Source organism: Bombina bombina, chromosome 2, assembly GCF_027579735.1.
Source record: "Bombina bombina isolate aBomBom1 chromosome 2, aBomBom1.pri, whole genome shotgun sequence".
Taxonomy (NCBI): domain Eukaryota; kingdom Metazoa; phylum Chordata; class Amphibia; order Anura; family Bombinatoridae; genus Bombina; species Bombina bombina.
In genome coordinates, this window is record NC_069500.1 from 797,398,774 (window position 1) to 797,470,862 (window position 72,089).

The following is a 72,089-nucleotide window of genomic DNA, read 5'->3' on the forward strand; positions in this document are numbered from 1 at the left end:
AGTCAACAAGGTTGCAAGAAGCGTGTGGAAAAACCAAGGCGCAAAATAACTGCCCATGAACTGAGAAAAGTCAAGCGTGCAGCTGCCAAGATGCCACTTGCCACCAGTTTGGCCATATTTCAGAGCTGCAACATCACTGGAGTGCCCAAAAGCACAAGGTGTGCAATACTCAGAGACATGGCCAAGGTAAGAAAGGCTGAAAGACGACCACCACTGAACAAGACACACAAGCTGAAACGTCAAGACTGGGCCAAGAAATATCTCAAGACTGATTTTTCTAAGGTTTTATGGACTGATGAAATGAGAGTGAGTCTTGATGGGCCAGATGGATGGGCCCGTGGCTGGATTGGTAAAGGGCAGAGAGCTCCAGTCCGACTCAGACGCCAGCAAGGTGGAGGTGGAGTACTGGTTTGGGCTGGTATCATCAAAGATGAGCTTGTGGGGCCTTTTCGGGTTGAGGATGGAGTCAAGCTCAACTCCCAGTCCTACTGCCAGTTTCTGGAAGACACCTTCTTCAAGCAGTGGTACAGGAAGAAGTCTGCATCCTTCAAGAAAAACATGATTTTCATGCAGGACAATGCTCCATCACACGCGTCCAAGTACTCCACAGCGTGGCTGTCAAGAAAGGGTATAAAAGAAGAAAATCTAATGACATGGCCTCCTTGTTCACCTGATATGAACCCCATTGAGAACCTGTGGTCCATCATCAAATGTGAGATTTACAAGGAGGGAAAACAGTACACCTCTCTGAACAGTGTCTGGGAGGCTGTGGTTGCTGCTGCACGCAATGTTGATGGTGAACAGATCAAAACACTGACAGAATCCATGGATGGCAGGCTTTTGAGTGTCCTTGCAAAGAAAGGTGGCTATATTGGTCACTGATTTGTTTTTGTTTTGTTTTTGAATGTCAGAAATGTATATTTGTGAATGTTGAGATGTTATATTGGTTTCACTGGTAAAAATAAATAATTGAAATGGGTATATATTTGTTTTTTGTTAAGTTGCCTAATAATTATGCACAGTAATAGTCACCTGCACACACAGATATCCCCCTAAAATAGCTAAAACTAAAAACAAACTAAAAACTACTTCCAAAAATATTCAGCTTTGATATTAATGAGTTTTTTGGGTTCATTGAGAACATGGTTGTTGTTGAATAATAAAATTAATCCTCAAAAATACAACTTGCTTAATAATTCTGCACTCCCTGTATGTCTGCTATTTCTGAACAAAGGGGATCCCAGAGAAGCATTTACAACCATTTGTGCCATAATTGCACAAGCTGTAAATAATTTCAGTGAGAAACCTAAAATTGTGAAAATATTTAAGTTTTTTTTTTAATTTGATCGCATTTGGCGTTGAAATGGTGGCATTAAATATACCAAAATGGGCCTAGAGCAATACTTTGGGTTGTCTACTACACTACACTTAAGCTAAAATTAACTCTACAAGCTCCCTACATGCTCCCTAATTAACCCCTTCACTGCTGGGCATAAAACACGTGTGTTGCGCAGTGGCATTTAGCAGCCTTCTAATTACCAAAAAGCAACGCCAAAGCCATATAAGTCTGCTATTTCTGAACAAAGGGGATTCCAGGAGAAGCATTTACAACCATTTATGCCATAATTGCATAAGTTGTTTGTAAATAATTTCTGTGAGAAACCTAAAGTTTGTGAAAAAGTGAACAATTTTTTTTTTATTTGATCGCATTTGGCGGTGAAATGGTGGCATGAAATATACCAAAATGGGCCTAGATCAATACTTTGGGATGTCTTCTAAAAAAAAATATATTCATGTCAAGGGATATTCAGGTATTCCTGATAGATATCAGGGTTCCAATGTAACTAGCGCTCATTTTGAAAAAAAGTGGTTTTGAAATAGCAAAGTGCTTCTTGTATTTATTTCCCTATAACTTGCAAAAAAAGCAAAGAACATGTTAACTTTGGGTATTTCTAAACTCAGGACAAAATTTAGAAACTATTTAGCATGGTTGTTTTTTGGTGGTTGTAGATGTGTAACAGATTTTGGGGGTCAAAGTTAGATAAAGTGTGTTTTTTTCCATTTTTTCCTCATATTTTATAATGTTAGGTGATTTATGCCCTTTATGGATTAAAACCAGACTCTGCATCAACTATGTAATTTTCCATGAGAGTTTTGCCATGGATCCCCCTCCGGCATGCCACAGTCCAGGTGTTAGTCCCTTTGAAACAACTTTTCCATCACTATTGTGGCCAGAAAGAGTCCTTGTGGGTTTTAAAATTTGCCTGCCTATTGAAGTCTATGGCGGTTCGCCCGGTTCGCCCGTTCGCAAACTTTTGCGGAAGTTCGCGTTCGCCGTTCTTGAACCCAAATTTTTATGTTCGCAACATCACTAGTCCTTAGTTGTGAACGTGGGAAATTTGTTTAGTCTGAGTCCCCTTGGTATTAAGTGTAGTTTCAAATAATTTTCCAAAGTATAATTGTCCTATTTGATTTTGTTTTCTTTTAAGATTAAATATTCAATTTCCTCAAACAGAGTCCTATCCATAGTAAAAAAAGTTTTCAACATTAAACCAAAAAGGGTAACAAATTAGCCACCATAGGTCACATCTAATACTATGTGAGTAAACCAATGTTATACTATACTAACCCTTGAAAGGCACTTCATTTTTAAACAAGTAGCTATCTAGGGGCTTGGTCTTGTGATATTAGTATACACGATTTTGTTCCACAGGTGGGTGCTAGTCCCAGCAACATAATCAATAAGCATGAATCATTACTACCATGAATCAACAATTGTAAAACCATGGTTTACTTTTAGGGTTGAAAACATTTCATTACTACCTTACCAGTGTACACCATAATGATTACGTTATACATCATACAAAAGGGAATACACACTAGTTCAATATAACATACAGGTACACTATCTTGCAATAAAGGTCACTTTGCTGTCTAGCAAGACATTAGTGGATAGGGTCTGCTGTCCATCTAATTAGAGCTTTTAATATTTAGGTTTCATTTAGATACCATTATCCGCACTATAGTTGGTCCAAATTATCTACCCACAACTAATTTTAGTAACCATTTAAGGCTAACACTCCCTATTAGAAACAGTATGCAAAGATTTACCTATAGAAGGAATGATTATATAGTTGTAGAAAGGGTAGAAGTGTTCTAGCACGCAAATTAGGCTGCAATAAGGACCATATTAGCAGAATACACAACATATGCAGAGTTGAATTTCATCCCCATATGTTATTCTTGTAACATAAATTAAATCCAAGCAGGATATACAGCAATTCGGATAAAGGAGTTACATAAGGGCAGTTTTATTTAACATGTTATACTGCTTATACTTCTGTTTTAATATCTGTTTTATATCTGTATATAATGGTGAATCTAGTTATTCCTGTTAAGGTTTCCTTTCTTGTAATACAGTAAGGCATATTACTATCTGTTATCATAACCAGACACTAATCTTTAGTTTCAATTTTCACTGTTGAACTAACATAGTATGAAATAGCTACTTTTAGCACGACACTTTCTTCCCCTCCCTCCTAAATAAGAGTTGCAGGTAATGCTGTGATTGGATGGAGCTGTGTCAAAATTAACCAATAAGGATGTTTTTGTTTTTATAAGAAAAGGGGATAGATTCTCCTATTTTTATTTAGCTTTGACAATGGCAGGAGGCCAAAACGCGTCAGCTGTGTTCTGACAACCCTTTTTGTGTTTTTGTTTTGTGCTCCATATGTGTTATGAGCTTTTAAGTAATATAAATTAACTCAAGTTTTATATAAAATTTTTGGTGCTCCACTTCGAATTCTTAAATTGGACTCCTTCTGACCCACAAAGAAGCGTGGAGCACCTTATACAGGGTAAAACCCTGAATGCTCACCCTCTGAGCTGACCAGGAGCTGCAGTAGAGGGGTTGCCCATAGAGATGACAAGGTCTGTTCGTAAAATGAAGGCTTTTTGCATAGGAGTTTACAGTGGAGAGCAATGTTCACACCCCTGATGACGTCCAAAGAGGGAGTTCCCGAGGAGTATGCTTGATCTCTTGTTTCCATAAGCGATAGATGCCAACTAAAGCGGAACAGATCTTCAGTGAAACAGGTTCCTCCTCCCTAGGACCGGACGACACACACAGCTGGGGACAGATCGTGTTCTTTGCCCAAACACCTGGTAACGGAGACGACTGCACACACCCCCAGTGATGTCGGAAGAAGGGAGGTGCATAGAGGAACACACTTGATGCCCAGAACCTGAGTTTGTTAGACAACGACTAAGAGGTGCAGATTGTTAGCGAATTAGTTTCCTTCACCCCAGGACCAGATGACTATGCTAGGAGGCAGTTTGGGTAAGCTGAGATTGCATTTCATTCATACCTCCCCAGTGTTTTTGGCCACTAAGTCAATCTACAATGGCTAAGTGTTTGCTTTTGACTGTACATTATAACGTGATCATCCACAGACACTTTGGGCAACCCAATACAAAGTGGTACGGTTTACATAGCTGTACCACCCATTACAGAGATTGTGTGTCACAAGAAGAACTCCCAGAGGGGTGTCATGGAAATAATTTAGGACCTTGGGAACTAAAGGGGAGGGCACTACCACCTTACTGTCCTGAATCTGGAACTCTGGATGCTGGATAGTTTTTAAGGACCTAAGAGTATCTTTAGGATTTTAAGTATTTAGACAAATAGTGTCCCATAAGGAAGCTTTGTTAGCTAGAAAATGTTCTTGTTGCAGAATAGTAGTTGACTCGGATTCTGTCTTCTCAATCTCTTCAATATGGGATAAGGCATCCATTTTGCCATTCTTGGCTTCAGGTCGCTATGTAATTAAAAAAATGGAAAATGGAGGGAAGAAGAATGCCCACCCCTATTAACCCCTAAACCTCCATCCTCCAACATTGCAATCACTAAACTAAATTATTAACCCCCCACATCGCAAAGTAATAAACGAATATCTAAACCCCCTAAAATAACCCAAATTAAAATACACCTAGAACAGCCAATAGAATGCTTGTTCTATGATTAGAACAGCCAATAGAATGCAAACTCAATCCTATTGGCTGATTGGATCAGTCAATATGATTGAACTTCAATCCTATTGGCTGATTGCATCAGCCAATAGGATTTTTTCTACCTTAATTCCAATTGGCTGATAGAATTCCATCAGCCAATCGGAATCTAAGGGACGCCATCTTGGATGACATCACTTAAAGGAACCTTCATTCGTCGGGTAGTCATTGGATGAAGAGGATGCTCCGCTTCGGATGTCTTGAAGATGGACCCACTTTGCATCGGATGAATGAAGATAGAAGATGCCGTCTGGATGACGACTTCTGCCCGTCTGGAGGACCACTTCGCCCGGCTTGGATGAAGCCTTCTCCCGGCTTCGTTGAGGACTTTGGTGCGGTTGGATGAAGACTTCTGCTGCTTCCTTGAGGATGGATGTCCGGTCTTCAGAACTGTAAGTCGATCTTCAGGTGGTTAGTGTTAGGTTTTTTTAAGGTTATATTGGGTGGGATTTATTTTTAGTTTACGGTTTGGGCCTGCAAAAGAGCTAACTGCACTTTTAAGGGCAATGCCCATCCAAATGCCCTTTTCAGGGTGTTAGGGGTAATATGAACCTGACGGCAGCCATCTTGTTCCCCGCAGCCATCTTGTGATGATTAGCATCCATTTTGTAATGATTAGACTTTTATTATAGTGGTTTATTATGTAGTAAGAAATATGCTGATGTTAGGGAGACTTGCATAGATATAATAGCCCTGAGAATGACCCTGTCGATGTGCATTGCTATCTCTACAAGATGTCAAACGGCTGTGATTTGTGCTGGGCTAGGAGGCCCAGTTACTGTGTATTCCTGTAGAAATGACTCCCTAACACTCCTTTTATTCCAATTATATTTTCTATGAGTTTCTTTGTTCTTATAGAAATACCATGTGAAATGATGTAATTATGAATACGTCACTTGTTAAACCTATATGCTGTAACTCTTATTGTAAGAATATTATAATATCTAGGGAGTATATATATATATTGTATCATTTTATATGTTATGTTTAATTGTAATGTATCTTTTCTGTATCCCTTTAATATTCAATTGTAGCTAGATGCATGATGACCTTTATACACACATTTTACATGTACTTTTGAACCTTTGAGCTACGTGTGAGAAAACACTGCTGATGTAAGGAATTTTAGTTAGGTCAAAGGTAGCTATACATCAGATTGAAATATTTTGAGATCCTACATTACTCCTTTTTCCTGTCAGTCATAAATTTACTTAATATCTTCAAGGATATCTGACAAATGTGATGTACAACTTACAGGATGCCAGATGTTTTTCCTCATCCATTAGCCTCATTAGAAATGAGCTAATGACTACAGATTTCAATGTATTCTGAAATGTATATAAGCTCGCTATCCTGACCAATAAAATTAGAGCTGTTCTGCAAACATATCCTTGTGTGTTTTCTGAGCGGCCCTCCAAGTACTTGTAACACTTTGCAGTGTAGATACCAGAGTCCTGAAGCAGAGGAGAACAAGAGGGTCGTGGTCCTAGAGGAGTCTCCTAATAAATGGTGTCCAGAAGTGATAGCTTGTCAAGGGGTACGTAAAACACTTGTTTTGCACTGTTTTTTTGCTTACCCATTGTCAAACTAGAACCCTATAGGACCAGACACTCAGGTTATCTAAAAAAAAAAAAAAAAAAAATATAGTGGGGAATGTGTATGTATGTTATGCATGTGTATGTTGTGTATATATGTATATTTAAGGTGTTTTTAAGGTGTTTTTTTTTATGGAAAATTTTTGGTAAAAGTTGTTTTTTGGTTATAAAGTAGTATCTGAGGTTAGAGGCCTCCAAATGATACATGGTTTATTGATTAAATAGTGTCGGAGGTTAGAGGCCTCCAGTGACATATGATGAGGTTAGAGGCCTCCAGTGACATATGATGAGGTTAGAGTCCTCTAGAGACATATGTTTTTATTGGTTAAAATATAGTATTTTTAAGGTTAAAACGGAGTTCGAGTCTCTGTTGGAATATAAGGATTTAATGTGGTATATAGTGTTGTATGCGGTATATATGTTGTAAAATAAAGGGGTATAATTCGTAAAATTTATTGCATATTATCCATAAACTCTGGTATCGGCCTGGAAATTGTTTTACTATCTTTGTCTATGCGCAATCTGTTTCTTTCATGCTTGCTATAAATTGAACTTGCTGTATTGCATTTGTTTTTCTGCTTGCACACTTCAAATTGCTGTATTGCCTTTGCATTTTCTAATTGCTTTTAAAGTTTGCTTTTTTTATTGCTATATACTTACTGTGCTGTTTTGTGCTTAAAATATATATTAAGTAACTGTGCATTTTATTACTGCTGCTCTTTTTGTGTTGTTAAAGAAAAAGTTTATTTCAGGCAGAAAAGCACCCACTCTAGAGAGGGAGGGGGGATCATAAAAATATCTGTCAGTGAGCAGCTGTGTAGAGTCAGTGAAGAGAAATTTAAAAAAACTGTTCCGTTGTATGTGTGTGCAGTAATGAAAGGGAGATTTAAGTGTAACAGATTTAATTATTTGAAATGTATTTATCTCAATTTGTGAGGAAATGGCCAATCTTTTCAGATTCAGATATATACAAATACATTTTAAATTTGGAGGAAAATTAATAAATATATGTTTTCCTGAAAAAAACAAAACAAAAAAAAAAACAAAGAGGGGGAGTGAATCTCTGGTATGCGAGATGAAATGAGCTTGTCTGTATAGCTGTACAAATGAAACTGTTTCTTTCTGTTTCCCTGCTGGGAAATAAGACGTTTTAAGAAAATATGTTGTAATGTTATTTTATATACCTGTATTTTAAAGTCACCAACATGTTTTAAGTATGTGGTATTCATGTGCAGTTTTAGTTTTAAGTGATAAATGTGTGGCAAGTAACGGCTTTGAGAGTGGCTTTGAAAGTGCGATGGTGTGTGTGATTTTTTTGTCACGCTCTGGTAAATATGAAACTGTTTCTGGTATGATTAATGGGTTGACGTATGTTGTATTTGTAAGGTCTGTGCACAGAGTTGGTGCACCCAATGACATATAGTTATAAGCTGTAATTGAAAGTTTATTGAAAAGTGCGTCCGTTTTTGTTGCAAGTAAATTAATCTGCAGGGCATGCTACAATACAGAGGTGAAATTTGTGTGGTAAATCATACAAGCAGCCTAAATTATGGTTAGAATATACATATGTAATTTACGTAATGAATGGTTAGTCCTTAAAGGGACAGTGTACTGTAAAATTTTTTATATTAATGTATTTGTAATGACTTGTGATACAAGCTGAATAGTTTCAAATGTAGGAGAAGTTGCATTTGTAAGTTTGTGTATATATAAAGTAAATTGTAATGGGTTGAATTGTTTGTCTGTAAAATCAGAACTCCGTGTGTAGACAGAGCACTAGAAAATTGTCATTTTATTAGCAGCAATAACACTGTATTAGTAGTTTGCAAAATATATATTTTTTGGGACCTTTCTTTGTATTCTTTTTAAATCTGCCATTTAATTAGCAGATATTTCTTTTGCAGTGTAACTGAATTCTCTCTGTAATGCAAACTAATTGATAAGTTGTCTACAATCTTAGTGTTACGATCTGTGAGACTAAAAAAAAAAAAAAAAAAAAAAAAGACAAACAGAGGAGTGAAAATATTTAAAGGGATATAAAATCTGAGATTTTAAGGAAATATTTACAGAGAAGACAATGAGGTTTACTGTAAGCCTAACACTAGTATATTTAACTGTGTCAGCAGTTTCAATTAAAAATAATTTTTAATTTGAGTAAAATGTCCCTTTAACTAGCCTGCATCCCACTGTGTGTTTTTATGCTGGTTATGCTTGCTTAGGCTATTTAATGAATGTAAGTATACATTTTTATTATAAGTAAGGCCAATGACTCATTGGGAATAATTTAAAGGGGAAATTTTTATTATTATTTTTTGTAGAAAGCTTATTTTATTTTTTTGTTATATACATTTGTTACATTTGGCTAGAGAGCTGCAGAATGGTGAATATCAAATTATAAACAAAGTTAAATCAAATAATTGTGTTGTTATTAAAATTTTTGTTATGTAAAAGTATAGACTGGATTCTAGCAGCTTTTCACAAATTATTTGTGCCACATCTGATTTACTTAAAGGGACAGTCTACCATATAATTGTTATTGTTTTGAGGATGGATAGTCCCTTTATTACCCATTCCCCAGTGTTGCATGGCCCACACAGTTGTATTGGTATGCTTTTTGCCTCTGTAGTTGCCTTGTGTCTAGGGGCATTCTTCCAGCTCCCTGGTCACATGACTGTGACTGTTTATGGTCTGTTGTCTTAAATTTAGCATTGTTTTGTGCTGAATCTTAGATGACCCCCTGTGTCTGAACATAGTGTTATCTATATGGCCCACATGTATTTTGTCTCTCTGTGTTGGAAAGAGATTTTAAAAAGCCTGTGATAAGAGGCAGCCCTCAAAGGCTTAGAAATTAGCATATGAGCCTACCTATGTTTAGTTTAAACTAAGAATACCAAGAAAAAATGTGATGATAAAAGTAAATTGGAAAGTTGATTAAAATTAAAAGTCCTATCTGAATAATGAAAGTTTAATTTATACTAAAATGTCCCTTTAACAGTGGATTTGCATGGTGCATGCGAGCAGGAGCTATATAGAACAGTGGCTGTATCATTATTATCTAATTATTCCCAAAATTGGATACTTAGGTGTTTGTGTGTTCTTTTGTAAATTTATGGTTAGGGATTTTATTTGTAAATATGCAACTGGAGTTTATTGATCTTCTGAAGTGATTGCATCATTAGTATGATATCATAGAATTGTACATGGTAGAATTTGCAGAACCACGGTATAGATGGTTGTTTTAGGATTTTAATTATTTTGTAGTGTTTTGCGAGTACTGCGTTTCAGGGAATGGCAGAATTGGTTTTGAATTTCAGGTTAATTTTGGTTGTTAAAAGCTTGTGTCGGCTGTTCATGTTTTGTTTTGTAAAATGGACAATTGGTTTAAATGTTTTCTAAGAGAATGTTGTGTTTTTATTTTTCGTGAATGCGTGTGGTAAGGTGCTGTATGAATGGAATATTGCATGTGGAGGTGTATTTGATTTTGCTTGCTATTGAGAATTGTATTCTGCATGCATGAGCGGAGTGGATAATTTGTCTTTTTGTTTTTTGTTATGTTGTGTTTGCATGCCACATGGGATGTTTCACGCAAACAAAGGGGAAGTATTGATGAGTATTGATGAGTATCTTTATGTGATAGGGGTGATTGTTTTTAGGTAAGAAGGTGAACCTAAAACGTTTTGAATCTTCTCTTACAATGTTATTGCCTAACCACCAGCTGTGCCCTATATTTTTCTATATTTGGTTCTTAACACTATATTTGTATTTGCAGGATGAGATCATGCAGCTGTATCCAGAAATTAAAAACACTAACGGAATTATTTTTGAGTTTTTTCCATATTTAGGTAAAATCTGTACAGATAAAATTCCATAAGTGCACTCTTCAAAAGATTAAAGATTGAAAGCAAGTAAACCTTTAAAGAAAGAAAAGAAGAAAATGAAAGACCTTTTGTCAAGCTTGTTTTAACCACCATACTGCAGTAAAAAAAGTTACTGAACTATCTTTGGATCCATTCTTTGCTTTGCATGCTGGTACCAGCCCCAGAACTGGACTCTGGGTAATCCATGACTGTCTCCTCTGATGTGTGTCTTCAGGACATAAAGACTATCCTTCTCTGGACTGTGCCTTATCGCTCGATATGGAGGTCCTGTTATGCTGTTACAGGGTCAACCAATTCAATCAGGGGAGTATTGTTTTAACTTGATTCCTTATACTGTTTGTTTTTGTAGTTGTTTTATTTTTATTGAACATATTAGGTATAAGAGGTCATATGCTTCATTGGTATTAGTGCACATTGTAGTTTATGTGCTTAACATAGTAATTTTTAGATAAATGTAACTGTGAACTGTGCAGTATTGTACCCTATTGAATGGCCCACTGAGTATAAAAATATGTTTCAGAAAAATGCTGCAATATATCATAATATCTTAGACCCTTCACCCTTTAGAACATAAGGAGGACACGTCTAAGCTAGAAGTTTATAGTAAATATACAGAGAAATGTTTGTTTCAGGGAATAGCCTAATTATAGTTTATGAAAGCAAATGTATTTTTCCCTTTTATTAATTAGTATGGTATCTTTTCACTTGCGTATTATTCATGAAGTATCATTTAAAAGTGTATAGAGAAGTTGTAAATTATTCTCTGAGAAATGTCAATGTATTTAGTTTGTATTGTATATCAACAATGTTTTGTTTGATTTTAAATGACATAGGATGAAAGTGACGTTTTATTTGGACATAATTGTGATTGTATTGCGGTGTGTACTCATCCTGTACTGTTTCTGTTTGCTTCCTAGACTCCCTGTGACTCGAGTGTTTGCTTGCCATGGGTATCCACTGTTTGCCTTGTCTACCCCATGAACAAACCATCAGATTTCCAGTATCTCCCTGCGGAAGAACCGTGGATAAGCGCCCCTACTGCAAATGAACTGTTGGAGAACTGTGTTATAGCAAAGTGTCAAGGTGCAGCGCTCTCAAATGGACAAAGACTGTTCTTAAAGTGATCAGAGGCCACCTAGAGACAGTTGTGCTGTTGCTATGTCATGCTTTAAAAGGAACTGTTGGACATATTGGGGGTGCTAGCAATGCAGGTGGAGAGATAGAAGATGCAGAGTTGTTTGGGGGTAGATGGGGGGCTGGTTGGGTCTCTGTGCCGGTGGACCGGTAGTTTTGGGAAGGCTGGAAGATAGATGGAAGGTATTGGAGGGACTGTACCGATATGCAGTGACAATTAGCCTATAAAAGTATATCATAATATAAGGCTTTACTACTTTTCTATGTCAGTCTATTTTTATGTTATTCTGTTAGAATAAAAGGAGGGTATGTTAGGGGTAATATGAACCTGACGGCAGCCATCTTGTTCCCCGCAGCCATCTTGTGATGATTAGCATCCATTTTGTAATGATTAGACTTTTATTATAGTGGTTTATTATGTAGTAAGAAATATGCTGATGTTAGGGAGACTTGCATAGATATAATAGCCCTGAGAATGACCCTGTCGATGTGCATTGCTATCTCTACAAGATGTCAAACGGCTGTGATTTGTGCTGGGCTAGGAGGCCCAGTTACTGTGTATTCCTGTAGAAATGACTCCCTAACACTCCTTTTATTCCAATTATATTTTCTATGAGTTTCTTTGTTCTTATAGAAATACCATGTGAAATGATGTAATTATGAATACGTCACTTGTTAAACCTATATGCTGTAACTCTTATTGTAAGAATATTATAATATCTAGGGAGTATATATATATATTGTATCATTTTATATGTTATGTTTAATTGTAATGTATCTTTTCTGTATCCCTTTAATATTCAATTGTAGCTAGATGCATGATGACCTTTATACACACATTTTACATGTACTTTTGAACCTTTGAGCTATGTGTGAGAAAACACTGCTGATGTAAGGAATTTTAGTTAGGTCAAAGGTAGCTATACATCAGATTGAAATATTTTGAGATCCTACATTACTCCTTTTTCCTGTCAGTCATAAATTTACTTAATATCTTCAAGGATATCTGACAAATGTGATGTACAACTTACAGGATGCCAGATGTTTTTCCTCATCTTAGAAATGAGCTAATGACTACAGATTTCAATGTATTCTGAAATGTATATAAGCTCGCTATCCTGACCAATAAAATTAGAGCTGTTCTGCAAACATATCCTTGTGTGTTTTCTGAGCGGCCCTCCAAGTACTTGTAACACTTTGCAGTGTAGATACCAGAGTCCTGAAGCAGAGGAGAACAAGAGGGTCGTGGTCCTAGAGGAGTCTTCTAATACAGGGCAATGGGGAGCTTAGGTTTTTTAGATAGTATTTTATTTGGGGGTTGTTTGTGTGGGTGGTGGGTTTTACTGATGGGGGGATTGTTTGTATTTTTTTTTACAGGTAAAAGAGCTGATTACTTTGGGGCAATGCCCAGCAAAAGGCCATTTTTAGGGCTATGGATAGTTTAGTTTAGGCTAGGTTTTTTTTTTTTATTTTGGGGAGGGTTTTTTATTTTGATAGGGCTATTAGATTAGGTGTAATTAGTTTAAATATCTTGTAATTTGTTTATTATTTTCTGTAATTTAGTGGGTTTTTTTGTACTTTAGCTAATTTAATTTAATTTATTTAATTGTTGTTAATTTAGTTAATTTATTTAATTATAGTGTAGTGTTAGGTGTTATTGTAACTTAGGTTAGGTTTTATTTTACAGGTACTTTTGTATTTATTTTAGCTAGGTAGTTATTAAATAGTTAATAACTATTTAATTACTATTTTACCTAGTTAAAATAAATACAAATTTGCCTGTAAAATAAAAATAAACCCTTAGATAGCTACAATGTAATTATTAGCTATATTGTAGCTAGCTTAGGGTTTATTTTATAGGTAAGTATTTAGTTTTAAATAGGAATAATTTAGTTAATGATAGGATTTTTTTAGTTAGATTTATTTTAATTATATTTAAGTTAAGGGGTGTTAGGGTTAGGGTTAGACTTAGGTTTAGGGGTTAATACATTTAGTATAGTGGCGGCGACGTTGGGGGCAGCAGATTAGGGGTTAATAAGTGTAGGTAGGTGGTGGCGATATTAGGGACAGCAGATTAGGGGTTAACAATAAATTTATTGGTCCTATGTATAGGAATATTTGCACCCATGTTGTCATAGAAATATCAATATGTATGTACATATAAAAATATATGCAAGCACCACAATTATGGAGCGACCTCCCGCACACTTTCAAACCTTCCCCATGCCTAATATTCTTTAAGAGATCCCTCTCTACATATCTCAAAACAGAATGCACCTGTCATTGTTGATTATATATTTCCTACCTGTTCTATGTTAAATTTTTGGGCATATGTATTATTATTGTTTTTTATTTTATTGTACCCATTGTATCAATGCAATGTTTTGTGTACCCAGGACATACTTGAAAACTATAGAAATCTCAATGTATCTTTCCTAGTAAAATATTATAAAAATAAATAAAATATCTACCTATTCAAAATTAAACCTTTGCCCAGGGATGCTATATATAATATCAATACATATAGAAAAATAATTCAAAGGAAATAAGTTGTTTATCATGAAGATGAGTTTTATTATTACAGATTTACCCTCATTCAAATGTAATTTTCAATGTGAAAATCATATTTATTCAATACAAAACGATAACACATTAAAGTTATAATGTGTCATAGTACTAATATTTATAAAATATATGTAATGTCATGTCTGCTAAAGCAGATAATACATTTGCAATATTTAGACTATTAACCAAAATACATACATGCTTAATATTCCATACTTCAAGAGATATGAAGTATTGTCTTTAACATGGAATTATTGAAACAATTTAAAAGTGCATTGTGCATTGGTCCCAGGGAGAGTCTGTGTCTGTTCATATGATATCAATTAAAAATGTATTAATCACCTCTATATCATGGCAATCACATATATGTTGTGTATACATCAGTGCTTAAATATCATAAAGATACATTTATCTAATTATTCTAAATATTGAATAATAATCTTGACAAAAAGGAGTGCATTAGTCATGATAGGTATTAGTCATGATAGGTATATATTTCAGATATTACATTCCACATAGTACTAGAATGAATGCAAGGTGTTTGGCCATATCAACAGGAAGGAATATTTACTTTTCAACTCTTCTATAACTGTATAAGCCTTATTAGCTTCATCTGAAGGAGCAAACAACATATGCTTGTGGAATATAAATCATAACATTTACACATGTCACGTTGACTAATGTTAGATAGCATATACTGTATAAATTTCAGACACGTATCCCCAAGTATTCTTAAACGGCATAATATCCTCAATAAAAGGACACATACATTTATCAACAATGTACACCTGCATATTAATTGACATCATGTGAAATAAAAATGAATAAAGCTGTTAATGTTTTGAAAATAAACAGCTATTAAAACAATTTTGAAATATATTTTCTAATTTTGATTAGAAAAATATATGCATATTTATGAGATGGAAATCACACTTAAGAAAGTGCTTCATACAAAAAAATTAGATATTATATATCTGGAAATAATTTAAAAAGAAAAATACTTATTAATGCTTGCGGCGGGATTTGGCCTTTGGAGGAGAGGTACTTGGGATGGAAGTGTGGCGTCTTGGGCGACGCACACCAGCTGACTGGGAGGCTAAAACATGCGATTCAGGGTCCTGCAGGGAGATAACAGAGGATGCGAGTGAGGAGGGAGTTTGCGGCCTATCTGCAAGCCTCTCCACTGCCTCTGCCAGGCGGACGAGTGAGGCATTATGTATGTCCATCTGGCTCTGTAGCCTCCGGAAATCATGCTGCTGCTGGAGCCTAGTAAGTCTAAGCTCCCTGTGAATGAGCCTCAGTAGAGCATCCTGCTGGGACTGTGCGGGGATATTGGATTCGATGGGGGGCACTTGTGGCTGTATAGGTGTCTCCCGCACATATTCCTGGCTCTGTGTGAGGTTGTCGTCACTCAGTCTTGGGAACTGTGTGGGTGGCTCAATATCCAATTGAGGACAGACATTGGTGGGGGGTGGTGGTGATTGTTGTTGTGGTGTTAGTGGTGGCGGCATTTGTTGTGCCATGGGAGGGTGCTGAATCTGTTGTTGAGGTGGCATATAGTACATATGCTGCGGTGGAGGATGCATCTGCTGATGCTGTGGTGATGAAGGAGGCATCTGCTGATGCTGTGGTGATGAAGGAGGCATCTGCTGATGCTGTGGTGGTGGAGGATGCATCTGCTGATGCTGTGGTGGTGGAGGATGCATCTGCTGATGCTGTGGTGGTGGAGGATGCATCTGATAATGCTGTGGTGGTGGAGGATGCATCTGATAATGCTGTGGTGGTGGAGGATGCATCTGATAATGCTGTGGTGGTGGAGGCTGCATCTGATGATATGTCCTCCCAGATGAATATGGGGATGGGCAAGGAACATTTTCAACCTCATAGGCCAGTGGCTGTTGCTCATCTCCTTCAAGTATGCTGAGGTAGGAGTATCCAGCTTCAATAACATCCCCCTCCTCCTCCTCACTGAATTCCGGAACATCACTGGCCTCCGGTCTTGTTGAGGACTCATACTCATGTTCCGATTCTGAAAAATAAATTGTAATTATAAATTAATCTGATGAAACATCTAACATTTGAAAATCAAATATATAGATATAGTTTTATATATATAATTTCTGTATAAACTTAAACATATTTAACCAGAGGTGTATATTTAAAGATTCCAAGCGACTCTTTGTATTACACATAGTCCATATATATGATATAGATCGAAAGAATTTAAATCTATACCCTTGCTTGTTTGAGCAGATAGCCACTCCAGAAATCAGGATGAATATATCCACTACAACTATGTTAAGATGCAATTAAAGGGGCAATGAAGTACAAATTAAACTTTCATGATTCAGACAGAGCATGCAAATTTAGTCAACTTTTTATATTTTACTCCTATTATCATATTTTCTTCCTTCTCTTGGTATCTTTATTTGAGAAGCAAGAATGTAAAGCTTAAGAGCCAGACAATTTTTGTTTCAGAACCTGGGTTGCTGTTGCTTATTGGGTGGCTAAATGTAGCCACCAATCACGAGCGCTAGCCAGGGTTCTGAACCAAAAATGCAAAGTCTCCATAGCTTACATTCCTACTTTTTCAAATAAAGATACCAAGAGAACAAAGAAATATTGATAATAGTAGTACATTAGAAAGTTGCTTAAAATTGCTGCTCTATCTGAATCATGAAATAAAAACATTGGGTTTACTATCACTTTAAGTTAATGTGCAAATTAGACTTTGAACCATGTACATTACTTGTACTAATCCTACCTAGGTATGTTTTCCACTGATGCTTGAACACAATTGATTACTAAACATATATAATATATGAACATTCTATATTCTGTATTACACATGTGTATGATTACATTTATATTTTAAAAAACAAAGCCAATATATATTTCTGATGTTAACATATATTTGTTAGAAATAAAACATTTATTACATATGATATTTAATATTCACCTTCATGGACCTCTTCAGCTGGCACTGATGTGTCCATTGTCCCCTTACATCCTAGGACAGATTCATCTGAGATGACATTGGCCAGCATCTCCTCCCATGACTTTAGGTTAATTCTCTTGCTAGGACCACCACCTGTCCCACGTGCATATTTGGACTGCTGTGCCAGCTTCGCTTTGGTTTCCCTCCTGCAGTCATGATAGCGGTGTTTAATGCTGGCAGTCAAACGATTACGTCCTAAGCAGCTGACTGCCACTCGAATCTCATCCCACAGCTTATTCCGGACACCTGCCCTCAGGTTAGGGTTCTCCAGCTGAGGTGCCCTCTCCAAGTAGGCCTCAACAAGTGCCTCCTTCTCCTCCTCAGAGTACCTCTCCTCTCTAAGCCTGCCCTTCACACCTGAAGGGCCAGCAGACACAGACTCTCCCTCCTGTGACTGGGGACCAGCCCTCTCTACCTCCTCTGTCCCTGCAGGCTGTGACAGTCTACCACCAGCCCCACCCCCACTTGCCACAGTCTGCCCCACTCTCCCTCTTCTTTGTGTTCCTAATTGAGGCTGACTCCTCCTCACTCCTCCCACCTCCACTCCTCTTCCACCCTCTCTCCTTCCCTCCTCTGCCAGGGTTTGAGGAAGGACAAATCCTTCACCCAAACCTCGGCCCTAGTCCTGCCCATACTACTCCCTACTTCCCCCCTCCCCCTCCCTCTATCCACCCTCTCCACCCTCTCCACTGCCCTCCCCCTAGCCACCCTCTTCCCTACTCCACTAGGCCTATCCATCCCTTTCTTCTTCCTCCCTAACTCTAACCTAGCACTAAAGTCCCTAACTTACCTAACTACACTAATTCACCTAACTAAACCCTAAATTAAATATCCCCAAAACTAACTACCTAACCTATCTAGACCCTAACTATCTCTATTCTATATCCCTCAAAATAAAAATAAAATGTGGGGGTGGAAATAAACAAAGGGATGTAAATGAAAAAAGGGATGGGCTAAATATAAAAAAAAAAGGATTATAACAAAATTAAAGAAAAATAATAAGGGATACAAAAGAAGAAAGGGATGGGCTATATAGTGAAATGAAAAAAAAAATATGGGATGTAAAAAAAAAAAAGGATGGCCAAAATGTATAAATGAAAAAAAAGTAAAATAAAGTTATATAGTGGGTAAGGGAAGGGTAGTTAAAGGGGAGATGGGAAGTGGGATAAGGGGCTTAATGAAAGGAGTAAAAAAGGAAGATGGGGATATGGGGGGGTTAATAAAATAAAAAAAGATGTGAATGTGTTTGTATCAAATAAAAGTGTGTGTGTGTTTGTGTGTATAAACTAATGTGTGTTAATTAACTAATGTATGGATGTGTGTGTGTGTGTGTGTGTTTGTGTATATAAACTAATGTGTGTTAACTAATGTATGGATGTGTGTGTGTGTTCCTAATATTATATGAGGCCTACAATAAGAATATATGAAAATAAAATATCAAACTCTCCACTAACTCTCAAACAACTCTCAAAACCACCAAACTCCTACCAGCGCAACTAGCTCCCGTGTCTTTCTCTCTAGAGGCGATCACAGGTAAGGAGCGCAGGCGCAAACCGTTATTCTTATAGACAGAGGTCGGGTTACCATGGCAATGCACTTGTTATGGCGCGCTTTTCATCGAATCCGACATTGGTTGGAAGCGCAAACTTACGTACGGCCGAAAAGAGCGACTGCGTGCAACACGCTAATCTTTTCAATGGAAACCTTGTACTAAAATGGAGCCGTAAATTACTTTTAGCTGTCGGCCGCTTCGGTAGCTTACGGCTCCATTTTTAACGACTCAATGGAAGCGAGGCCAAGGTTGTGTTAAGTAGTACTGTTCTTCGCACTTTGAGCCCTGTAACTCCCCCTATTGGTGGAGGTCTATATGGTGGTTATGATTACCCTGACAAAGTATAACAACAAGACACGCGGTCTGGGACCCATGGTAATTTTGTTGTGTTAAGTAAAACTTTTCTTATCACTTGAATCCCTCTTACCCCTCCTTTTCTTGGAGCTCTATATGGCCTGCATGATTAGCCTGACAAAGTATAATAATAAAACATCTGGTCTTGGACCCATGGTAATTAGGTTGTGTTTAAGTAGTACTATTCTTATAACTGTAATCCCTGTTACTCCCCCTATCAAGGGAGGTCTATATGGCCTGCATGATTACCCTGACAAAGTATAACATCAAGACACACGGTGTTGGACCCATGATAACTAGCTTGTGTTAATTAGTACTTTTCTTAGCACTTTAATCCCTGTTCCCCCCCCTATCGGGGGTGTTCTATGGCCTGCCTGATTACCCTGAAAAAATATAATAATAAGACATGCGGTCTGGTACCCATTTTAACTAGGTTGTGTTTTAAGTACTACCATTCTTAGCACTTTAATCTCTGTAACTCCCCCTATTTGGTGAGGTCTATATGGCCTGGATGATTACCCATACAAAATATAATAATAAGACATCTGCTCTTGGTCTGCGACCCATGGTAACTATGTTGTGTTAATTAGTAATGTCCTTCACATTTTAATAGCTGTTACTCATACTCACCCTATCGGTGGAGGTCTATATGGCCTGCATGATTACCCTTACAAAATATAATAACATACATATGCTCTGGGACTCATGGTAAGTAGGTTGTGTAAAGTAGTACTGTTCTTTGCAGTTTAATACCAGTTACAACAAAAATGGTGGCAGGTCTATCTGGCCTTCATGATTAGCTGCACCCAAACCCAAATAGGGTTTGGTCTTAGACTAACACCCATGGCTAACTCGGTTGTTTCAATTTGTACTATTCTTAGCACTTTCATCCCTGTTATGGGTGGTCTACATGGCCATCATGATTAGCCGAACAAAATACTACAATCCAACCTTTGCTCAGTCTTCATAGGCCCTTCATTGGCTGTATTTTGATAGTACAGTTCTTATTATTTTTATAGCTGATACAACACCAAATGGTGGCAGCTCTATATGGCCTGCATGATTAGCCGCACCCAATACAAAAATAAATCCAAGCGGTCTTGGATTACCACCCATGGCTAACTCTGTTGTTTCAAGTAGTACTATTCTTAGCACTTTCATCTCATCATCCCTGTTACTTCCAGGACTCTCGGTGGTGGTCTACATGGCCATCATGATTAGCCTTACCAAATACTACAATCCAACCTAGGCTCAGTCTTCATAAGGCCCATCATTGGCTGTATTTTGGTAGTACTGTTCTTATTAGTTTAATACCTTATACAACACCGAATGGTGGCAGCTCTATATGGCCTGCATGAATAGCCGCACCCAAAGCCAAAAAAAAGCCAAGCGGTCTTGCACTAACACCCATGGCTAAATCTGATGTTTCAAGTTCTACTATTCTTAGCTCTTTCATCTCATCCCTGTTACTTCCAGGACTCTCAGTGGTGGTGGTCTACATGGCCATCATGATTACCCTCACCAAAATTTAACAACAATACATGCGTGCAGGGAACCATGGTAAGGTTACTTCCTTTCGCAAAATCGAGTATAACAGTTGCAGGCAGAGGTTCTGACCCTGCATTATGGCTGCACCTCTCCCTAAAAGAGGCATGCGTTACAGAGTCTGTGGGCATGTAGGCAAAGAGCTGGCCTGCCTAAAAAGAGGAGCAAGTCTGTACAGGTTGTTCTCCTTCAGCCGTTTTATACGCTGTCCCACGGCCACGACCCTCAACAACCACAACAGAATGAAAAACCACATATGCCATCCTTTTGAACAACAGAGTACAGGTATGGCATTGATTTTAGTTACACGGCGATATTTATTATGAACCGTGATTTTACAAAGCCATAGATAATTTTTTTGCAACTGTGAAATAAAAAAAAACATTGATTGGACACCCAGCACACTTCTTTATCCTTTACCTTTTTATAAGAGGCTCCTGGAGCCTCAACAGAAACAACAGCATGAAAGAGGACATATGGCATCCTTGTGAACAATTGATTACAGTTAAGGCATTGATTTTAGAATCCCAGAGATCATTTATATGACCCGGGAAATAGAAAAAAACATTGATTGGACACCCAGTACACTTCTTTATCCTTAGGCCTTTTTAATAAGAGGGTCCCGGAGCCTCAACTGAAACAACAGCATGAAAGAGGACATATGTCATCCTTTTGAATAATAGATTACAGGAAAGGCATTGATTTTAGAAACCCACAGATCATTAGTTGCAACCGGGAAATAGAAAAAAACATTGATTAGACACCCAGTACACTTATTTATCCTTAGGCCTTTTTAATAAGAGGGTCCCGGAGCCTCAACCGAAACAACAGCATGAAAGAGGACATATGTCATCCTTTTGAATAAAAGATTACAGGAAAGGCATTGATTTTAGAAACCCACAGATTATTATTTGCAACCGTGAAATCTAAAAAAACATTGATTAGACACCCAGTACACTTATTTATCCTTAGGCCTTTCTTTAGCAGAGGATCCAGGACCCTCAACAAAACCAGCAGCAGGAAAGAGGACATATGGCATCCTTTTGAAAATTAGATTACAGGAAAGGCATTGATTTTAGAAACCCGGAGATAATTTGTTGCAACCGGTACACTTCTTTCTCCTTCGGCCTTTTTATAAGAGGGTCAAGGACCCTCAAAAAAAAACACCAGCAGGAAAGAGGACGTATGGCATCCTTTTGAACAATAGAGTACAGGTACAGCATTGATTTTACAAACCCAGAGATAATTTTGGTCAAATGTGAAATAGAAAAAAAAATTGAGTGGACACCCAGTACACCTCTTTCTCCTTAGGCCTTTTTATAAGAGGGTCCAGGACCCTCAAACAAAATACCAGCAGGAAAGAGAACATATGGCATCCTTTTGAACAATAGAGTACTGGTACGGCATTGATTTTAGAAACCCACAGATAATTGTTTGGAAAAGTGAAATAGCCCCAAAAACCATGCTTGGAGTCCCACTCCAGGTCGTTCTCCTTCAGCTTTTTTATAAGAGGGTCCAGCACCCTCAACAGAAACAACTGCAGGAAACACCACCACATATGCCATCCTTTTGCACAACTGAGTACAGGTATGGCATCCATTTTAGAAACCCAGAGATAATTGAGAGGAACCAGGAACATTTTTCTAAAAATTTGATGGGGCACCCATTACAGGTCGTCTCCTTCAGCCTTTTTATATCATGGGCCACGACCCGCAACAGGCACAACAGCATGAAACACCACATATGCCACCCTTTTGCACAATAGAGTACAGGTATGGCATAGATGGAACACAGAGATAATTTAGAGCAACCAAGAGATGGATAAAGATGCTTGGTCGGTCCTCCTCCTTCAAATTTGTGGCATTTTGCGTTCAATTTAATGGTCCACCAGATATGAGTGGTGTGCTAAGTTGTACAATTCATAACAGTTTAATCACTAGTGTTATGTGCCTTATTTTTTTTATCTGGGTTTTGTACCCACAGAGCTGCAGCAGAGGCCAGAAAAATTAGGAATGTACAAATGACTGAAAAAATTGGGTATTGTTGTAGCAACTGCTGTAGCAGCGGCCAGAAAAATTGATGTTTGTAAAACATTTATAAAGTGCCCTAAAAGCTTGTGGCTTGAACACTAGTTGTTGGCGGATAAGTCAAGCAAGACCTCTGGCTTTATAACAAAAAAAAAAGGCCAGCCTGTGTACCAGTTGTAGCCCAAGCCAGCTCATCTCATCATCAGGCCTTTTTTATTCAAATATATCGCCCAATGTCAGTCCCTTCAGGATCCAGCCCTCATTCATTTTTATAAAAGTGAGATAGTCAAGGCTTTTTTGACCTAGGCGACTTCTCTTCTCAGTGACAAAACCTCCTGCTGCACTGAAAGTCCTTTCGGACAGGACACTTGAAGCGGGGCAGGCCAGAAGTTCCATTGCAAATTGGGATAGCTCAGGCCACAAGTCCAGCCTGCACACCCAGTAGTCAAGGGGTCCATCGCTCCTGAGAGTGTCGAGATCCGCAGTTAAAGCTAGGTAGTCTGCTACCTGTCAGTTGAGTCTTTCTCTAAGGCTGGATCCCGAAAGGCTCTGATGGTGCATGGGAGTTAAAAAGGTACGCATGTCCTCCATCAACAAGACGTCAGGAAAGCGTCCAGTCCTTGCCGCCGTGGTCGTGGGAGGAGGAGGAGGATTAATTTCATCTCTTCCTCTGTTACATTCCCGTGGTGCTGTGACATCACCCTTATACGCTGTGTAAAGCATAGTTTTTAATTTATTATGAAAATGCTCCATCCTTTCCGACTTGCGGGAATTTGGTAACATTTCAGGCACTTTATGCTTATACCGGGGGTCGAGGAGTGTGGACACCCAGTACAGGTCATTCTCCTTCAGCTTTTTTATACGAGGGTCCCTCAACAGGCACGACAGCATGAAAGAACCCATTTGAACAAGGTTGGATGCCGAGCTAATCATGTCCCGTTCCTCCTCCTCACTGATCTCACTGATGGTATCTTCTTCCCCCCAGCCACGTACAACACCATGGGTACCAGAGAGGTGACAACAACGAGCACCCTGGGATGCCTGTTGTGCTCGGTCTTCCTCCTCCTCCTCAAAGCCACATTCCTCCTCTGACTCCTCTTCCTCACAATCTTCTTCCTGCGTTGCCGCAGGTCCAGCAAGCGATGTTGATTCGGCTGTTTGTGGGGGTGATGGACACCACAACTCTTCCGCTTCCTCTTCACGCTCATCTACTGCCTGATCCAGCACTCTTCGCAGGGCACGCTCCAGGAAGAAAACAAATGGTATGATGTCGCTGATGGTGCCTTCGGTGCGACTGACAAGGTTTGTCACCTCCTCAAAAGGACGCATGAGCCTACAGGCATTGTGCATGACCGTCCAGTAATTTGGAAAAAAATATTCCCAGCTCCCCAGAGGCTGGCCTAGCACCCCGGTCATACAAATACTCATTAACAGCTTTTTCTTGTTGTAGCAGGCGGTCAAACATTAGGAGTGTTGAATTCCACCGTGTCAGGCTGTCGCAAATCAAGCACCTCACTGGCAGGTTGTTTCGACGCTGGATATCGGACAAGTGCGCCATGGCCATGTAGGAACGCCTGAAATGGCCACACACCTTCCTGGCCTGCTTCAGGACGTCCTGTAAGCCTGGGTACTTATGGACAAATCGTTGTAAAATTAGATTACACACATGTGCCATGCACGGCACATGTGTCAACTTGCCCAATTTCAATGCCGCCACCAAATTACTTCCATTGTCAGAAACAACCTTGCCAATCTCCAGTTGGTGCGGAGTCAGCCACTGATCCACCTGTGCGTTCAGGGCGGTCAGGAGTGCTGGTGCGGTGTGACTCTCTGCTTTCAGGCAAGTCAACCCCAAGACGGCGTGACACTGCTGTACCCGGGATGTAGCATAGTACCTGAGGAGCTGGGGGGGTGCCATAGATGTGGAGCAAGACGCAGAAGTTGAAGAGGACTCAGCCGAGGAAGAGGTTATGGAAGAGGATGGAGTAGGAGGAGTAGAGGAGATAGCAGCAGGCCTGCCTGCAAGTCGTGGCGGTGTCACCAACTCTTTTGCAGAGCCACGCATTCCATGCTTGTCAGAAGTCAGCAGGTTTACCCAATGCACAATGTAGGTGATATACCTGCCCTGACCATGCTTTTCAGACCAGCTATGCATGGCCATATGGACCCTTGCCCCAACGCTGTGTGCCAGACATGCCATAACTTCCTTTCTCACAACAGAGTACAGGTTTGGGATTGCCTTTTGTGAAAAGAAATTTCTGCCAGGTACCTTCCACTGCGGTGTCCCAATAGATACAAATTTTTTGAAAGCATCAGACTCCACCAGCTTGTATGGTAAAAGCTGGCGGGCTAAGAGTTCAGACAAGCCAGCTGTCAGACGCCGGGCAAGGGGGTGACTTTGAGAAATTGGCTTCTTACGCTCAAACATGTCCTTGACAGACACCTGACTGTGGGCAGATGACCAGGAACTGCTACGTAAGAGAGACTGAGTGGAGGATGGTTGAGAGGGGGCAAGGAGGACAGCACTGGTTGACGTGGCTGAAGATGCTGGAACAGGAGGAAGAGGGCGGCTTTCACTTTGTGTGCTGCTTCTACTCATGTGTTCTTCCCATCAGCCTTTGTGATGGGAGAACATGTGCCTTCTCAAAGCAGTTGTACCTAGGTGGCTGTTGGACTTCCCACGACTCGGCAGAAACACAAAAAAAATGCCACACTGCTGAGCTTTGCGATGACGGCATTCTGGTGGTGGCAACAGCATGCGTTGATGGGCGTCGGCGTGCTGTCTGGCTGACCCCTGGTGACGATGCATGCTGTCTGTTGTGCCACTAGCTCCTTGAGACGACCTCCCCATGCTTCCAAATCATCTGCTCCTCCTCCTCCTCCTCTCTGTCTCCCCATCTGAACTTTCCCCTTCTTCTTCTTCTCTTCTAGCAGGCACCCACGTGACATCCACCGACACATCATCATCAACCGTTTCACTTGTATCTGAAACATCAAGAAAGGAAGCAGCAGCGGGTACAACATCATCATCATCACACCGTACCTCCATGTTGGTAATGCTGCCTGACTGAGACTGATCACTATTATCTACATCCTCTGTCAATGATGGTTGCGCATCACTCATTTCTTCCAAATGATGTGTCAATAACTCCTGTGACAGATCAAGTGAAGCGGCTGTGGTGCTAGTTTTGGTGGTGGCGACAGGCGGGGGAGTGGCACTGGTCACTTGAGACCTGCCCAAAGCACAGCTGGACTTAGATGGTGCGTCAAGGTTAGGAGGACTAGCAGCGGAAGCTGAAGAAGATAGGGTGTCCTGTGTTAGCCATTCAACTAGGTCCTCCTCAGAAGTTTTTGCGTCCCCCCTGGCACCCAGCGTCTGAACAATGTGCATATTTGTAGGGTCTAAAGGAATCACAGCACCACGACCACGGAACCTGCGGGGTGGCCTGCCTCTGCCTGTCATTTTTTTTAAAATGGACACTAACAATACTATTACACCAATTGAGTGGTGGCACTGTGAAAGTGGGCACAGTATACGCTGTGAGACTGACAACAACAACAAAGACAGATGTTTTAAAAATCACAAATTGTTAATTTTTTAAAATATTACAAGTACTGTGACAACAAATATGATTGTTTGGCACTAGTTGGCAAATGGGCCTGTCTGGCACACATGCTGGGAGAAAGGAAACTGCAATTCAATGGCACTAGGAGACTGAAGAATCACAGTCAAAACAGTTATGATTAACAAAAATTCCAATAAATATGAGTGGTGGCACTAATTGGCTAGTTGGGACTGGCACACAAGCAGGCAGGCAGGAGGAAAATGCAATTCAAGGGCACTAGTAGACTGCAGATTGACAGTCAAAACAGTGATGATTGACAAATTTTCCAATACTGTTAAAAGAAATATGATTGCTGACACTAATTGGATAGTTGGGCCTGGCACACAGGCTGGCAGGCAGTAGAAAAGTGCAATTCAATGGCACGAGCAAACTGAGGATTAAGATCAACAATCAAAAATGTTTTAATTTTAATTAGTAACTATACTGTGACAACAATTATGATTGGTGTAAATAGTTGGCAAGACGGCCTGGCACAAAAGGCTGGCAGGCAGGAGGTAGATGCAATTCAAGGACACTAGGAGACTGATTACTGACAGTCAAAACAGTGATGATTGACAATTTTTGCAATACTGTTAAAAGAAATATGATTGTTGGCAATAATTGGCTAGGTGGGCCTGGCACACAGCAGGCTGTAAGTCAGGAGGAAAGTGCAATTCAATGGCACCAGCAAACTGAGGATTCACAACAACTATTACCAAAAATTTAAATTTTTAATTATTAAGAATACTGTGACAACAAATATGATTGGTGTAAATATTTTTCAAGTAGGCCTGGCACACAGGCTTGGAAGGCAGTAGAAAAGTGCAATTCTAGGGCACAAGCAAACTGAGGATTAAGATCATCAACAATCAAGAATTTTTATAATTTTAATTAGTAACTATACTGTGACAAAAAATTATGATTGGTGTAAATAGTTGGCAAGACGGTCTGGCAAAAAAGGCTGGCAGGCAGGAGGTAGATGCAATTCAAGGACATTAGGAGACTGATTACTGACAGTCAAAACAGTGATGATTGACAATTTTTGCAATACTGTTAAAAGAAATATGATTGCTGGCAATAATTGGCTAGGTGGGCCTAGCACACAGCAGGCTGCAAGGCAGGAGAAAAGTGAAATGCAATGGCACCAGCAAACTGAGGATTCACAACAACTATTACCAAAAATTAAAATTTTTAATTATTAAGAATACTGTGACAACAAATATGATTGGTGTAAATATTTTTCAAGTAGGCCTGGCACACAGGCTTGGAAGGCAGTAGAAAAGTGCAATTCTAGGGCACGAGCAAACTAAGGATTAAGATCAACAATCAAGATTTTTTTAATTTTAATTAGTAACTACACTGTGACAACAATTATGATTGGTGTAAATAGTTGGCAAGATGGCCTGGCACAAAAGGCTGGCAGGCAGGAGGTAAATGCAATTCAAGGACACTAGGAGACTGAATACTGACAGTCAAAACAGTGATAATTGACAATTTTTGCAATACTGTTAAAAGAAATATGATTGCTGGCAATAATTGGCTAGGTGGGCCTGGCACACAGTAGACTGCAAGGCAGGAGGAAAGTGCAATTCAATGGCACCAGCAAACTGAGGATTCACAACAACTATTACCAAAAATTTTAATTTTTAATTATTAATAATACTGTGACAACAAATATGATTGGTGTAAATATTTTTCAAGTAGGCCTGGCACACAGGCTTGGAAGGCAGTAGAAAAGTGCAATTCTATGGCACGAGCAAACTGAGGATTAAGATCAACAATCAAATTTTTTTTATTTTTAAATAGTAACTATACTGTCTGTGACAACAATTATGATTGGTGTAAATAGTTGGCTAGACGGCCTGGCACAAAAGGCTGGCAGTGGCAGGCAGGAGGCAAATGCAATTCAATGGCACTAGGAGACTGAATATTTGCAGTCCAAAAAATAATGATTTTTATTTTTTAATATACTGTTAGAAGAATTATTATTGGTGCCACTAATTGGCTATTTGGGCCTGGCACACAGGCTGGCAGATATGAGTCGTGGATGGTAGGTAGGGCAGCAATTTAACACAGTATGATGTGTAAGTGACAAAAGAACAGGCCTGATAGAAAATTAAGTTAGATTACACTAGCAAAATATTTTAAAATTTTAGATTTTAATATTAAAATTATGTTAAGAAGTGCAATGCACATATGACTCTATGAGTGGTCGCACTGGCTGGCTGCTACGTAGGGCAGCAATTAACAACAGTATGCTGTGTAAGTCAGATAGACAGACCCAGGCCTGATAGAAAATAAAATTAGATTACACTAGCATAATGATTTAAAGACTTTTTTTGGGGAATTTAAAGAAAAAGGTTAAGCACATACATATGAGTCGTGGCGGATAGCCTTGGAAGGGCAGCTATTAAAAACAGTAGGCTCTGTAAGTCAGATACACACACGCCTGATAGAAAATACTATTAGATTACACTAGAAAAATGATTTAAATTATTTTTTGGGGGGGGGAAATTAAAAAAAGGTTAAACACATATGAGTCGTGGCTCATAGACTAGGGAGGGCAGCAAGTAAACACAGTAGGCTCTGTATGTCAGCAAAACACACAGGCCGGATAGAAAATTATATTAGATTACACTATCAAACAAATTTAAACTTTTTTTTTTTATATATTTAAATTAAGGTGAAGAAGATATGAGTGCTGGGTGGCTGCCTGGCACAGACCAATTAACCAATAGACTGAAAAAAAGAGGTATATTAATGCTGAGTGAGCCTGACAGACACAGGCCTGATAGTAAATGTAATTAGATTACACTAGCAAAATATATATATATTTTTTTTAAATTTAAAATAATGTTATAAACGGATATTAACACTGGTGGCTGCTGGCTGGCACAGAGCAATGAACCAGAGTATATGCTGTGTGACACAGGCCTGATAGAAAATGAAAAAAAAATACACTAGCAAAATAATTAATTTTTTTGGTTAGTTAAATTTAAACTAATGTTGTTAGGGAGATATCAGTGGTGGCAGTAATCACAGCATATGCTGTGAGCCTTAAACACACAGCCTGAAAGCCAGGCAAATGCTAATAAAAAAAAAACGAAAAAAAAAAAAAAAAACGGCACGAAATATAGCCCTAAAAAGGGCTTTTTGGGGTGATGTGCTTGCAGCAGAGATGAGTGGAGTCCTTCTGGACTGTAAATACACTAGCCTAGCTATGTTTTTCCTATTAATGTCAGGAGCAAAAACACAACACGTCCTCTCATTAAGAAAGCAAGGTCGTTATGAGTCTAAAATGGCGGATTCCGAGTAGCTGGGAGGGTCTGTGAGGGAGTGTCTGATGTTGATTGGCTCTAATGTGTCAGGCAACTGTGACATAAAGGGTCAAAGTTTCCTCAATGATGACACATAGGGGCGGATCGAACATCGCCATGTTTTTGCCCACAAACGCGAACGCGAACAAGCTATGTTCGCTGTGAACCGTTCGCGGGCGAACAGTTCGGGACATCACTAGCAAAGAGCACCACAGTTGAACTGCTAAGTATCACTCCCTTACCCACAACCCCCAGTCATTCAACTGAAGGGAAATGGAGAAAAAGGAATAACACAAGGTGTAGAGGTGCCTGAGGTTATTGGCAAAAGAACAACTGTCTTAAAATAAAGGGTGGGGCCGTGGACTCACAAAATCTGGAAATAAATAAATTTATCAAGTAAGCATAAATTTTGTTTTACTTACCTAAGATATGCTTGAGTAATTACTGTTGGGAACCAATACCAAAGCTAGAGGACATGGATAAATAGGGAGGGACAAGACAGGAAGTCCTAAACAGAAGGCACCACCACTTGAAGAACCTTTCTCCGAAAAGAAGTCTCAGCCGAGGCAAAAGTATCAAATTTGTAAAATTTGGAAAAAGTATGTAGAGAAGACCAAATTGCAGCCTTGCAAATTTGTTCCACAGAAGCTTAATTTTTGAAAGCCCAAGAAGAGGAAACAGCACTTGTGGAATGAGCCGTAATTCTCTCAGGAGGCTGCTGTTCAGCAGTCTGATAAACCAAACATATTATACTTTGTAACCAAAAAGAAAGAGTAGTAGCAATAGCTTTCTGACCTGTACGTTTCCCAGAGAAACAGACAAAGAGGACAGAGGACTGGCAAAAATCCTTAGTCGCCTGTAAGTAGAATTTAAGAGCACGTACAACATCCAAATTTGGTAACAATCATTCTTTGGAAGAAGAAGGATTAGGACACAGAGAGGGAACAACAATTTAATGATATTTCTATTAGAAACAACCTTAGGAAGGAAACCTAACTTAGTACAAAGAATCGCCTTATCGGCATGAAAAATAAGATAAGGGGAATCACACTGCAGAGCTGAGAGTTCCGAGACTCTTTGAGCTGAAGAGATAGCAACAAGAAAAAACATCTTCCAATACTTAATGTCTATGGACTGCAACAGCTCAAATGGAGCCAGCTGTAAAATGTTAAGACGAATGTTAAGGCTCCAAGGAGGAGCAACAGACTTAAAGACAGGCCTGATTTTGACCAAGGCCTGACAAAAAGATTGCACATCTGGCACACCCACCAAACATTTATGTAGTAAAACAGATAAAGCAGAAATCCGACCCTTCAGGGTACTGACTGACAATCCCTTCTCCAGGCCGTCCTGAAGAAAAGATAAAATTCTAGGAATTCTAATTCTACTCCAAGAGTAGCCTTTGGATTCACACCAATAAAGATATTTATGCCATATCTTATGGTAAATTTTTCTAGTAACAGGCTTGCGAGGGTCTAAATGAACGACTCAGAAAAACCACGCTTAGACAGAATTAAGTGTTCAATCTCCAAGCAGTCAGCTTCAGAGAAATTATATTTGGATGAAGGAAGGGACCTTGATTCAGGAGGTCCTTCCTCAGAGGTAGTCTCCAAGGTGGGAGGGATGACATCTCCACTAGGTCTGCAAACCAGATCCTGTGAGGCCATGCAGGGGCTATTAGAATCCCTGACACCCTCTCCTGTTTGATATGACAAGGACCCGCCAAAGCATCTAACAGAAAGGCCTGTGGATCTCTTGACCTTGAACCGTACCTTGGAAGCTTGGCGTTCTGATGGGACGCCATCAGATCTAACTCCAGCACCTCCATTTGAGGACTAAGCTGGAAAACATCTCCGGATGGAGTTCCCACTCCCCGGAATGAAAAGTCTGTCTGCTCAGAAAATCTGCTTCCCAGTTGTCTACTCCTGGAATGTGGATGGCAGATAGACAGCAATTGTGGGTCTCTGCCCACTGAAGAATCCGATTAACCTCCTTCATGGCTAAGGAACTCCAAGTTCCTCCCTGGTGATTGATGTAAGCCACAGGGGTTATGTTGTCTGACTGGAACCTCATAAACTGGGCTGAGGACAACTGAGGCCAAGCCAATAGAACATTGTAAATCTCCCTCAACTCCAAGATGTTGATAGGAAGAGCAGACTCCTCCCAAGTCCAAAGGCCCTGAGCTTTTAACGAGTTCCAGACTGCTCCCCAGCCCAGCAGACTGGTGTCCGTGGTCACGATAACCCAGGAAGGTCTCCACCACGGGAAAGAGTCCCTTGATGACTGATCTCATTCTATTCTCTGAGATAGCTCTGCATGGTCACCATTCCATTGTCTGAACATGTACAACTGGAGAGCTCTCAAATGGAATCGAGCAAAAGGAATGATGTCCATGGAAGCCACCATCAGACCGATTACCTCCATACATTGAGCCACTGAAGGATCAGCAGAAGCCTGAAGAGAGAGGCAAGAGGAAATGATTTTGTATTTCCTGACCTCTGTCAGAAAAATCTTCATCAATAGAGAATCAATTATGGTCCCTAAGAACACTACTCTTGTAGCAGAGGAATCTGTTGGCACTCTACAAATACCTGATAATAATAATAATAATAATAATAATGATAATAATAATAATAGCAGAGGAAAGGGAGCTTTTTTTCCAGATTCCCATTCCATCCATGGGAATGAAGAAAAGACATCAAATAAACTTCTATAATACCACTCAGGCAACCCCACACCTCAATTACTGAAGTGCCTTTTACCGCTACCAATTAAGACCGGATCACCTAGAAATAGAGAAAAACAACTTTTTCCTCAGAAACATTATGAAGTAAAGCCGGTCATGTGACCGCAACTGCCAAGCTCAAATTACTGCTGCTACACAGAGAGGTATCACTTCCTGGTACACTGAGTCCCAGAAATAACTGTTTTTTTTAACCTAACAGTTTCAAATGTTGCATTGTTTTATTTTAAAGCAAAGGGGAAATTAATACACTGCTGAAATAGAAAACTCAGCCTTACTTTCAGTTTAAACTTGTATTGTTTTATCAAGTAAATATGTGTCAGAAAATAAAGCCTAATAAAAACATTTTACCCTTTCTTTTTAAAAGAGTTTGTTTTTTCACTAAATAAAAAAGCATTCACTACAAAATCTTTCGCCATGCTTAATTTCATAAAATTTAGAGCTTAATTTTTTCCTTGTTGCTTAGGACAATAATTTCAATATCCCTTAACATTGACAAGTACCGTACTTAGGGCTAGATTCCAAGTGGGGCTTTATTACAATTTGCGTTTTTTGCGTTAGCATGATCGAAGGCCTCGTGTAAAGTATAAAGGTTTAAAAAAATACATCAAATACATTACAATAAAGTATTGCATTCATGTATATGTTTTTTGATAAAAAATTATTCATTTAAATATTAATATTTTTTTATAATGGTTAAAATTGATATGGAATATGACAAGGCATTTGATTGAAAAGGGCTGTAATATGTATATATATATATATATATATATATATATATATATATATATATATATATATATATATATATATATATATATATATATATATATATATATATATATATATATATAATACCGTCCAAAGTACAGTGTTACCCTCCTGTGGGCATCTGCCTGGGTGCAAGTCATGACGGGGAGGAAGTCCCTGAAAACGTTCCATTAAAGATTGTTAACTTTTCTTCACTAAAAGACCTGAGAGTGCATCCATTTTTCCAGGAGTATATATATATATAAATATATATATATATATATATATATATATATATATATATATGTATATATATATATATATATATATATATATATATATATATATATATATATATATATATATATGTAAGCAAAACAAGGAAAAGTGGACAGCACTCTCAGACCGGACTATAATACCCCTCAGGCAACCCCACACCTCAATTACTGAGGTGCCTTACCGCTACCAATTAAGACCGGATCACCCAGAAAAGAGAAAAACAACTTTTTCCTCAGAAACATTATGAAGTAAAGCCGGTCATGTGACCGCAACTGCCAAGCTCAAATTACTGATGCTACACAGAGAGGTACCACTTCCTGGTACACTGAGTCCCAGAAATAACCGTTTTTTTTAAACCTTACAATTTCAAATGTTGCATTGTTTTATTTTAAAGCAAAGGGGAAATGAATACACTGCTGAAATAGAAAACTCAGCCTTACTTTCAGTTTAAACTTATATTGTTTTATCAAGTAAATATGTGTCAGAAAATAAAGCCTAATAAAAAAATTTTAACCTTTCTTTTTAAAAGAGTTTAAATGTAAGTCTCACACATGCTACAGTGCCTGCTTCATGCTCCAGTGTAACCCATACAACAGGATTGTCTATGTCCCAATAAAAAAGCAGTGTCTTTTAATTTGTTAAGTGCATGGTCTCCCCAACTGGAACAAAAAGCACTTACCTGCTCCGCTGTCAGGTATGTAGACAGTTACAACATATAAGAAGACAGAGTTCTTCACAGAGACCTTTGAAAAAGAAAGAACAGAGTAGCCAACTCTGGCTTTCTAATCTAGGGAAGCAATTGTTAGGTAAATGCAGTAAGTACCTCTTTACAAGTTCCTAACTGCTTTAAAGCCACCACTACCGACTGCAAGGAATGACGTGGAATACGGCTATACCCCAAAACTTGCATGTAAATGAAATCAAAAATTTTCTTCAGACACCTAACTTCACCTCCTCCATGCACCAAAGGAAAAGAGAATGATTGGGGTTTGTGGGTAAGGGAGTGATACTTAGCAGTTTAACTGTGGTGCTTTTTGCCTCTTCCTGCTTGCCAGGAGAGATATTCCCAACAGTAATTACTCAAGCCGTGGACTCGCCATATCTTAGGAAAGAAATACTACTGAGCATGCGAAAATTAGGAAAACTTTAAAGCTATATAGTTCTACAACAACTGGTCATTTTTTCACTAAATAAAAAAGCATTCACTACAAAATCTTTTCCCTGTTGCTTAGGACAATAATTTCAATATCCCTTAACATTGACAAGTACCGTACTTAGGGCTAGATTCCAAGTGGGGCTCTATTACAATTTGCGTTTTTTTTTTTTCCGTTAGCGTGATCGAAGGTCTCGTGCAAAGTATAAAGGTTTAAAAAAATACATCAAACACATTACAATAAAGTATTACATTCATGTATATGTTTTCTGCTAAAAAATTATTCATTTAAATATTAATATTTTTTTATAATGGTTAAAAGGGATATGGAATATGACAAGGTATTTGATTGAAAAGGTCTGTAATATGTGTGTGTATATATATATATATATATATATATATATATACAGTATATATATATATATATATATATATATATATATATATATATATATATATATATATATATATATATATATAAGCAAAACAAGGAAAAGTGGACAGCACTCTCAGACAGGACCGGGTACACACATACAGCTTTGGTACCTGGGCTTGTCCCATTTGGTCAAATGCGGCAACTGACTCTTCCAGTTTTACTTTTAATCTTAGCTGAGAGCTTGTGAGTGAGTGCTGGACTTTTTCTGTGTGCTGTGTGGTCTGTTTTGTAATTTTCCCTATGGACCTGCACCTTGGCAGGCCCGGGGTTAACTGCCTGTGACTCTGGAAATAGTGTAGCTTTAAGTGAGTGTGATAGCAACCAAAGCTGAGCCTGTTTAGGAGTCATGGGATGTGTATCCGGTCCGGTCTGAATGTGCTGTCCACTTTTCCTTATTTTGCTAATGCCTAGGGTGATTACATAAGTCCCTGAACCCTTACCTGTTCCCAGTTTGTTTGATTATGAGCTTGCATTTGTGTGTGTGGCTTAGTGATGTCCCGAACTGTTCGCCCGCGAACGGTTCACAGCGAACATAGCTTGTTCGCGTTCGCATTTGTGGGCGAACACATGGCGATGTTCGATCCGCCCCTATGTGTCATCATTGTGGAAACTTTGACCCTTTATGTCACAGCCGCCTGACACATTAGAGCCAATCAACATCAGACACTCCCTCACAGACACTCCCAGCTACTCGGAATCCGCCATTTTAGACTCATAACGACCTTGCTTTTTTAATGAGAGGACGTGTTGTGTTTTTGCTCCTGACATTAATAGGAAAAACTTACGGCTAGATTTAGAGTTTGGCGGTAGATGGGCTGCTAATGCTACGCGTGGTTTATGTCTAACGCACGGCATTGTTTGACTCCGGTATTTAGAGTTTAAAAAAGACCATCTAACGATGCTCCTAACGCGTGTATTTCACACGCGGAATCCTGCCCGCGTTAGACAGTCTCCCATAGAGATCAATGGAAAAGCAAAATAAATAGCTTTTTTCACCTAACACTCGATCTCGCGAGAAATACGCACAGCTCGGTCATATGACGCATACCACATCATGCACAACAATAACACGCCGCAAATGTCACAACAACAATCACTCAACAAAGCACACAAGCATTACACATTCACAAGCGGGGGGATTTTTAATAAAACTTAATACAGGGAATACGCATATGCGGGGGGATTTCTAATAAAACTTAATACAGGGAATACGCATATACTTTAAGATGCGGAAATACGCTAAATAACAACAAGGAAAAAAAAAATACATACACTAGAAAAATAATCGCATTCAATATCACTATATATTAGGACAAACATACATATACAACACTTCACTAATAACACACCATCGCAAATTAACATTTAAACAGAATACTATTGGTCAATGTTATAGAAAACGAGCACTATGACATCATCGCATTCTACACATTCCACAAATACTAACTCCAAATGAGCATGCGCAAATTCACACACCTAATACACATTGCACAAATAATAATTGCTAATAAAGCACACATGAACACAATTTACAACGCAAATAGGTACATCATTAAACATTTACACAGGGTATATAAGCACCACACAAGCATGGCTTCTTTGACTGTGTTGCTGGTGGGTCTTTGGAGATTGGAGGTTTAAGATTAGAGAGTTTGTGCATTATTGTGAGTGAGTTAGTGTTAGTGTGAGAGAGTCAGTTGTTAGTGTTATCGTGAGTGAGTTAGTGGGAGTGGGAGTTAGTGGGAGTGGGAGAGAGTCAGTTAGTGGGAGCGTGAGTGAGTTAGTGGTAGTGGGAGTTGTTAGTGAGAGTTAGTGGTAGTGTGAGAGAGTCAGTTAGTGGGAGCGTGAGTTAGTACTAGTGTGAGTTATTGAGAGTTAGTGGGAGTGTGAGTTAGTGAGAATTAGTAGTAGTGTGAGTTAGTGAGAATTAGTAGTAGTGTGAGTTAGCGAGCAAGTGATTTTTCTGTACACTTAACACATTTACACGCAAACACATTCAATACATACATACACTTATCAATAACACTACATACACTCCATAACCCATACCCCCTCATACTACACTCCATACCCCATTCCCTGTAGTCCCATTCCCTTTCATCCCATTTACTCTTATCCCATACCCCATTGCCATCCCATACCCATCCCCTAGTTACATTTAGTTTACATATCCTCCTTTTAGTCTTCTTCTTTTTGTTTATTTAAATACTCCTTACCCTCTTTGTTTTTTTAGATCCCTCTCACACTTTCAGCACTTATTTTGTCTTTTTAGTTCTTTATTTTGAACCCCTTTCATTTCATCACGCTCACTTTTTGTTTGATTATTTGGGGTTTAGTTTAGGGAACAGATGGAGGGCAGGCAGGGGAGAGGTAGAGGGGGGAGGAGAGGGAGGGAGAGAGTAACAGGGCAGGAAGGGGGGCAGGAAGCGGGGGTGGAAGTGGTGGGTGGACCCAGCCACTTGGTTCAAGATGAACAAGTGGCTGGGCCCAGTGGCGGACAGAGTAGGGCTTCACAGTCTGGGAAACAGAGGGCATCGTCACAGGGGAAGGCCAAGGCGACTAGGGAGGCGAGGTTTTCGATGGAGGAGAAGGAGGCCCTCGTCGAGGCCTATATGGCCAGGTATAGGAGGCTGCAGCACCAGAAGACCACCCCGACTGAGAAGAGGAAGCTCTGGCATGAGATAAGGAATGCAGTCAATGCAGTGGGTGGCCGGAATAGAGATATGGACTCTATAAAACATCGATACCGGGACTGTAAGATGGATCTCAAGAAAAAGTTAAGCCTGGAGGCCCGACATGCCGCAGGAACCGGTGGCGGACCTGCCCTGGAAATCGAGTACTGCCGATGGGAGGAAATGTTGCGGCCCAGCATCTCCGAGGTGGATGTAGTCGGTATCGGAGGAATTGATACCGGGAACCTGCCATTCTCATCTGACGGTAAGCTCATTTAAGAATAAATTCATATATGAATGTATTTCAAGGGACACTATATGCAAACCTTTACTTTCATGATTAAGGTAGCAAATTCAATTTTACAAAACATTATAATGTACTTATATTACCTAATTTGAATCATTCTTGAGATATATTTTAATGAAGAAATAGCCATGCACACGGTGAACCAATCACAGGAGGCAGCTATATTCAGCTAACAATCAGCATCTTCTAAGCATATTTAGATATGCTTTTCAGCAAAGAATATCCAGAGAATGAAGCTAATTAGATAAGAAAAGTACATTAGAAAGATGATTATAAATGTATGCTTCTAAATCATGAAAGATAAAACATTGGGTTTCATGTCCCTTTAAGGATCAGATTAATGCTATTACGCTGTTTACACGCATTCACAATTACTTTGCGGTTACATCAGTATCTAGGCTATAGGTTAGGTGTGCATTTAAACAGACTGAAAAAAAAACGCTAAAACATTCAGATTGACCACAGATATCACAAACACGTTTTACAAAATGCGGAAATCGTATTGATTGTTAGATTTAAAAGTGGATTAATGATTCTGCATTTGTAATTGTATTGTAAGCTAAGTCATTTAAAGCTTCATTTGGAAATATGCTAATATATACATTTATTTCTTTTTTAAATATACAGAGTCTGGGGAGGAGGCAGCACAACAAATACAGCCTCCTCCATCTCCCCGGGATGAGAGTGGTGGGGAGGAATTTCCACTTCGGAGGGAAGAGGCCCCCCGTGACGAAGAGGGCACGGAAGCAGATGAAGAGGCCCCGGAAGCAGAGGAGGAGGCCACGGAACCAGAGGCCCCTCAAGGACCCGCACACCGCCGTGCACGGGCACCCCGCCGTGCACGGGTACCCCGCTAAGCACAACAAGAGGAAATAGCAGAGGTGCGGGTTCTACTGGACTACATAGACCAGATGCGTAACTCCCGGATACAAAATATTGAAGGCCAAACTCGAATTATTGATGGACAAAACCAAATAATTGAAGGACAAAACCAAATAATAAACATACTTAATAGAATAGAAGAAGGGCAAAACAGAATCATTAATCTACACCAAGAGATGTTTAATTTTTTCCGGGAGGCGCATGCTGGTCTGCCTCCTGGTCCGCCTCCTGCTGCTGGGCCTCTTGCTGCTGGGCCTCCTGCTGCTGGGCCTCCTGCTGCTGGGCCATCTTCTCCTGCCGGCCCATCTTCTCCTGCCGGGCCATCTCCTCCTGCCGGGCCATCTCCTCCTGCCGAGCCATCTTCTCCTCCTCAGCCATCTTCTCCTCCTCAGCCATCTTCTCCTCCTCAGCCATCTTCTCCTTCTCACCTTGGTCGTCCCAGTACTCTTCCTTCCACTCTTCCCACAACATCTCCAAGGAGAACTCGTCAGAGTCGGCAGTTGCCCCTCCCAGAGCCTCAGCCCCGTGGGAAGAGGGGAAGGAAGAGGAAGTAAGTATTTGTTTTCATGTTTAATGTTTTTTTTATTTAATGTGTAATGAATAGGTATGTGATGATGTGGTTTTCATACACTTGTGGACCACACTCTGTATATAATCTACTTCTATGGGACCGGGTCCATGGAGGCAGATTGTTTGCAGAGTGTGGGTTATAAGTGTGTGAAAACCACATCATCACATACCTATCCTTGTTCATGATATTGATTGGATTCTGTGATGTGATGTCCAAACTGTTTCCCGAATCGCAAACAAAATTACCATTACAATTATCCATGATGGCATATTACTGTTTGAATGCCAATAAAACAGCTTAAAGGGACAGTCATAAAATTATTGATTACAAAGAAAACACTGTATTACGCATTATCAAGTTGGAAACAACAAAACATGGAGAAATACGTGTGACTTATGTGCTTACCCTTGTATCTCTGACTATGAAAAATGAACACTTATTTGTTGTTCTGACATAACAACATTTTAGATATCAATGATCAATACATGGTAAATAATATGCTGTATGAGCACAAGGTTTAACATATACAAATGCTATCCAAATGCCCTCTAGTGGTCAAATTGTATAATGATTACATGCACTCTTCAAGCTCTAAGAAATGAGCACACGAACCTCATAGGTTTATCTAGCAAATTAAAATAAACACAGACAAATGATTAATTGGTGAGAAACCTTTGATATCATTGATATTACAAAATTGACTTTTAGAATAATGCAAAACATTATTTGTTTTCTAAACTGTCCCTTTAACAAAATTACATATGCTAACATATATTTGAAGATTGTTGGTATATCTACATGTACATTGTTCAAACAATAAATATTGAAATCAGATTTATATTGACGTGTTAAATAAAGTCTATTTTCTTAAAGAGACATTATTGTGTTCATTTATTTTCAGAAAGACATTTGTTTTAACAATGAATATGGTTTAAAGTCCTTTTAGGAGTGGGGGGTGAAAATATGATAACAATAATATATTTGGAGATTAACCAATGTGGAACTCATACATGATACAAAAATAAACATTTGCATTAAAGGGACAGTATACTATATTTTTAACTGAACTGTATGTAATAGACACTACTAGAAACAACAAGATTAACATATACTGATCTCAATATTACAAAGCTTTAAACACTTTCAAAGAAAATAGGGTTATCTCTATTTAAAATATAGATGAACCCCCATTACAACCGTAAAACAAGACAATACCCCATCATTAACATATGAAAAGACACTTTACACAAACAGGAGCAAGCTGGAGATGGTAGTCACATGAAACTCAGAGGCTTGACGAGGAGTCAGAAAATTACTTACATTTTCTTTGAACACAAGCAAAATGAAACGTGTATTTTTTAAACAATGGACTATCTAACTAGAGACAAACTAAAAAGTTTTGATTTATAATGTGAGTGTCTAATGAACCTTTAATAGAATATACGACGAAATTACATTTAGAAGAAGGCGCCATCATATATTTAGCATATGATAAAGATAAATGCATATTGATTATTTGATTCTAACACAATAGCGCATATTTATGAATTAGATATCTTTAACATTAAACACAACAGTCATTTTACATAAAAAGGAACATATTGTTGACAAACATATTAAACAACATGGACTATAGAGATTTGCACTTGCCTCGAAATATCTTATGCATGAAAACATTTTGCTTTCGTTCGTTTATTCAACCAGACATCCAGCAAAAGAGAATGTGGTGGTCTTTATCAGCTATGGTTCAACAATGTAACATCATGCAAACAATCCATATTCGCAATGTTTTTAAACTTGGCTTCATTCACAAACGTGTTTAACGTGCACAAACAAATATTGCGGGACTACGTAATACAATCAGACGTTTTTTTACCTTTGCATGTGACGTCTTAATTAACATGGCGCTTCCTTGATCACGTAAGAACGCAATCCAATAAAAGGCACATTCCTGATCACGTAAGAACGCAAAAAAAAAAAGGCGCATCCTTGATCGCGTAAAAACGCCATCCAATAAAAGGCGCATCCTTGATCGCGTAAAAACGCCATCCAATAAAAGGTGCATCCTTGATCACGTAAAAACTTCAGTCAATACAAGGAATCATTGGACAGCCTGGCACGTGACGTCTTAAGCAACATGGCGCATCCGCGATCGCTGAAAAACCGCAGCCAATACAAGGACTCAGTTGACAGCTTGGCATATCACTAAGAAACGTATTTATATTTTAGTAACTAGTATGTGTCTAGATTGCTATCTAGGAATGTCACGAAATCATGATTCATCTTTTCGGACTTGACTGTCCCTTGAACTATAGCTATGGTGTATATCTTTAACCTTTAAAAGATACACATGAGAAATACATATGCCATTGATGTTTTAAGATATGTTTAGATTGTTTGGGAATAACAATAATGACACATGTATTGATCAAATGGGTCATTTATTCAAGTTGAAATATGGTCAGACTACCTATAGCCATATATGGGAGGAGAAGTATTTTTTACAAATATTTTGAAAAACATATTCCTCATATAAAATATGTGCATTACACACAGAGATTGATTTGGTTACACTTTTACAATAAGATAGAATAGAAAATGAAATACATGTGCTGTCAACATTACAATAAGATTGTTTATTTTTAAGATTATATGTCCTTGTTCATGTAAAAAGGACAAAAATGCTTTAGAAATGGAAATACATTCATTAACAATTGTGCTCACCATCACTTAAAGGGACATGATTATTATTTATAAAAAGAGGATACACAGAGACAATACTATTTCAATAAAATTAACACTTTACAGGGATTAAATCATTGTATCAATCCTCAGATCATTTGTTAAAGGTGCATCAATTCATGCAGAGTTTATAAATACACACATGGATGTGAAATTTGAAATATACATATATAACAATCTTTATATACATATATAAAACAATTACTATGCTAATCATAATCATGCAATGATAAAGATTTTAGATAACAATATAAAGACCAAAATTATAATTACATTGGAGATGTTAATCTTAAAGTCATTTAGAATTGTATTACATATATGATTCAGGAAATAACATTATTTTGGGTATGTCCCTTTAAGGATCAACCATATAAAATAGAGATTTCAATCAATGACATGAATAAGGAGGACAAAGAATCGTAAAATGACATGTCTTTTATTAGTATGTCAGAAAACAACAACGTTTATAAATAATATGGTAAAGATCAGGAAAATGGAGACATATGACAAGGTAACAGAGTGCATCACAGTCCATGAAGAGAGTTGCCAAGGGCCAGCATAGCCCCATTTGAGCCATATGACAAGGTAACAGAGTGCATCACAGTCCATGAAGAGAGTTGCCAAGGGCCACCATAGCCCCATTGTAGATATATGACAAGGTAACAGAGTGCATCACACTCCATGAAGAGAGTTGCCAAGGGCCACCATAGCCCCATTGTAGATATATGACAAGGTAACAGAGTGCATCACAGTCCATGAAGAGAGTTGCCAAGGGCCACCATAGCCCCATTGTAGATATATGACAAGGTAACAGAGTGCATCACAGTCCATGAAGAGAGTTGCCAAGGGCCAGCATAGCCCCATTTGAGCCATATGACAAGGTAACAGAGTGCATCACAGTCCATGAAGAGAGTTGCCAAGGGCCACCATAGCCCCATTTGAGCCATATGACAAGGTAACAGAGTGCATCACAGTCCATGAAGAGAGTTGCCAAGGGCCAGCATAGCCCCATTTGAGCCATATGACAAGGTAACAGAGTGCATCACAGTCCATGAAGAGAGTTACCAAGGGCCAGCATAGCCCCATTTGAGCCATATGACAAGGTAACAGAGTGCATCACAGTCCATGAAGAGAGTTGCCAAGGGCCAGCATAGCCCCATTTGAGCCATATGACAAGGTAACAGAGTGCATCACAGTCCATGAAGAGAGTTACCAAGGGCCAGCATAGCCCCATTTGAGCCATATGACAAGGTAACAGAGTGCATCACAGTCCATGATTAGAGTTACCAAGGGCCAGCATAGCCCCATTTGAGCCATATGACAAGGTAACAGAGTGCATCACAGTCCATGAAGAGAGTTGCCAAGGGCCAGCATAGCCCCATTTGAGCCATATGACAAGGTAAAAGAGTGCAACAGGCACAACAATAAACTTAAAAAAAGGCCAAATGGCAACAAGAACAAAAACATCAACATGTGGACGGAGGATTCTTATCTGCGACCTTGGAGCATCTCCAGATCCTCCACTTACTGGTCATCCTCTTCATCGTCCTGTGCATGTCCAGCTCCAGATTCAGGACTTGAATTTAATCTCATGATTTGACGCAGAGTCAAATCCTGAACCCGGAGCTGGGCCTGCATGGTGTCGTTCATCCCTCTCAGGACAGCTGCGTTCCTCAACACGGCCTGCTCTACTCGTGCTATACCTTCTAGCATGAGCCATGCTGAGTCACAGCCTAAAATAAAGAATAAATCAAATATTAAGGATAATTACACAACAGAAGAAAAAATAAGCAAAGATACATTGTCATCATAAAGACAAATCGTTCTTTACATCAATTTGTTAAAATTGATTCTTTACACATTAAATATGTTATTCAGACAGACCGAAATCCTTAAAGGGACAGTTTAGTCAAACATGTTGTCCCCTTTAATTTGTTTTCGATGATCCACTTCTACAGCTTGAGTGTATGTAATCTTGTTAAAGGATTTACATTGTACTTACATTAGCAATTTAAATATTTAAATTATACTGTGGTAGGCACACCTATCCTTAAACATTTTGGCGTTGAGGACAAGCTGTGTAAACATATCAACCTGAAGAAATTACATTCCCACTGGGTTAGACAAGAGATAATGTATCAACATTTGTACATAAATTGTTGGATCCAAGTAGTGGTGATTGGTATATGTAGTGATATCAAATTAAAGGGACACTGAACCTAAATATTTAATTGTTGACTGATTCAGATAGAGCATGACATTACAAATATTAAACAATTACACATATTCTTTAAATGTTTGAATTGTCTAGCTAGATTTGGAATGCAAGAATGTAGGTTTATAGGGCAGGCCATATTTGTTTATCAACTTTGGTTGTCCCTGCTGGTTGATGGATACATTCATCCAACAATAAAGAAATGATGTCCACAATTATTTTCTATTGAAAATTAATTATAGCCATTTCTTTGTTTCAATAAAGATAGCAAGAGAATGAAGAATTATTGATAAGAGTAGTAAATTATAAATCTGATTAACATTGCATGCTCTATTTGAATCACAATAGAAACAATTTGCCTTCAGTGTACCTTTAAGTATCTTATAATGTGGATTTAGAATGATACTTACAGCTGTGCCTGGGAAGGACTATCTGACACCCAGGACAATGAAGGTTGAGACAGGGGGGAGGGATGGGATTGTATTGGGGAGGGATGGGATTGGGTTGGGGAGGGATGGTATTGGGTTGGGGAGGGATGAGCTGCTGCTCCGGGGTAGGCCGTACAGCTGGGGAGTGTTGAGTTGGGGTCTGGGCAGCTGTACGGCCCATAATATGGGGAGAGCGTCGAAGGGGGACGAAGGGACGTTTTTTAGGAGGGACAGGAAAGGACAAATGGGAAGGGCCGGCAGGGGTCTGGGCCTGGGCAGGGGTCTGGGCCTGGGCAGGAGTCTGGGCCTGGGCAGGAGTCTGGGCAGGGGTCTGGGCCTGGGCAGGAGTCTGGGCCTGGGCAGGAGTCTGGGCAGGGGTCTGGGCCTGGGCAGGGGTCTGGGCCTGGGCAGGGGTCTGGGACTGGGCAGGGGCGGAAACCAGATGACCAGTTGTGGAGGATCCATCTGAAATAAATAATACAAATATATTAACATCTCATACATCATGAAATCAAATCAACGCATTTAAAATTGAATTGTGTTTGAATTTCTAATCAATTATGAAATGAGGATATGGTATGCATATAGGCACTCAGATGAATATCAATGACTGTCTGTACAATTATAACATTATTATTGTGTTTTGGCCTGGAATATGCATGTGACATAATGATGGCATGAATTCTAAATGTTTTTTTTTTTTAAAAAAACATCAAAGCATATTTTCATGCTGCCTGATATAGAAAGGGGGCAGTAGTGTATTTGAACAGACAAATAATATTCCTTTTTAAAGTGCAGAAGCTGTAGACTTTGAATGTCTTCAATAAAATGATTTCCAATAAAGCAACATGTTGGAAACATGATAGATATATTTCACATACCATCAGACTCCAAGGCAGCCTCTTCCTCCTCCGTCACACATGTTATATCAATCTCTGTAAAACATAACATGTTGTGTACACGTTAAGATCACATATTATAACATATGTTACTGTTGATCAAAGACACACATCAATGTTGCATTAAAGATATACACACCCAAAGTTATGATTTACATCATTTTGATGGAGCATACAAATGACATTAGATTTGTTATTCTCAATGATTCAGATTTTCGATGTATTGTTTGTATTAATTTTAAAATCATAAAAGCATAGTACATAGAACATTTAAGATTTCTCATGTGTGTATCACTTGATGACTGTTGTCAAAAATGAACATGGAAACAAACATATGCTATACATCTTCTGAATAACAAAGGTGTAGACTAAGAAAGTTTTAATTATTAATCTTTCAATATTCAAAGAAAATTAATATATAATCAGAGGAGTAAATTATGTGTTTGTTTCAAATGTTATGCTTCATCAGAATCATGCTCATAATATTGATTACCAATACTCCTTCAATGACATATAAATGAGTCAATGGACTTACCAGGAGACCGCAAAGGTGTCTCTGTGTCAGTGCTGGATTCCTCTGGGCTCCCCACACCAACTCTCTCTATGAATGATATAGATATATATTAGTGAACACATTTGGGATAGCAATAAATCACATCTGTAGCGAATTTTAAGAATAATCAACTTGAAAATGAGAAGAATAGAGCAGTAATTAAACAAAAAAATGCTTGATTGAATCAAGGGGATTCTGTTAAAAATGATGTATTGAACATATGTTTCATTTCTGACTATATTAGACATCAAACTCATCTCATACGATGCTATTGCATATCTAAATATACCCATTGATCAATGTTCTTAAAAGAATACACACAAACCACATTTTGAATAACAGCTGTTGACAAATATAAACAAAGACATGTGGCACATCGAGCCATTTGTGCAATGTACAGTAATCTTGTTTAGGACACAACACATATTGATCACAATACAAAACCAAATGGATTAGTACAAATATGTAATCATGGTGCTGTTAGAGTATGTTGATATCTATAAAGTAACTCCAACAGTGAATATGTGAATCATATATCAATATTGTCTAATCCAAAGAATGTAAAGATGAATGAATCTATTGTTTATTAAAGGGACACTGACATGATTTATTTCAATCATTTATTTCACTGTTCAAACTGTTCAAAATGATTTAACATTTACTCCTATTATAATTTGAATGTTGCTACATTTTAATCTTAAAGGCAGATAAGCAATATTGGATTCAATAAATATTGTTTGTTGAAGGCATCCACCAATCATCAATCAAAACCCAGGTTGGTCAACCAAAATTGAGCTGAAGATAAACGTACATTCTTGATTTTAAAATACATTTAGCAATAGAATATTTCACATATGATTATAGTTTTATATTTAAATGTTGATTAATATTGCATGCTCTATCTGAATGACAACATTAATAATTTTAGCTCAGTATCCCTTTAATATAAAATTATATTGATTTGACAATGTTGGTGTTAATGAATTCTCTACTCCATATGTTGATGTAATGAATGTGATTGAATCGAATATATAGAGGCGCTGATCTTGAATCTCGTGTATATGGACGTACACACTGAAGAAAGAAAAACTTGGCTTGTGATTTGCAGAAGTTAACAACAAATTAATGTGCAGTATACTCACTCCGAAAAATTCAGAGTTCAGCTTCTTCGAAAGGTTTTTCTGTCTCAACTTTCCCAATTTCCACACTGTGTTTGTGTCTGTGGATAATGAAAATTGCACTGCAGGTAATTGAATCTTTTGCTTGATAAAAAGTGCAATATACTCACTCCGATAAATTTCGGAATCCGGCTCCTCAGAACGTATTGTGTAGTTTGAAATTACTTCCAAAAAGGCAGCAAAAATACTTGTTGTGGTAAAAAACAAATATTTATTAAAACATAATAAAATGCTCTTATTTATCTTGGCTCTACGCGTTTCAACGACAGTGTCGTCTTTTTCAAGAGCAGTAAAAACAATTGTCGTTGAAACGCGTAGAGCCAAGATAAATAAGAGCATTTTATTATGTTTTAATAAATATTTGTTTTTTACCACAACAAGTATTTTTGCTGCCTTTTTGGAAGTAATTTCAAACTACACAATACGTTCTGAGGAGCCGGATTCCGAAATTTATCGGAGTGAGTATATTGCACTTTTTATCAAGCAAAAGATTCAATTACCTGCAGTGCAATTTTCATTATCCACAGACACAAACACAGTGTGGAAATTGGGAAAGTTGAGACAGAAAAACCTTTCGAAGAAGCTGAACTCTGAATTTTTCGGAGTGAGTATACTGCACATTAATTTGTTGTTAACTTCTGCAAATCACAAGCCAAGTTTTTCTTTCTTCAGTGTGTACGTCCATATACACGAGATTCAAGATCAGCGCCTCTATATATTCGATTCACTTTCTACTCACAGTCCGGTTGGGAGAGACTGTTAGAGAGCAGCGGTCATTTGAGAGGGGAGTATTGTACTCTATTCTAGTCACCCTGTACATTGTGTTGTTTAACATCTGACATATTTGTATAGTTTTAGATTATGAATGTGATTGAGCATGCAATTCCAATCTAATATGTTATTTAAGGATATCCTAAGAATTATTTAATTTTTATCTATTAAAGGGACATGAAGCTCTAAATGTGTAATTGTATAAATTTTTAAACTATGTACTACTGTTATCTGAACACATGATTTTAACTTTTGTAAATATGCCAATTTATGCATAGAAAAACTGCCGGATAATACCAGTAATGAATTGTTTAACATAAACCAAAATCCAATAATTTTTCAAAAAACTAAAACAATAGACTGAACCAATGTAGCTCATAAAATGTTTAAACAAAACAATAAAATCACATTTTTAAAAAATTCAATGTAAAATTTAGTTGTCATGTCCCTTAAATGACGTGATCAATTTCAAAAATGGAATCTATATTTTTAAAATCAAAACATATGCAAAATTGTGTGTATTTTTAGAAAATGTATACAAATAAGATTAAGCAATACACAAGGGAAGAATATAAATTGGACATTCAAAGAATCTTACTTTAAAATTAAGACATCCAGAATAGATGGGATATCTTAAATTCCAAACCAAATCAGAGTAGTCTTACAATGTAATCCTATTTTTTTGTTTTATTTATTCTTATTTGCAAAAAGTTTTAAAATCCATTTTGAAGATACATATAAATATTGAACAATGTGGATTTAGTATGTAATGTTCTGTCCATGTTTCTAAGACAAATGTCAATTAAAATGAGACATACCATACTGTGACAAGCCCTGCCTTGAGGATCCAGCACCAACATCCAGATATGTAATATATTAAATGAGGATTGGATATCATTAATACAAATCATGCCATGTTTAAAATCTTTACATTATTAGCAAATCAATTCAAAAATATTAATCCTTTGGTAGTCCCATGAGTTAATTTTTTCTTCAATTCTATTCATGATAAATATATCCTGTACTCTTATTTTCAATCAGTTGTGTTGTTTACTGTAGCTTAAATTATTTTTTTGTGTTATTTCATTCTCATCAATTGATGGGAATATGTTATAATTTATTTGGATTCTTCTTTTTTTATTATGTATAATATTGAAAATAAGAATACTCTATTCTTCACATATATAATAATTCACATTTCATTTTGACCAACATGTATAAAGCAATGCCACTTACAGCTAACCCATGTTAACGTGTATGCGCAATTCCATTTTCGCGATCATTGCGCAATGATTCCAAGCGGAATTATGCATCCGTCATTTGACCAACATGTATAAAGCAATGCCACTTACAGCAAACCCATGTTAACGTGTATGCGCAATTCCATTTTCGCGATCATTGCGCAATGATTCCAAGCGGGATTACGCATCCGTCATTTGACCAACATGTATAAAGCAATGCCACTTACAGCAAACCCATGTTAACGTGTATGCGCAATTCCATTTTCGCGATCATTGCGCAATGATTCCAAGCGGAATTACGCATCCGTCATTTGACCAACATGTATAAAGCAATGCCACTTACAGCAAACCCATGTTAACGTGTATGCGCAATTCCATTTTCGCGATCATTGCGCAATGATTCCAAGCGGAATTACGCATCCGTCATTTGACCAACATGTATAAAGCAATGCCACTTACAGCAAACCCATGTTAACATGTATGCACAATTTCATTTTCGCGATCATTGCGCAATGATTCAAAGCGGAATTACGCATCCGTCATTTGACCAACATGTATAAAGCAATGCCACTTACAGCTAACCCATGTTAACGTGTATGCGCAATTCCATTTTCTCTCTGTGACGCATATTCTGTAGAGCGCAAGAAACATCATTCCTATTTCATGTGTCACTAATCTAAAATCAGATATCTAAACATCATATGTAGTGTATGTTGTGAGATCTGTATAGGTTTAGTATCTGACTATATACACATTTTTTACAAATAAATCAAATATTAAGATATTATATGAAGTTGGATAGTTACCTGGTTCAGATTCTCTTTCTTCTCCTCCCAGGCCACCGGACAGAGAAGCAGCTGCCCTGGCCCCCGCTTCAGGAATTTCAGATCTCGCAGCTGGGAGGGAAGAAGAGGAGGCCGAGGATGGCGAGGATCTAAATCTTTTGGGGACCCGGAGATTGAGGAGCTCGCATAAAGTCACCTCATAAGGGAGTAGGTAGAGTTTCTGCGGGGCCTTTCTTTGGCCCCCTCTTTTACGGGCTTGTACCCAGTCCCTTATGAGGTTGACTTTTTTTGTTAAGCGCAACCTCATATCTCCGAATCTCCTCATGATCTGATCCTGGGTCCTCTGGACGCCACACACCAATCTAACCGCATTGGTGATAGACTCCCAGAGGGCCTTCTTAACAGGCGCATCTGTCGAACTCCTCTTGTTCCCAAACAGCTGGGGATAAAAGTCCTTGACGGCGTGGACCAGTGCAGCGCTCTCCTGCTTGGTGAACCTGGGAGGTTTCATGCCTGCTGGGTTGTATAATAATAATTATAATAATAATAATATAAACTGCCTGCAGGCATTAGAGAACTGACAAAGATGGCAACATGTAATGGACTTTTATATGGTGAAGTAAACATGAGATGCACCATGGGACAAGTTATCTGTACATCTGATTGGATAAAAGTTTGAAATATTGTTAGAATGTCTGTGAGACCATCCTGACTCAAGTTGTGTTTGTGTGATGAACTCTGATTGGCCGTTCCTTAATGTTTCATATCTTAGCAACTTCCATACACATACCTCCTGGTGGTGCTGTAACTTCATTTTTCATGTAGACTTATTTGTAACTCATGGGCCTGTCATGCGGATATGTGTGACACAGATTTAATATCCGTGATCCGTTAAATATTAATGATTAAATCCTCTTTAAAATCTAATACTGTCACATTATTAAATGTTGTAGACATTTATCGGTTTAATAACGGTCTGTTTCTTTAATACAAATACATATTTAATATTGTATGTCTTTATTGTTCATAAAATCCATTTCTTGACTTATTGTGAAGTATTGATATTGCTCTATTAAATGTATTTATAATGCACATTGATTGTGTGCTATTGCGTGACATTAGACTCTAATGTTTAAAGATGCTAATCTGGTGTTTCAAGATGCGTTTCCCACGCAATATTTCTGAATGTTCAAAATCAGGTTATAATGTCAGTAACTTGGATAATCTGTTTATAAATGTTAAACTACAGGTTTGTTTGTTATTAGTAAATAAACCTCGAGCTTGTATTTGTCTGAAGTGCTCATATATGTTATTGTGCAATGGCGTCTTTATTTTTAAATAGACATTACAAACAAACAATTGTATCAAATGATCTGTAGAGATAGAAAATTGTTTAGACTTTAAAATGTAAATAAATTTATCTTATTATTTAGATATCCTCAACAGAAGAAATTTAAATGCACATGGTTGAGCCAATCACATAAGGCATCTCTGTGAATCCACCAATCTTCATCTACTGAGCCTATCTCGATATGCTTTTCAAGCAAAGTATGTCAAGATAAGAAGAGAAGTAAATACACTCTTTAAATCTCTTAAAGGGACACTGTCCAAACAAATTTAGCGTTCGTGATTCAGATTGAGCATGAAATGTTAAGCAACTTTATAATTTAATCCGATTCTCAAATGTTAAGAATTATATTTTTATCTTTCTTAGCAAATCAATAATGATATTTTAGATTACGGACAATTGTTTCCAAAAACCTGGGTTGTCCTTGATGATTGTTGGATAAATTAATCCAACCAAAAAAAACAAGTTCTGTCCAGAGTACTGAAGCAAAGAAATTATCTATTTACTGCCTTATTTTTAAAGTAATGATAGCAACATCACAAGGAGCATTCATAATATGAGACAATTTTTAAAGTTGCTTAAAATAGAATACTCATTCAGAATGTATAAATCATTAATTTTTTAACTGTCTCCCTTTAAGTATATTTTGAGTTCATGTCCCTTTAAAGAAACATTTCACAATAATGCTTGAAAAATCAGAAACCTAAGCACCTTCCTTTTGCTAAATTAGTATAACATATGAGTAAAGCTAATTTAGATTAACTTCTGGCTTGTTTTACACACTGAGTGAAAGATATATTGTAAAGGAGGTATTTCGGAGTCTTCAGCTTAGAGGGACATTAAGCTATATGTTATGTATGCATTTTGGATAAGTTTATAATATTTGAACAACTTAATATGTTTTTGTATTCAATCATTAGATTGTAATTATATATTCTTGGATTAAATACATATCTACATCGTCTATTTTAATGCTGATTGTTGGTTGCACATAGATGCCTTATGTAATTGACTAAGATATGTGCATTGATGTATCTTTTTAAAATTATATTTAAAGACTGAATGTAATTCTATAGTACTTTATAAATATGTTTAAATTCTTTTATTAATTATTGAAAAATCAATACACAATATACTTTGTGAATGTCCCTTTAAGGACCAAAACATTTTGAATGTTGATTTTACATTGTCAAAAGAAACTAAAGGGGAATGAAAATGATATATATATATGTGATGTCTAACCCAAGAGGTAAGATTGTAAAAAATACATAATATTAATAACTATAGTTAAATGACTCCACTAGAAAATTAAATCGATTAACCTGGCATCCAATAACTAGCTTGTGAAAAATATCAAGATAAATGATCTAATATTTATAAATGTAAAAATTAAAAGAATGTAGAAAATAATGTTTTGAGATACCTAAGGAAGATACAAGATCTTATAAAATTAATTTTACATTCAACAACACTGTCACTTTAATGTAATTGAACCACTTCCCCTTCTTAAAAGTGAAAAAAACTAATTTATGTCAAATTTTGACTACATATCCGAAATTATTTTAACATCTAAGAATTTCAAAAGAAAAGCATCGATGGATATCACTCCGCAATTAATTTTAAAAAATAATATTCTCTGAATCATTGGATTTTCTAAAATTAATGCATTATTTGATCTTATGCATGTGCTTGTCAAATAGCCAACTACCAGTCATGGGAGTCAAATTGTTTTTTATTGACAGATTATCTGGATATTTATTATAATCTGTTCAAAAGAGTGTATTTAATACTAAAATGTTTATTATTAACATTTAAAAATTAAAAGTTTCTGAAAGAAAAACAAAAAAATATTCCTGGAAGTCATCAGATGACAATCTGAAATAAAAAATTTTTTTTTTACAAAGTTAATACACACGTTGTCAAATATTCCTAAAATACATTTACAATCATCTTGTGTCTATGCTCTAACTTTGTTCAACATTTTATCTAGATATTTATTAATTCAATTTTTAAAAAAAAAACCAAACATACACCATTCTATTGTGTAATAAAATAAAAATTTAAATATCTGAATTTCAAATTCTACATAATAATGTATATCACATTTCAATAATATATATGTATGCTGAACATAAATGTAATATTTCATGTCCATTCAAATACCTCTATATCAACTATAATATGTATTCCTTTTTCTGATTGTGATCCCTAAATATCTAATTATGAAATAAGTATGACTAATGTATGTAAGCTACCAATATTCAACTTTCTTCCTGTGATTCTTAACTAGCATGCATTGGTACACCAACCTGGATAATGCATGGTCTTTGAAAGTCAATTCAGGGGTAAACAGTTGATCTTCAATAGGTGTCTTATTCATCAGTTCATAAAATAGAGGACTGTGAAATACCATCTAAAAAAGTAACATCACTAAGTGTCTGATTGTGATCCCTAAAGATCTAATTATGAACTAAATATGACTAATGTATGTAAGCTACTAATATTCAACATTCTTCCTGTGATTCTTAACTAGCATGCATTGGTACACCAACCTGGATAATGCATGGTCCTGGAAAGTCAATTCAGGGGTAAACAGTTGATCTTCAATAGGTGTGTTATTCATAATTTCAAAAATAGAGGACTGTGAAATACCATCTAAAAATTAGAAAATCATCTAAGTGTCTCCAATAGGATGCCTCCACAGCCTTATTCTATCAAATAGTTGGCACTTACCATGTGAACATGTCTTTGTATGGTTTTCAAGGTCAGCAGATTTGAAAGATAATGCCAAACTTCAATTTCAATCTTGGCTTTTTCCACTGTCAGTCTGGACAATCTTCACTGTCAGGCTTCTAATTCTTCCCTTTCAGTCTTTAGATTAAGTCAGCTCCCTAATGGCAGAAAAAGTTTATTAAAAATTACTACAATTGTGTGAATCATTTCTGTACCCCTCTCCCACCCCCCATTTCAGAATAAATTTCTGTCACTAGCTTACTAAGCGTGTGTAGCATCTTGTGTTATGTTCTATCAAGTGTGAAGATGAGTCATATTGAGCAGGACGAACCTCTAATGTGTGACATTGAACCATAGTCATGCTAGAGGATAGTTATGCTAGAGGATCCCTTTCTGAGTATTTACATTTTAAGTAATGTGTAAACTAAATACTAGTTTTGAAAATGTATGCCATATGATGTATTTGTGTACAATTCATGCCAGCAACAGTCCATACATTTATACTTACCATCTGATGTCCTCTTTAAAAACCAGGTGGCAAAGACTCGCTACAGGACCCAATGCCCAGAGCATCACCTATATTAATAAATGAAACACTTTTTTAGCATTTGATGAACAATCCTAACATGTTTGCACAATTCTCTACTTGTCATTTCCCTAGAGTTCACATCTATTGACAATGCTCCAGTCTAACTTCTATTATTTACCGTCTAAAGTGGCGGTTGATGATGTCTGCTCTGACATTGAGCCCCTCGTCCCGGAATGGCCCCTCTAGAACAGGATCATCCTCCTCATCTCTGAGGAGGTTTCGGTGCGCCGGGACGCCCTGCAGCATCCCAGCCCGCTGTGCAATATTATGCAGGACGCTACAGGCTACAACGATCTTAGCCACCTTCTTTGGGTTGTACTGGAGGGCTCCTCCTGACCTGTCCAGGCACCTGAACCTCATCTTCAGGAGCCCGAACATCCGTTCAACCACTGCCCTGGTTCTCTTATGAGCCCTATTGTAGCGCTCCTCAGACACATCAGTCGGGCTACGCAAGGGGGTAATGAGCCAAGGCTGGCTCATGTACCCAGAATCACCTATAAATTATGAACAGAACATAATTCAAACAGAATCCTCAAAATAGTATTTTGAGTCCAATAAAAAGTATTGTACACGATAATCCACTAACAAATGTTTATTTTAAAATAAAATAATCTAGTTCAATATTATTCTCTATCTTCCCATTTCATCTAAGACATGCTACATATGCGTATTTCTCCTAAATCAAACCTTGTGGAAAATGCAAACTACATGGTTACATTGCATTCTCTATCTGAGCATTTAAGGTAAGACATGCTACATATCTGCATTGAACTAAAACTAGACATTAGCGGAAAGAGACAATGACATGGTTAAATTGCATTAGCTAATATCTTGCCATTTCATCTAAGACATGCTACATATGCGTATTTCTCCTAAACCAAACCTTGTGTAAAATGGAAGCGAAATGGTTACATTGCATTCTCTATCTGAGCATTTAAGGTAAGACATGCTACATATCTGCATTGAACTAAAAGTAGACATTAGCGGAAAGACAATGACATTGTTAAATTGCATTAGCTAATATCTTGCCATTTCAGCTATGACATGCTACATATGCGTATTTCTCCTAAACCAAACCTTGTGTAAAATGGAAACGAAATGGTTACATTGCATTCTCTATCTGAGCATTTAAGGTAAGACATGCTACATATCTGCATTGAACTAAAAGTAGACATTAGCGGAAAGAGACAATGACATGGTTAAATTGCATTAGCTAATATCTTGCCATTTCATCTAAGACATGCTACATATGCGTATTTCTCCTAAACCAAACCTTGTGTAAAATGGAAGCGAAATGGTTACATTGCATTCTCTATCTGAGCATTTAAGGTAAGACATGCTACATATCTGCATTGAACTAAAAGTAGACATTAGCGGAAAGACAATGACATTGTTAAATTGCATTAGCTAATATCTTGCCATTTCAGCTATGACATGCTACATATGCGTATTTCTCCTAAACCAAACCTTGTGTAAAATGGAAACGAAATGGTTACATTGCATTCTCTATCTGAGCATTTAAGGTAAGACATGCTACATATCTGCATTGAACTAAAAGTAGACATTAGCGGAAAGAGACAATGACATTGGTAAATTGCATTAGCTAATATCTTGCCATTTCAGCTAAGACATGCTACATATGCGTATTTCTCCTAAACTGTAATGAGATTTATTATGTTGGATCTCAACTGCCGTAATAGTATGAATGTTTCACTCTAAAATACAGACTATTAATTCAGCATAGGCTGTGATGATTCAGAGTGAGTTTTATTTTATGATGAATTGGAGAATAGGAATATATATTTTAATAAGGCTACTATTAATATGTAGCAATATTCTGCTCAGTAAATGCAAAGGAAGTTCAATAACATTGAATTGGTATTCAGGAATGGCAATCAGTGATTTTCAGTATGGCTACTTAAGATTAGATAGACAGCATGTGCAAATTGGACTAGACACTGTAAAGGCTGATAGCAATAGTATCCGTCTAGTAAGTAGTGAGAGAGAACGCAGAACCAAGCAGCGGCTGACAGGGGCGTGTCAGAAACACAGGAGTTCCACAGCTGGTGACGTCAGAGCTGTTCCGTAGCGTTATACTGAAACCGGCTTGTTACAAATGTTATATGAAACAAAAAGTAGCGATATGCTAGTAATGCAGAAAATAGACCTTTTGTCAGTGTGGAAGTAACTTAAGATTTTGTTTTACTTGCGGTTGCTCCTCGGTTGTTCCGGTTGGTCTTGGTTTGAAGGTGTCTGATAAAACAGATCCAATCCTCAGGGTAAGAGCTTGTACTGACTGCAGAGCCACAAATATGTAACTTAGTTGATTTAAGATAGTTACACTGTGAGAGTTGTTTGTAGGACCAGCTCCTGCTGGTATTTGTAAATCCAATAACTTGGAGTAATATATAAATTCAATTCTTGATATAATACACAGGATCAGAGTTGGAAGCGTAGAGCTTAGCTGATATGAACTTAATAACTAAGCACTTGTTTGGGGTGGAGACATGACTTAAATACAGGTGGAAGGTAAGCTGTAGTAAAAAAAAGGAAAACCAGGAGCGGATTCCTTACACGTCCCCCCCCTCAAGCAAGCCGACCACGGCTGGATGTTTAGGTCTGTGCGGGAAACGTCTATGGAAACGTGCAACAAGCCTCGTAGCATCAATATGGGTATGTGGTTCCCAGGAGTCTTCGTCAGATGAAAACCCTTTCCATCTCACAAGATACTGAAGTTCACCATTACAATATCTCGAATCCAGGAGATCCTGAACTTCATACATGTCTGTGTCCAGACGTAGTGGATCAGGAGGAAGGAGAGGTGTAGGAGGGTGTTGACCTGTATAAGGCTTGAGCAAAGAGACGTGGAAAGTGGGGTGTATTATCAAAGAATCAGGTAAATCCAAGGTAACTGCATTCTCATTTACTACGTGAGTGATCTTGAATGGACCGATGAATAAACTAGCCAATTTCTTCTTGGGAAGATGTAGCTTGATATTTTTTGTTGACAACCACACGAAGTCTCCTATTTCATACTTTGGAGCAACTCTTCGTCGTAAGTCATAGTACTTTTTCTGAGTTGCTTGTGCATGCTGTATGTTTGTAGATAGATGATGGAAGTTTTCTGCTAGGCGTTGTATCAATTCGTCAACAGATGGTGTATTTTCAGAAAGGGAGTGCTGAAAATTGAATCTAGGATTGAAACCGTAGTTAGCAAAGAAGGGAGAGTAATTGGTGGTACTGTTGATCGTGTTATTGTAGGAAAATTCGGCCATAGCAAGAAAGGATGACCATTTATTTTGATGGTATGAACAGTAACAACGTAAGTATTGTTCGAGCCATTGATTCAATCTTTCAGTTTGTCCGTTCGTTTGTGGGTGGAAAGCAGTACTTAGTCGTTGTTCAATTTGTAGTGTTGTAGTGAGTGTTTTCCAAAACCTTGAGGTAAATTGGCTACCTCTGTCGGTGAACAAAATAGTCGGTAAACCATGGTGCCTTACTACGTTGTTTAGGAACAATTGTGCAGTTTCAGAGGAAGTAGGTAACTTGTGGTAAGCAATGAAATGTGCCATTTTAGTAAAGTGGTCAGTAACGACTAAAATGGTGGTGAAACCAGAGCTTGGTGGTAGTTCTACGATAAAATCCATGCCAATGTGAGCCCAGGGTGAATTGGGTATGTCCAAAGGCATGAGGAGTCCGTACGGAGGTCTTCTCTCGGGTTTGGATACTGAGCAAGTATTACACTGCTGGATATAAGCCTTAATAGAATTTTCCATGGATGGCCACCAGTAAGTTCTGCTTACTAATTCCTTAGTGCGTCTGATACCTACATGACCAAGTAAAGGAGGGTCATGGTGTTCTTTGATTATTTGTGCTCTGAATGGTTCAGGTACATAAATCTGAGAACCATGATAATATAAACCGTCTTTCTTAATCAGAGAGTTCAATAGTGTTTGTTTTTCCAAACCTAAGGCGGCTTCATAGTCTGGAACTGAGATAGAGAGTGAACCGAGAAATTTAGTAGGTGGGAGGATACAACTAGGTGTATATTCAGGAATGGGTCTAGGATCTCTGCGGGAGAGGGCATCTGCCTTTCCATTTTTTGATCCGGGTCTATACAAAATCTGGAAGTCAAAACGACTGAAGAAGAGACTCCATCTAACCTGTCTTCCAGATAAAGTTTTGTTGTTTTGTAGAAATTCGAGGTTACGATGGTCTGTATATATTATGATGGGATGAGTTGTACTTTCCAGGAGATGTCTCTAGAATTCCAAAGCTCTTTTGATGGCGAGTAATTCTTTATCCCCTATGGAGTAATTCATTTCTGCAGAGGACATAATCTTTGAGAAGAACCCGATAGGGAATAGAGGTTCTTTGAGTGTCTTACGTTGTGATAACACTGCACCGAGTGCATAGTCTGAGGAATCCACTTCCAATATATACTGCAGGTCGGGATCAGGATACCTTAATATAGGAGATGAGGAAAAAGACTCCTTCAGAAAATTGAAGGCATCAGCAGCTTCTTTCGACCATCGGAAGACGCAATTGGAGCTGGTGAGTTTGGTAAGGGGTTTCGAAACACTCGAAAAGTTTCGGATGAATTTCCTGTAATAATTACTGAATCCGAGGAATTTTTGTAGATCCTTTCTGTTCAGAGGAGTTGGCCATGTTTTTACTGCCTCAACTTTTCCTTCTTGCATTTGAATGCCTTCAGGGCTGATGGAATAACCCAAGAATTCTATCTTTGTAGTATGAAAAATGCATTTTTCCAGTTTGGCATAGAGTCGGTGAACCTGGAGACGAGATAAAACCCAACTAACGTGTTTAATGTGGTCTGTTGTATTGGAGGAATATATCAAAATGTCATCTAAATAAACTATGACACAGATATCAAGTAAATCATGAAAAATGTCATTTATAAAGAATTGGAAGGTTGCTGGTGCGTTGGTGAGTCCGAAAGGCATAACTAAGTATTCATACAACCCGTATCTTGTTCTAAAAGCCGTGAGCCATTCATCACCCTCTCTGATGCGTACAAGGTTGTATGCTCCCCTCAGATCCAGTTTAGTATAGATAGTAGCATGTCGTAGTCTCTCAATGAGTTCCGGAATGAGTGGAAGTGGGTAGCGATTTTTTATGGTGATCTTGTTTAGTTGTCTAAAATCAATAATAGGGCGTAAAGAGTTGTCCTTGTTTCGGACAAAAAACATACCAGCACCGGCTGGTGAGACAGAAGGACGAATGAATCCTTTCTTCAAGTTTTCATCTAGGTAGCTTTTTAGGTGGTCTAATTCGGATTGACATAGAGGATATAAGTGTCCTATGGGTGGAGTTGTACCCGGTTTTAACTCTATGGGACAGTCATAGGATCGATGGGGAGGAAGTGTTTCCGCCTCTTTTTTACTGAAAACCTCAGCGAAGTGACTGTATTCATTTGGTACGAGAATGTCAGAAGTAGGGTTTAGGGAAAGTAGTGACTGCCTAATACAGGTTTGTTGGCAATATTGTGAGTTTAAATGTATATTTAGAGATTTCCAACTGATCTGAGGTTCATGTAATTGTAGCCAAGCCAACCCGAGAACAATTGGAAAAAGGGGAGATGTAATCACATCAAAAGAGAGATGTTCATGGTGATTATTTAATGTAGTGACAGAAAGAGGGATGGTATGATGTGTAATAGGTCCAGAAGAAATCTCAGAGCCATCAACAACACGAAGTGAAATAGGAGACAATTTCTTAATCAGAGGTATTTTATTTATAGACACTAATGAGCTGTCAATGTAGTTCCCTTGAGCTCTGGTGTCAACGATAGCAGGGACGGACATCTGTTTACTTGCCCACTGTAAAGACAAAAGTAGAGAACAGTGAAGTGGTTTGTTAAGTACTACTTGAGAGGTGAAGTTAGTGCTACACTTACTGGTCTTTTTCTGAGGTATGGTAGGGCAGTCCTTAAGACTGTGAGCTGGATCACCACAATACATGCAAAGGCCCCGGGTCTTTCTTCTCATACGTTCATCTGGTGATAGAGGCCCCCTGAAGATACTGATATCCATAGCTTCAGCTCCACTGGCACTAGGACTATTAGACCTACGAATAGGTTGATTAGGACTGGAAACCTTTTTGTATGGCTGGTCTGAGTATTGTCGTTTGGATCTTCTCTCCCTTAATCTTCTATCAATATGGCTACTTAATTTCATAAGAGCCTCAAGTGTCTCTGGTAATTCTGTTCTGGCTAATTCATCCTTGACTGCATCAGAAAGACCAAGTCTAAATTGATTTCTTAGGGCTATGGCATTCCATTGGGAGTCAATGGAGTACTGTTTGAACTCCGTTATGTAATATTCCACAGGTCTAGATCCTTGTTTCAATTTCCTCATTTTGCTCTCAGCTGTAATTTGGAGGTTGGCATCATTGTACAATTCATCCATGACGTCAAGAAATGCAGAGAAGGAGGATAGGACCGGGTTGTTAGTCTCGAATAGTGTGTCAGCCCATATACGGGGTTCTCCCCTTAAGTAACTAATCATGGTGAGAACTTTCACCCTATCATTTGGATAGGTCCTAGGCTTGAGAGAAAAATTGAGAAGGCAAGCGTTCTTAAAGTGGCGGTATTGATTTCTGTCTCCTTGAAAAAAATCTGGAGGGGCAACAAAGGGTTCAGGAGAGGTCTCTTGGGCTGGTAGTTTAGGAGTGATGGAATCTTTTATGACGTTTCTCAAAGTCTCATTCTCCAATTGTAATTCTCTTAGACCCTGGCTGAGTTGGTCTACCCTTTGTGACAAGTTAAAGACAATTTGTGGGAGCTCGGCTGGATCCATAATAATGGCTTAGTTATTCTGTAATGAGATTTATTATGTTGGATCTCAACTGCCGTAATAGTATGAATGTTTCACTCTAAAATACAGACTATTAATTCAGCATAGGCTGTGATGATTCAGAGTGAGTTTTATTTTATGATGAATTGGAGAATAGGAATATATATTTTAATAAGGCTACTATTAATATGTAGCAATATTCTGCTCAGTAAATGCAAAGGAAGTTCAATAACATTGAATTGGTATTCAGGAATGGCAATCAGTGATTTTCAGTATGGCTACTTAAGATTAGATAGACAGCATGTGCAAATTGGACTAGACACTGTAAAGGCTGATAGCAATAGTATCCGTCTAGTAAGTAGTGAGAGAGAACGCAGAACCAAGCAGCGGCTGACAGGGGCGTGTCAGAAACACAGGAGTTCCCCAGCTGGTGACGTCAGAGCTGTTCCGTAGCGTTATACTGAAACCGGCTTGTTACAAATGTTATATGAAACAAAAAGTAGCGATATGCTAGTAATGCAGAAAATAGACCTTTTATCAGTGTGGAAGTAACTTAAGATTTTGTTTTACTTGCGGTTGCTCCTCGGTTGTTCCGGTTGGTCTTGGTTTGAAGGTGTCTGATAAAACAGATCCAATCCTCAGGGTAAGAGCTTGTACTGACTGCAGAGCCACAAATATGTAACTTAGTTGATTTAAGATAGTTACACTGTGAGAGTTGTTTGTAGGACCAGCTCCTGCTGGTATTTGTAAATCCAATAACTTGGAGTAATATATAAATTCAATTCTTGATATAATACACAGGATCAGAGTTGGAAGCGTAGAGCTTAGCTGATATGAACTTAATAACTAAGCACTTGTTTGGGGCGGAGACATGACTTAAATACAGGTGGAAGGTAAGCTGTAGTAAAAAAAAGGAAAACCAGGAGCGGATTCCTTACATAAACCAAACCTTGTGTAAAATGGAAACGAAATGGTTACATTGCATTCTCTATCTGAGCATTTAAGGTAAGACATGCTACATATCTGCATTGAACTAAAAGTAGACATTAGCGGAAAGAGACAATGACATTGGTAAATTGCATTAGCTAATATCTTGCCATTTCAGCTAAGACATGCTACATATGCGTATTTCTCCTAAATCAAACCTTGTGTAAAATGGATACGAAATGGTTACATTGCATTCTCTATCTGAGCATTTAAGGTAAGACATGCTACATATCTGCCTTGAACTAAAACTAGACATTTGCGGAAAAATAAATAAATGGTTAAATTGCATCCTATAGCTGAACATTACGCTAACATTTTAAAACTACAGTGGCAATTGTCAAACTAATTAACCATGTTGTGCACAAATACTCACCAACGAGATAACCAGGGGGCATTTGTCTTTCCTCAAACGGTCACCACAGGGACGACAGAGAGAGGATGCGGGCATCATGACTAGCCCCTCCAAAATTCGCACACACATGCACATGCTCCCAAGACATTGGGCAATTGAGCAATATCAAAGAATTCCCGCTTCAGGCGCCTCCAATCACCATGATTTTGTGGGAATCCTATGTATTGCTTACTGATACGTACCATGGCGTCCAGAAAGTTATCAAACACCACAGAGAATGTACCTTGAGCCAGGCCATGCATGTACATTTCTCCGGATTGAAAACTCCCGGAGGCCAGGACGTATAGAGAGCTTAGCATCTTACTCATGGCGGGAACAGCAGTCCTTATTCTTATACGTGGCTCCAAATAAGGTTTAAGAAGATCGTAAAGGCCAATGAGCTGTTCGCGATTGAGCTGATACTTATCATAAACCTCAAAGTCGCTCATGTTTTCCAAGGTGGGTCTCACCCTGTAGACACGAGGACCTCGAACCAGACGACCCCTTCGTCTCAGTCTGAGCCGCCGAGGCTGCCTGATTAAACCAACAGCTAGTTCGCCAATAGCAGCACCAGCAGCGTCTACCATGTCATCATCATCCATCTTTCAAAACAGCGTAACAAGGTATGCACTTGATCTGATGTGGATCACAAGTGATGCATTGGCCATGTTGTTTGGGGGATTTATAGTACAATTAGTCCAATGGTAGTGAGTTTGTAATGATTGCTAATTGTATTCACTTGTTTGTATGTGAGCGGCGCGAATGCTTTCACAGTGGGCGTTTTTTTGGTTGTTTGCTGAAATGTTGTTTTCCCCCAATGAATCTCAATGTGAAAGTGTCAAATATCACACATACAGTGCATGTTTGTAATGTTTGATCATATGCGTAATCAATATTTATGAAACGCGATCTTATAGTAACAAGCACACGTCCAGGCTAACATGAATGAAAGTGCATAGTTGTGTATAATGTGCATCGAATGTGATCGATCAATGTTGCTGCAACATTGTTTGAAAACGATAAAGTAACATCTGCCATCTGTAATATTGTATATATAAGTGATTGCCGAGCTGTCAATATTGTATGCGTCCCTTTAAAATCGCAATAATAATTCCGAAATTCCCGTCTGCCATCTGTAGTATTGTATATATAAGTGATTTCCGAGATGTCAATATTGTATGCGTCCCTTTAAAATCTCACTAATACTGAATAACTTCCGGCTGTCATCTGTAGTATTGTATATATAAGTGATTGCCGAGCTGTCAATATTGTATGCGTCCCATTAAAATCGCACTAATACTGAATAACTTCCGGCTGTCATCTGTAGTATTGTATATATAAGTGATTGCCGAGATGTAAATATTGTATGCTTCCATTTCAAATGGCACTAATGCTGAATAACTTCCGGCTGTCATCTGTAGTATTATATATATAAGTGATTGCCGAGCTGTCAATATTGTATGCGTCCCATTCAAATGGCACTATTCCTGAATAACTTCCGTCTGTCATCTGTAGTATTATATATATATAAGTGATTTGCGATCAGACAATATTTATTAATTGTCCCATTCAAATCTCCCTAATAATGCTGTTCCAAACTGTTATTTACGTATATGTTGTATTGTAGTATTGAGTGTTAAAGTTCCGAAAGGGGCGGTACAGTCGTGAATCTGTGATGTGTATGGTTGAATCTTCTAATGACGTCATGATATTATTAACCTGCCTATGTAGTTCTGAAATCCTCATTGTGTTGTTGTATTGTGCTACATTGTTATTGTGCGCTGAATAAAATCTAAATGTGTGCTTTGTGGTTGCGTGATGGGTGATGCGTGTTATGTACATATACATAGTAACATAGTAACATAGTAACATAGTAGATAAGGTTGAAAAAAGACTGAAGTCCATCGAGTTCAACCTATACAAATCTAAAATACTTACAAAAAGCTCCAGTTAAGCTTAAATAACCCCATTAAAATGTGACCCATTTAATACTAGCAATCATATCCATGAATTTTGTTTATATACAGAAATTTATCCAGACTATTTTTAAATGTATCTATGGTATTGGCATTCACTACCTCCTTTGGTAATGAGTTCCACAATTTTATTGCTCAATATACGTATATATTGTGATTGTGTCCCACATATGCTGACTTCTATATAGCGGTCTGACATTGTTGTTCCTTCCCATAAAGTGACATCTGTAATCTGGTGTAATGATGTTCTTGTTGTACGTAATTCCTAATGGTTTATTGTGATGGAATCATGATGTTAAAAGTACAGTAAAATTCATATGTTGTGTTTTGTGATTCCTATAGAGAATGTAATGTGTTTTTCCCCCATCATTTGAATGCACATGTATGAGTGAATGCTAAAAGTAATGTATGTGCATCCATGACTGATCATGTGTTAAGCATATGTAGATATGCTGTTGCTGCAAGCATATGAGTTGAATAACTGAAATGCAATAATAAAGGTAAATGAGAATTGTTTTCCATTGTGTAGTGTTTGTGAATCCTGAAAATTTTACATTATTTTTGTGTCCGTTTAAATGAAATATTTTGATAAAAAAAAAAGTTTGTTTATAGTGATGTTGATTTGTAGTTGATGTAATATAAAAGTCTTAAACAATTTAATGGTGTTGTAAATATTCAATAATTAAAATCCATAAATCCACCATAGGGAAATAGTCATTTCTTGATCTATTTATCATAGCTGGGTCTAACGCATAAAAGCATGTATTTTCTAGCGCTGGTATTTGGAGTTTTTCGGTCTACGCTATTTGCGTGCGTTAGTGAAATGTGGGTTTCGCGTGCACGAGCACGTCTTCCCAATACAAGTCAATGGAGGCTCTAAAATTTGGTCATTTTTTTTTCTAAGACTGGTTTTCCTCGTAAAGTGAGTGACGTCATGAGCTTGTGTGAAAAAGTAACTAAATCGTGTTCTTTTTGTAATAAATAAATATTTTTTGTATGTCATGTGGTGTATATTGTTTGTATGCATCGATGAGTGTATATTTGTGATAATCTTATTAGTTAGATGTAGGTATATGAGGGTCTTTTCCCGTGTGTCAATGTAAGTCAATGGGAAAATGGATTTGTGTATTTTTTTTTCTAACACCCGAGATCTCGCAACTTTGATCATTTTTATTTTGAAGAAAAATTATTAAATAAAAAAAATAAACACAGTGTAGTGTTTGTATGAGTGTAAGTGTAGTTTGTGTAATATTTGTTTTGTGATTCGTGAATGTTTATTTTGTCGGTATATGTTTACTACTGGGTCTGAGGTGTCGGTAGAAATTTGAGCGTTGAGTGATTTTTGAGTGTCGGTAACTGAACTCTAAATACCAGAGTCCATAAGAAACCCACGTTAGGAGCCTCTAACGCTGGTTTTCACGGCTAACGCCAAACTCCAAATCTAGGCCATAGCTAGGCTAGTGTGTTTACAGTCCAGAAGGACTCCACTCATCTCTGCTGCAAGCACAGCACCCCAAAAAGCCCTTTTTAGGTCTATATTTCGTGCCGTTTTTTTTTTTTTTTTAATTAGCATTTGCCTGGCTTTCAGCTGTGTGTTTAAGGCTCACAGCATATGCTGTGACTACTGCCACCACTGATATCTCCCTAACAACATTAGTGTAAATTTTACTAACCCAAAAATATAATTATTTTTCTAGTGTAATTTTTTTTTCATTTTCTATCAGGCCAGTGTCACACAGCATATACTCTGGTTCATTGCTCTGTGCCAGCCAGCAGCCACCAGTGTTAATATCCGTTTATAACATTATTTTAAATTAAAAAAAAAATAAAAAATATTTTGCTAGTGTAATCTAATTACATTTACTATCATGCCTGTGTCTGTCAGGCTCACTCAGCATTAATATACCTCTTTTTTTAGGCTTTTGGTTAATTGGTCTGTGCCAGGCAGCCACCCAGCACTCATACAGGGAGTGCAGAATTATTAGGCAAGTTATATTTTTGAGGATTCATTTTATTATTCAACAACAACCATGTTCTCAATGAACCCAAAAAACTCATTAATATCAAAGCTGAATAGTTTTGGAAGTAGTTTTTAGTTTGTTTTTAGTTATAGCTATTTTAGGGGGATATCTGTGTGTTCAGGTGACTATTACTGTGCATAATTATTAGGCAACTTAACAAAAAACAAATATATACCCATTTCAATTATTTATTTTTACCAGTAAAACCAATATAACATCTCAACATTCACAAATATACATTTCTGACATTCAAAAACAAAACAAAAACAAATCAGTGACCAATATAGCCACCTTTCTTTGCAAGGACACTCAAAAGCCTGCCATCCATGGATTCTGTCAGTGTTTTGATCTGTTCACCATCAACATTGCGTGCAGCAGCAACCACAGCCTCCCAGACACTGTTCAGAGAGGTGTACTGTTTTCCCTCCTTGTAAATCTCACATTTGATGATGGACCACAGGTTCTCAATGGGGTTCAGATCAGGTGAACAAGGAGGCCATGTCATTAGATTTTCTTCTTTTATACCCTTTCTTGCCAGCCACGCTGTGGAGTACTTGGACGCGTGTGATGGAGCATTGTCCTGCATGAAAATCATGTTTTTCTTGAAGGATGCAGACTTCTTCCTGTACCACTGCTTGAAGAAGGTGTCTCCCAGAAACTGGCAGTAGGACTGGGAGTTGAGCTTGACTCAATCCTCAACCCGAAAAGGCCCCACAAGCTCATCTTTGATGATACCAGCCCAAACCAGTACTCCACCTCCACCTTGCTGGCGTCTGAGTCGGACTGGAGCTCTCTGCCCTTTACCAATCCAGCCACGGGCCCATCCATCTGGCCCATCAAGACTCACTCTCATTTCATCAGTCCATAAAACCTTAGAAAAATCAGTCTTGAGATATTTCTTGGCCCAGTCTTGACGTTTCAGCTTGTGTGTCTTGTTCAGTGGTGGTCGTCTTTCAGCCTTTCTTACCTTGGCCATGTCTCTGAGTATTGCACACCTTGTGCTTTTGGGCACTCCAGTGATGTTGCAGCTCTGAAATATGGCCAAACTGGTGGCAAGTGGTATCTTGGCAGCTGCACGCTTGACTTTTCTCAGTTCATGGGCAGTTATTTTGCGCCTTGATTTTTCCACACGCTTCTTGCGACCCTGTTGACTATTTTGAATGAAACGCTTGATTGTTCGATGATCACACTTCAGAAGCTTTGCAATTTTAAGAGTGCTGCATCCCTCTGCAAGATATCTCACTATTTTTGACTTTTCTGAGCCTGTCAAGTCCTTCTTTTGACCCATTTTGCCAAAGGAAAGGAAGTTGCCTAATAATTATGCACACCTGATATAGGGTGTTGAAGTCATTAGACCACACCCCTTCTCATTACAGAGATGCACATCACCTAATATGCTTAATTGGTAGTAGGCTTTTGAGCATATACAGCTTGGAGTAAGACAACATGCATAAAGAGGATGATGTGGTCAAAATACTCATTTGCCTAATAATTCTGCACTCCCTGTATCTATTCTCCTTCACCTTAATTTTAATATAAAAAAAAAAGTTTAAATTTGTTTGCTAGTGTAATCTAATATAATTTTCTATCCGGCCTGTGTGTTTTGCTGACATAGAGAGCCTACTGTGTTTACTTGCTGCCCTCCCTAGTCTATGAGCCATGACTCATATGTGTTTAACCTGTTTTTAATTTCCCCCCCCAAAAAAATTATTTCAATCATTTTTCTATTGTAATCTAATAGTATTTTCTATCAGGCATGTGTGTATCCGACTTACAGAGCCTACTGTTTTTAATTGCTGCCCTTCCAAGGCTATCAGCCACAACTCATATGTATGTGCTTAACCTTTTTCTTAAAATTTCCAAAAAAAAGTATTTAAATCATTATGCTAGTGTAATCTAATTGTATTTTCTATCAGGCCTGTGTCTAACTGTCTATCTGACTTACACAGCATACTGTTGTTATAATTGCTGCCCTACGTAGCAGCCAGCCAGTGCGACCACTCATAGAGTCATATGTGCATTGCACTTCTTAACATAATTTTAATATTAAAATCTAAAATTTTTAAATATTTTGCTAGTGTAATGTAACTTAATTTTCTATCAGTCCTGTGTTTTTGTCACTTACACAGCATACTGTGTTAAATTGCTGCCCTACCTACCATCCACGACTCATATCTGCCAGCCTGTCTGCCAGGCCCAAGTAGCCAATTAGTGGCACCAATCACAATTCTTGTAACAGTAATTAAAAAAAAAAATCATAATTTTTTGGACTACAAATATTCAGTCTCCTAGTGCCATTGAATTTCATTTACCTCCTGCCTGCCACTGCCAGCCTTTTGTGCCAGGCCGTCTAGCCAACTATTTACACCAATCATAATTGTTGTCACAGACAGTATAGTTATTAATTTAAATAAAACATTTTTTAGTGTTGATCTTAATCCTCAGTTTGCTCGTGCCCTAGAATTGCACTTTTCTACAGCCTTCCAAGCCTGTGTGCCAGGCCTACTTAAAAAATATTTACACCAATCATATTTGTTGTGACAGTATTCTAATAATTAAAAATTAAAATTTTTGGTAATAGTTGTTGTGATTTGAATCCTCAGTTTGCTGGTGCCATTGAATAGCACTTTCCTCCTGCCTTGCAGCCTGCTGTGAGCCAGGCCCACCTAGCCAATTGTTGTCAGCAATCATATTTCTGTTAACAGTATTGCAAAAAATTGTCAATCATCACTGTTTAGACTGTCATTAATCAGTCTCCTAGTGTCCTTGAATTGCATCTACCTCCTGCCTGCCATCCTTTTGTGCCAGGCCGTCTTGCCAACTATTTACACCAATCCTAATTTTTTGTCACAGTATAGTTACTAATTAAAATTAAAAAAATCTTGATTGTTGATGATCTTAATCCTCAGTTTGCTTGTGCCCTAGAATTGCACTTTTCTACAGCCTTCCAAGCCTGTGTGCCAGGCCTACTTAAATAATATTTACACCAATCATATTTGTTGTGACAGTATTCTAATAATTAAAAATTAAAATTTTTGGTAATAGTTGTTGTTACAAACTGCTATTTGTAACTGGCCATTTAAATGAAAAATTGACCTGCTTCCATGGATCGTGGAGAAGCCTATTTGCCAGCCTCCTTCCTCATGACTATGGCCCCTGGAAGATTGTGCCCCTGAGAACATATTAACTTTTATTGGGTGTGTATGGCCCTTTAAGAACCGTCTGGGGACATATTGTGACTTTGGTGAACAATGCCCCTTTAAGACTATGTCCCCAGACCTGTAAAATAACTTGTCCCTGGCGTTCTCCCACTTGGTTCAGTAAATAGGACTTGCTGAACCGAGTGCCACGCAGGCAGAGTGTTCCACATAAAGGGAGCACTGTTACAAAAGCATTCGTTTTCATTGTGTGCCATTAAGTGCTATGTGACAGACCCTTCGGTCAGAACTAAAGAGTTAAATTTTGTTCAGCTTCAAGAAACCTATTCTAAATACAAGTTTGCTGGGATCAGCTCTAATTAAGTTTAGTGATAAAACATTCCCATTGTCTAATCAGACTGCTAGTGATAAGGTGGACTGCATTGTTTTATTGTGTGTAATGTTATCTGCTGAAGTAATGTTGTGGCCTGTCAAAGGGAGTGTCTCTCTATCTAAATTTATCAAATGTGTGATTGGGGATTTTATGCCTCCCCCTGAGAGTGTCTCTGTTTGCATGTAACCTCAATAAAAACCAGGCTGTGTGCTCCAGCACATGAGAACTATTTTGACCCTCTAACTTGCAGCTTTGACTCATGTTTGTAGGGGACAGCTATATCACTACAGGGATTGCTATGCTCTTCATACTCCCTTAGCTACAGGGATTGCTACAGAAGGAAGAGGTTCACCTACTGGAGCCTGGTCGTAGGTCCAGGGCACAGGGCAGACGGCGAGATACCAGCCCAGCAGCGGTGGTTCGTAGAGTCTGCATTACGTATGGTGGCTACGCAGTAGTTATAGTGTCTACGGTGCTGCTGCTCTTTTGGGGAGCGCTAGGAGCATCCTTTTCTATGGTCCAACTTCCAGCCAGCCTGGAGGCAACCATAACATTTGGCGGCAGCGGTGGGATAGCGTCCTAGCGCAAGGAGCAGCACCACAACAGCACTGGTATCGTAGGAGAGTTATTGAGGGCAATGCTAGCCACTGCGCAGCGTCCCTACCAACAGCAGCATGGAGCTGACAAGACACTGGTCAGAACCCTGTGAAGAGCACCTCAACCTGATCCGTCGCTATGAGGGCGCTGATTTCGTTCCAGAGGTAAAGAGGCGGCTAGTCCGAAATGGTCTAGACCCTGCACAGGAGGTTGTCAGTCGAATCATCCGAAAATTGGCTACTGAGAACGAAGCGGCACAAGCCTTTGAGCGCCAACTGTGGAGTTTGGGGGTATGGACACCTGCTCTCCAGTGAGAAAATGAGTTACAGGGGGCAGAGACAGTTGGTCCTGTCCCCCAGCAGCAGAGGAATATGCAGGGAATTGGGAGCCCAGACTCCATTCCCCAGCGGCAGGCTGAGTTACAGGGGGCAGAGACAGTTGGTCCTGTCCCCCAGCAGCAGAGTGAATTGCAGGGAATTGGGAGCCCAGACTCCATTCCCCAGCGGCAGGCTGAGTTACAGGGGGCAGAGACAGTTGGTCCTGTCCCCCAGCAGCAGAGTGAATTGCAGGGAATTGGGAGCCCAGACTCCATTCCCCAGCGGCAGGCTGAGTTACAGGGGGCAGAGACAGTTGGTCCTGTCCCCCAGCAGCATAGGAATATGCAGGGAATTGGGAGCCCAGACTCCATTACCCAGTGGCAGGCTGAGTTACAGGGGGCAGAGACAGTTGGTCTTGTCCCCCAGCAGCAGAGGAATATGCAGGGAATTGTGAGCCCAGACTCCATTCCCCAGCGGCTGGAAGTATGTATGGGAGAGGAGCTTGTAACCCCCTCTCCCCAGCGGCAGCTTAACGCACCAGG